Source organism: Equus asinus, chromosome 5 (assembly GCF_041296235.1).
Source record: "Equus asinus isolate D_3611 breed Donkey chromosome 5, EquAss-T2T_v2, whole genome shotgun sequence".
NCBI classification, from domain to species: Eukaryota; Metazoa; Chordata; class Mammalia; order Perissodactyla; family Equidae; genus Equus; species Equus asinus.
In genome coordinates, this window is record NC_091794.1 from 58,737,143 (window position 1) to 58,809,231 (window position 72,089).

The 72,089-nt window shown below is 40.3% G+C and overlaps 1 long non-coding RNA gene across 1 annotated transcript; it reads left to right on the forward strand.

Annotated features, from left to right (window-relative positions):
* Positions 1 to 3,662: 3,662 nt before the first annotated feature.
* On the forward strand, positions 3,663 to 9,547 carry LOC139045439 (uncharacterized). Its single transcript, XR_011503754.1, has 4 exons — positions 3,663 to 3,863; positions 4,218 to 4,304; positions 8,708 to 8,758; positions 9,350 to 9,547. It is a non-coding gene; the product is annotated as an uncharacterized lncRNA (long non-coding RNA).
* The last annotated feature ends 62,542 nt before the right edge of the window (positions 9,548 to 72,089 follow it).

The following is a 72,089-nucleotide window of genomic DNA, read 5'->3' on the forward strand; positions in this document are numbered from 1 at the left end:
TAGCTTCAACTCCAGCAATTCCACCTCTGGGTATACACCCAAAAGAGTTGAAAACAGAGACTTGAACAGATATTTGTACACTTGTGTTCACAGAGTATTATTCACAACAGTCAAAAGGTGGAAACAACCCAAGTGTCCATCAACAGATGAATAAAGACAAACAAAATCTAGTATAGACCTACAATGGAATATTATTCAGTCTTAAAAAGGAATGGAATTCTGACACATGCTACAACATGGATGAACCTTGAGGACGTTATGCCAGGGAAATGTTAGCCCCAAAGGCACAACTGCTGTATGATCCCACTTATATGAGGTCCCTAAGATAGTCAGAGTCATAGGGACAGAAAGGAGAATGTAGCTACCAGTGGCTGGGGGAGGGGAATGGGGAGTTATTATTTAATGGGTGCAGAGTTTCAGTTTGGATGAAGAAGAAGTTCTGGAGATGGATGTGGTGATGGTTGCAAAACAATATGGATGTACTAATGCCACCGAACTGGACACTTAAAAATGGTAGATTTTGTGTAATGTACATTTTACCACAATAAAAAAATTAGCTCCATTCTTTTTCTGTTTTAAATTTTAGGGACTTTATTTTTCTTTGATTTTTTATTATATAAAACAATTACATATTCCAAATAAAAGTTATCAAGCAAATCTCTTTCAGAGACGTACCTCTGGCTTTCATGCCTGTTTCCTTCACCCTGGTCCCTTGGTCCCTATAGAAATCAACATTATACTAATTATGTTAGTTTTTGGTTTATGCTACCATTGTCTCTTTTTAAAAATATAAGGAAACAGCTATCTATATAGATATTTACATATTTTTATTGTCAAAATAGCAATATTCTGAAAACACTGTTCTATACTTCGTGATTTTCACTTAAGCATGCATCTTTTCGATCCTGTCCATAGCAATTGGTACAGATCTTCGTCAGTCCTTTCTGTTGCTTCATAGTGCATTGTATGGAAGCAGAGAAGACGGGGGAAAGGAAGGGAAACTTTTGTATCAAGTGCCGCCTGTAAGTCAGCTGTTGTTCTGTATCATTCACAGGCTTATTTTATGTCATCCTCACAATATCCTTTTGCTGTAGCAGTATTCCTGTTTCACAGACGTGGAAATAAACTTGGAAAGATTAGGAAACATGCTGAAGGTCCCACAGTAAGTGAATGGAGTGAGCAATTGAACCTGGGTCTGAGTTAACTCCAAAACCTATACTCTTCCCTCTCCACAAATAGAGCCAGGCAAATTTTGATGTAGAAGATAATGGAAAGTAAGTTGAAATGCAGCAACTCAGTTGGCATCCAAGATTCCTGCACAGGGAGAGTCCACAGTAAGTGAGGAGTCATCAATGGGAAGCTACACTTAGGATGTTGGAGAGTTTTGTCATCAGGGAACTATGTGACCAGGTAGCAGGGATGACTGCTCTGGGCTGAGGCTCAGGGGCGGTATTTTTGGTGCTGGAAAGGAGACTGGCAAGAGCACGAAGACCCAGACTAGTGCTCAGTCTGTGTTCTTTTGTTAGAACCAAGACCATCTCAGAATGCAGTGAGCCACCAAGAAGGCAGAAAGCTGAATCCTACCCACAGGACTTGACTGGAACTGCCCACAACACTTCTACCTCGAGTCAGTGCCAGCCTGGGAGACTCGTGGACAGGAGAGACTTATAGGCTGACACCTGGTGCTGCTCTTAGTGAAGTTCCTGCTGACTCTGACGGGTACTCAGCACCAGTTCTCTCCAGGTCTTCAAATCCGGAGTCTGACTGCACCCTCCCGGGTTTGGAGTAGAATTCTACTGCTCTCCAGGGGTTACGGAGGGCTGCTGTGATTGTGTTAGGGTTCTCCAGAGAAACAGAACCAATAGAATGTGTGTGCGTGTGTATATATTTATAGATAGATAGATAGATACAGATATATAAAGATAGGAAGATATTTATTATAAGGAATTGGCTCACACAATTATGGAGGTTGTCAAACCCAGAATCTGCAGGGTGTGCCAGCAGGCTGGAGACCCAGGAGAGACACTGTTCCAGTTTGCATCTGAAATAGTCTATAGTAGAACCAGGCAGAGCTGACATTGCAGATGAAGTCCAAAGGCATCTGATGGAGAATTCTCCCTTGCTTGGGGGAGGCTGGTCTTTTTGTTTTATTCAGACCTTCAAGTGACTGGATGAGGCCCACCTGCATTATGGAGGGCGATCTGCTTTACTCAAAGTGCACTGATGTGTTGATTTATTTGTTTATTTTTAAGCATCTCACTCCAAGATCCTTTTACTTTTTAAAATTTTTGTTTATTTATTTCTCTATTTATTTTGGTGAGGAAGGTTGGCTCCGAGCTAACATCTGTTGCCAATCTTCCTCCTTTCTTTTCTCCCCGGAGCCCCAGTACATAGTTGTATATCCTGGTTGTAAGTCATTCTAGTTCTTCTATGTGGGACGCTGCCACAACAAGGCTTGATGAGCAGTGTGTGGGTCTGCACTGGGGATCCGAACTGGTGAACCCCAGGCTGCCGAAGAGGAGCACACAAACCCAACCACCAGGCCATGGGGCAGGGCCCAAAGTCCACCAATTCAAATGTTAATCTCATCCAAAACATCCTTAACAAAAACACCCAGAAATTTGCCCAAATATCTGGGTACCTCGTGGTGCAGCCAAGTTGACATATGAAATTAATCATCATAGTGATCTTGGTAGTTAAGTGGATTCTATCAGGCAGAATAAAATGACAAAAGAAAGCTCAATGAGAGGATGCTGAGCCCCAAACCATGATCTCAGCAGGTTAGAACTGAAGGAACACTGGAGATTATTTATTTTGCAAATGAGAAAACCAAAGTGCCGGGTGGATAAATGAGTTGCCCAAGATCCCACATGCATTCCTTAAATAAGTAAATAAAAGAAATATTGATTGAGCCTTTTCCATAAGCCAGGCACTGTGCCAGGCACTGGCCATTCAGTGGTGACCAAGACAGACACTGTCCCTGCCTTTACGAAGCTTTCCTGAAGAAGGGACACAATCTGAAACATGAGGATATGCAGAGCTAATCAGGATACACGGAGCAGCGCCAAGATGAGGGCCTCGTTTTCCACGCGCAGGGATCCAAAGAGCTGAGTGACTCTGAAGAGCTGAGAAGTTCCGAATAGGTAGATGAAAGACTAAAAGATGCTGTTTAAGTTCCACCTTCCCCTGAAGATGATACTTTTTTTTTTTTTTCTGCACAGCTATTTCTTTTTCAAAGTGCTTGGCAATCCTTAAGCAATCAATCTTACAGCCCAAGGAGAACGGTATCATTATAGCTATTTAGTGACTGGAGGAATTAAGGCATTGAGCACTCCATTGCCTTGCCCAAGGCCATTGAAAAATTAAGATTAGAGAACTAGAATTAAAAGTCACATGGGAAGACTTGGCTTCTCTGAGACAATCGTGGGAAAGGAAATTATTTATTCTGGAAATTTAAATAGTCATCTTGGAAACTTCAGTGAAATCAGAGAGCAAAAACAGCCTTTCTCCTCGTCCCCCAGCTCAACAATAATTTAGCAGTAATTATGATAATGATTGCTAAATGATTTGTGTGCTGCTCAGGCTGGGAGTTCCCAGGGCTGAGCTCCCATGTGGCCCCCCCCTCAGCTCCCGCTCTGTGATTTACCTAGGGCCATCCCATGGCTGCACTGACTGCTCTGGACCAGCCACCCCGTGCAGCGCTGGTGTGGACAGCCCGGGAGTGACCTGCCCGGCTCCCTCACCGGGAAGTCCCTGAAAGGGATGCACTTGGTGATTTATTGTTGGATGGAAGTTTCTATTAAACAACCCTTCCTTTCCCAGCCTAGCTCTCGGACTCAGATTTACCTCTGCTTTCTCTGAAGGTATTGAAAACATTTAACTTTTATCATTCTTTCATTTTTAACCGTCTTATGATCGTCACTCAATTAAGCTTTAATAGAGTCTATTGAAGAAGAAAAACCAATGCTTACTGGTAAGCTGTTCTGCTTTCATTATGTCTGACAAGTTGGAGAAATGAAGAAACAAGGGAAAATGTTTACGTTTTCTGGAAGATGCATGGCACGTAATGGGCTTGGACTGCACTCATTCTGGGAAAAGGGATAAGTCTTCAAAACCACAAGATGTTCAGACAACATTCACATGTGCCTGTTGCAGCTAACGCTGTTTGTCTGGGATTACTCTGAGTCACTTTTCAATTTTCACCAATTTATTTTTAGACGAAGTGGAAACCTCTGCCCAGCCTGGTTGGTATAAGTGGGAGGAGTGGTCCCTGGAGGAGGAGAGACCTTGCTGCAAGGCCTGGGGTGAGTCTGCTGGTCACACGATTGTTCACATGTTACCTAACCTCTAATCTCAGTTTCTTTATAATTAAATGGGGCCATTGTATTCCTCACTGGGGTTTTCTTGTGGTTAAATGTAGCATTGAAATCCCCTGGCACTACCCTACCTCTCCTCACCAATCCTTCTAACGCTTTCTCTGGAAGTTTGCCACTCAAGTCTCAAGGCTGAGAGTAGCTAAAATTTATAAAAATTTATTCACTCGTTATAGTTATATTTAAATACCACATTTTACTTTTGTAGGACTTAGAAGAATACATCAGAATTGTTAAAGTAAGACGTCTGTATCACCATTCGCGTGTTCAACACAATGCTTGCAGATGGCCCCATCTTTCCTATTCAGGGCAATTTGGAGTGCAGCAAATGTGCCACAATTAAGAAAACTGAAATGGAACATAACTTCTTTAATATTCCTTTTTAGGCTAAGCATCAAGCAGAAGTGAGTTCTCATTTACTTTTATCCAAACCACATTCAGAACTTGATCCAGATCTCTCTGTTAGCTTCCGTTATCTGTACTTGATGTTCACACTCATGAACCCTTCTATCACTCTCTCTTTTTCCAAATAAAACTCACTCAGAATCTTCAGGATTGTCTGTATTGAAGCCAAACAGAAATTCTTTCCAATGTGAAGGGGACAGTTGAGTTGGCTATTGACATGAATAAGAGAACTGAAATGCGTGGCAATGACGGCAGAATGACGCCTGATGTGTGTCCCAGCTTTGGGCTGTTCCACGTGCAGTCATGTATTATTTCCCTGCTCTTTACAATGACTCTGGGAGGTTCTTCCATCGTTCAGACAACATTTACAGGGTGAAATGTGTCAAGCTTGTGTTCTGAGACTTAGGTAATCTCGATGCCGAAACCAGGCAAGGTAATACAAAAAAAGAAAATTATATTCACAACAACATGGATGGACCTTGAGGGCATTATGTTACGTGAAATAAGCCAGATGGAGAAGGACAATCTCTGTATGACTCCACTCATAAGTGGAAGCTACACATGTAGACGAAGAGAACAGATTAGTGGCTACCAGGGGAAAGGTGGGGTGGGGAGTGGGCACAAAGGGTGAAGGGGTGCACCTACAACACGACTGACAAACAATAACGTACAACTGAAATTTCACAAGGTTGTAAACTATCATAATCTCAATAAACAGTTAAAAAAGAGAAAATTATAGCCTCTTTCACCTGTGAACATAGATGCAAAGATCCTAAACAATAGTTTTATTTATTTTTTACTTTCTTATTGAAGAATATCTTATAGCGAAGCACGCAATCTGAAGTGCACAGCTCGCTGCATTTCTGTACACATGCACATCCACGTCACCTCAGATCGGGATACAGACTAGTTCTAGAGCCCAGCAGGTCCCCTTACACCGTCTCCCGGTTACTGTCAGTGCAATCATACGGTATTTCTCATGTGTCTGGCTTCTTTTGCTCAACACTCTATCTATGAAGTTCATTCATGTTGTTGTATGTGCAGTAGTTTTTAAAATTGCTGTGTATTATTCTATTGTATAATGATATCACTATTTATTAATTCTACTTTGATGCACATTTGGATTGTTTTCAGTTTTGGGCTGTTTTAAACAAAGCAGCTATGAATATGCTTGCGTATATGTTTTATAAGTCATTTCTTTTGGGTCTATACCCATAACTGGAACCGCAGAGTCATAACACACACAATTTCCTAAAGTAACTCTACACTCCCACGAGTGTATGAGAGTGTATACAGTTGCTGCCTGTTCGTACCTCACAGTACCTTGGCATTTTCAGTCCTTTTAGTTTTATTCATTATGGTGGAATGATAATGTCTCACCGTGATTTTAATCTGCATTACTCTAATGATTAATGATGATTAATAAAGTTGAACATCTCTAATATGCTCATTAGCCATTTGGATATTCTCTTTTATGAAGTGCTTGCTCAAATCTTTGCACATTTAAAAAGCTGAGTTGTCCGTCTTTTTCTTATCGATTTGTAGGAGTATTTAAAAAAATATAGTTGGGATACTTATCCATTGTCAGATAGATGTATTGGAAATATATTTTCCCAGTTTGTTATTTGCTTTTTTACTCTTTTTTTTTTTTCAAAGATTGACACCTGAGCTAATAACTGTTGCCAATCTTCTTTTTTTTTTTTTTCTGCCTTTTCTCCCCAAATCCCCCAAGTACATAGTTGTATATTTTAGTCGTGGGTCCTTCTAGTTGTGGTGTGTGGGACGCCACCTCAACGTGGCCTAATGAGCGGTGCCACGTCCGCGTCCAGGATCCAAACCGGCGAAACACTGGGCCGCCGAAGCGGAGCGTGCGAACTTAACCGCTTGACCATGGGGTCGGCCCAGTCTTTTTACTCTTAATGATTTCTTTTGATGAACAGAAGTTCTTAATTATAACAAATTCCAATTTATCAATCAAGTTTTCTTTTATGATTAGCGCTTGTGGGTCTTATTTCTTGGTGAAGAAATCTTTGCCTACTCCAGAGTAATGAAGATATTCTCTCATGTTATCTTTTAGAACTTTTATTGTTTTACCTTCCACATTTAAGCTCTATGATCCATCTTAATTTTTTTGAGTGTGTAAGGTAGAGGTTAAATTTATTTCTTGCAAATGGATATCCAATGGACGCAGCACCGTGTATTGAAAGGATTATTCTTTTCCCACTGAAATTCAGTGATGCCTTTTTTTGTCTGTATGAGTCTATTTCTGGAGTCTTTATTCTGTTTCGTTGGTCAATTTGTTAATCCTTCACCAATATCCCTCTTTCTTTATTGCTATAGCTTTATAACATGATGGTATAAGTCTTCCAACTTCTTCAAGATTGCTTTGGCTATTTTAGGTTCTTCATATTTTCACATAAAGTTTTAGAATCAGCATGTAGATTTCTTAAAAAAAACCCACCTTGTGTTTTGATTGAGATTGCATTGAATCTATCTATCAACTTAGGGAGAACTGACATCTCAACAGTATGAGGTCTTCAATCTTTGAACATGGAATACGTTTTCCTAAATAAAATATTAGCCAACAAAATCCAATAGTGCATTACAAATAATATAGTGAGATCAAATAGTATTTATTCCAGAAATGCACAAGTAGCTTCACCTCAAGAATGTTTCTGTATGGGGGCCAGCCCCGTGGCTGAGTGGTTAAGTTCGTATTCTCTGCTTTGGTGGCCAGGGCTTCGCAGGTTTGGATCCTGGGCATGGACCCACACACTGCTCATCAAGCCATGCTGTGGCAGCATCCCACATAGAAGAACTAGAATGACCTACAACTAGGATATGCAACTATGTACTGGGGCTTTGGGGAGAAAAAGAAAGAGGAAGATTGGCAACAGATGTTATCTCAGGGCCAATCTTCCTCACCAAAAAAACCAAAAAGCATACTTAAAAAAAAAGAGTATTTCTGAATAATTCACTATGAAACAGCCTATAAGAGAAAAATCTTGGATTTTCTTAAAGTAGAAAAAAGTTTTGATAAAGACTAACCTCCTATTTATGACAAAAGTTTATTAAACAAGGAAAAGAAAATATATGGAAGAATAAAGGTCTATGACTGTAGATGTTAACCTTAAAAAAAAGAGTATGGAGGAGAGACTTTCCCAACCAGATACTAAAACATACTACAAAATCATAGTGATAAGTAAATGATGGTATCAGTATAAGAATAGACAGATGGACTAGTGGAATGGAGAGATAGCTCAAAGACCAAGCCCAGTGGAAAAATGGCCAAGGAGTGGGCGTTTTACAGAAGAGGAAACCCCATAGGCTTACGAGCATTACAGCTGATGCTCAAATTCACTAGAAATCAGGGAAATGAAAATTAAGAAACAGTGAAAGATCTGATAGTATTTAGTCAAGCTAAATATAGGCATACCCTGTGGTCCAGTAATTCTGTTGCTGCATATTTATCACAAAGAAGTTCTCACAGAGCCATAAGGGAATGCTGCATCATTATTTGTTGTGGCGGGGAATTGACGGGTGCCTGTGGAGAGGTTAAATGTGGCGGATGGACACCATGGAAAATTATACATCGCTTAAAAACATCAGCTTAGGTTTGCACACAGCAATATGGAGGCATCTTAAGAAGATAGTGCTTAGTGAAAAAAGTAAGGTACAGAATGAAAGAAAACATATTCATAACAATATTGGTTACAAACATTAAAAATTCTGCGCACAAAACAGGAATACATTTTACAAGAGCATACAGAGAAGAAGACGCACTTCAGATGCATTAAAGTGGTTGCTTATGGAGAAGGGGGACGGGGGTGGGATGTGGGGCTTAAAGGGAAAGACTAAAAGCAGGGACCTTTCATGGGCCTTGATACCGTGTGCCGTGAACTGAGGCGTTTCGTTTACTCAACCAACAGGACAAGCATCATTATGTGCCTGATGGCGTGGAAGGCTCTGTGGACACAAGGGTGAGTCAGACACTTTTCATCAGTGGGAGGAAAATTAACAAATACATTCAGTATAATGGGCAAGCACCCCAGACATCATGAGAGCCTCGCTCTCATGTGAGATGCCGCATGTGTCCAGGGAGTGCTTCCTCTTGGAGGAACTGAGTCTGGAAGGACAAGTGGGAGGTAGTCAGGCTAAGGAAAAAGGAAAGGATATCTTAAGAAAGAATTATTATTCACCCCTCCTTTTTAATTTTGAGGATTCTTAAGGAAAAACCCAAAAAAGACAACAAAAACAAACTCTCAAAAAGTACAAAGAATAATACGATAATATGGGTGTACTCACTACCTGAAACTGGCAATTGTAGCATATTTACTTCATGATTAAAATTGTTTTATTATAAAAAGCATCAAACATACGCAAAGGTAGATGAACCCCTTATAACCATTCTGTGGATTTTGCTGTATTTATCTCATCTACTCCTTTACTTTATCAGTTGTTGTTTTTTAAGAAGCCACAGCAATTTTTTTCGTTTGTTTTTTTCTGGGAAAATGCTAATATCTAATATCTGTTGCCAATCTTCCTCTCTCTCTGTTTTTTCCTCCCCGAAGCCCTGGTACAGAGTTATACATTTAGTTGTAGGTCCTTCTAGATCTTCTATGTGAGCCACTGCCACAGCATGGCAACTGACAGATGGATGGTGTGGTTCTGAGCCTGGGAACCGAACCTGGGCTGCTGAAGTGGAGCGCACTGAACTTTAACCGCTAGGCCATTGTGGCTGGCTCTGTCAGTTTTGAATAAAGGAAATGAAACCACAGGAAGTGGAATTCCTTTTATTTCAATTCCTATATTCCCATTCTTTCCTCCCTCCCTGACCGGAAGCAGCCAATATAATGAATTTAGTGTGGATCCTTTTGGTACATTTCAAAAATAGCTTTAATCACACTTAGGCTTCTTTAAGAAGAATCTATAGCAATACTGTCTAATAGAAATATAATGCAAGCTATATGTATAATTTACAATTTTCTCAGGACCACATTTAGAAAGCAAAGAAGCACTCATGTACTAGAGTACAACAATAATATATGAAAACAGATAAGGTGAAATGTAGTATCATCAAAACATTAATGTCATGTTTAATGGAAAAACATTTTACATTGTTTCAGTTTTAAATTTTAAATTAATTAAAATAAGTAAAATAAAAAATTTAATTTCTCAGTCATACTATCCACATTTCAAGTGCTCAATAGCCACGTGTCCATATTGGACAGGACAACTGTAAATGTTTCGCTTTGTATGCTGTTTAAGTTTACATACATAGAGCACTGTGCCTTTCTGCAATTAGCTTGTTGCACTTAGCATTATGCTTTGAGATTTATTCATGTAGAAATTATGTAGAACTTGTCCATTCCTAATAGTTGTATAGTATTCCGTCATAGATGGACTGAATCAAATACTATATTTTATTATACTGTACAATCATCAAATACTATGTTTTATTTATCCAATCCACATTTAATAGACATTTAAATTATTTCTAGCTATTATAAATAATGCTGAAACAAACTCCTCATAAGTATCTTTTTGGTGTAATATATAGAGATAGAATTCCTGAGCCATAAACTATATACATTTTCAATTTTAGAAGCCATTTTCTTTTTTGGCTGAGGAAGATTTGCCCTGAGCTAACATCTGTGCCAATCTTCCTGTATTTTGTATGTGGGTTGCTACCACAGCACGGCTGCTGATGTGTGGTGTAGGCCTGTGCCTGGGATCTGAACCCACGAACCTGGGCCGCTGAAGCAGAGTGCACCAAACTTAACCACTAGGCCACTGGGCTGGCCCCAAGAAGCCATTTCATGCTAGCCTGGGAATTCCAATTCCTTCACTTCCTTAGTAACAGATATTGTCATACTTAAAATCTATTGGGATGATCGTCTTAGTTTTAATCTTTTTGGCTGGATAATTTAATAAACTAGATTAGAAGGACAACCAGGTCTCAAATTCTTGTAAATAACACATATATTGAATATATTACCCAAATTTGAAAAATACACTATTTTAAATGATTCCAAGAGAAAGAAGGAAATGGATGTCAGCTAAGCATATGATTTCTTACATTTAAGAGAGCAGGGTAAGCACGTTAAAAGTGGCTGCTTCATTTATATGATTACTTGGTAGCATGCAATCAGAAAGAACGTTAGATAAGCAAGAAAGGCTAATGGTTTTACCTTCTAATTATGGAATCAACAACTAATTTATGGTGAATAAAGAAATATAGAAAAGAAAGAAAAAGATACACGCGTCTATGAAAGAAATTATAACCCAATTACGCTGAATTCACACCTATTAGATTTTGGGGTTTAGCTTCCAGTCTTTGTTGTTTTGCAATACAATATGTATCGATCATCAAAATAATAAAGCCACTATCTTTGGCCCCTGCTTCCTCAGCTTTGTGCTTGACAGAGTAGTCGCAGTTTTCTCTCGCCTTGTCAGGTTCCCATGAGGGCGAGAAACCAGAGGCATGTGCTCTCACACTGTTCCCTGCACCACGGCCCTGAGACTTTGCCTTGATTCTTCCTGTGGCCATCATCACAGTCCGTACTGACTTCTAATTATTCAGGCATGTGTCTCCTGCCCTCATTTAGACTTGAAGGCAGAGGCTGCCTTTTGTTTTTATCCTCATCCCTCCATGCTCCAACTACATGCAGTGCCTTCCACTTAATACACACTCTTGTTTTAAAGACATAGACTCTTTAAATATTTGCTATGAATAAATGAGTTTCAGAGATGAAAGGAACAACCTCCATCGCACTTAACGTCTCAGTTCTGCCGTTGTATGCACAGTAGCTTTTATGGGAAATTTTGGCAACTCTCCTATAAATTGTAAAAGTCCTTAAGAGCACGTACTGTATGTCATCTTTGTATGCATTGATCCAATATTTCTTGAGCAAATATTTATGTGTAAGGTTTTGTGGTGGATTGGGGGTATAGTGAGAAGAAAAACACAAAGAGCCTCCATATAAATAAGCCACTGTTTTGGCTCAAGAAGTTTATGGATTAACTGGGTTGGGGAAAAGTAAGCATATCTTTCATACTGTTTAAGGGAACAGAAGGGACTAACATTCAGAGAATCATCTACTATGATGCTTTGCTAAGGTAGGTATTATGATGCCCATTTTGCAGCTGAGGAAGCTGAGACTTCAAGAAATTTAGCAAGGTCCAACACTTAGGTCTGTCTGACTCCAGCTCAGTGTTTCCCATAGGTCCAGAAACCTACGCAGAGTGAGTGACTGTTGGAAGCGCACAAGCACTGGATTGCTCACTGTTTAAACTGAGGAAAGAACAAGGAGTAAACCTGAGACATTTCTCTTTTTCAGTCTGACTCAGACTAAGATCTGACTATTCTTGGCTAATGGACGTTTCCTTCAGGCAGCAGAGTCTCCTGCCTGGTCTGTGTTCTCTTTCTTGTTCTTAACTTTTCCTTTTTGGAAAGTTTCCCAGAAGAAGTGACATTTGAACTGGGTCGAGTAGTGGTCCTCTGGATAGACGAGAGCCAAGAAAGTGTTCTGGGCAAAGAAAGAAGATGTGCCAAGACCTGAAAGGTGTTGCTGGATCTTAGGGTCAGGGGAGTGCTGGAGAGGACAGGAAATGGAGCTCCCAGGGTGGTTAGAGTCTGAAAGCTTAACAAGACCAATCTACCCACTTGGTCCCAGGACCCAGCATGTGATCACATAGGTTGCACCCTGCGTGGGAACACCCGGCCAGTGGAGATGAGAATCCTGCTGGCCAGGCTGTGGCCCTGGCTCAGAGGAAGTATAGTACCTGCTTCCTGACCATCTGGAGCAGGGGTTTTTCTCATTCATCTTGTAAGAAGAGCTCTCTCTGATTCTGCCTCCAGGAGGCGGGGACATCTCTTCCTGCTTCACACAGAGGCTCAATTGGGCAGACTGCTGCCCCGCTGGTAGGGTTGAAATCTCTGTTCTCTTAGAAAGGGAAGATTTCCCCACTGATTGCAGTGGAAGAGTCCCTGAACAGAAGATGAGCATAGAACCCAAGTAGATATCATATATAGTGAGCACATTTTTTTCCCCCAGAAAGGAGGTATTTGCAACTTTACCCACCTGCTGCCACTTTTCTTTCTTCTCCTTCCCCCCCAATCAAATTATTTGCTCAAAAGAATTAGAAAAAATAGGAAAAGTAAGCACGAGCTGGCTACTATTCCATTACCTCATCTGTGCGATGGGGATAATGCTAGTGCTGACTTCATGGGGCCTGCGAAACTTAAATGCAGTCATTCATAGCAAGATACTTGGAATGACAGCCGGCAAATTAGATGTGCTTAAGAGACATTAGCTGCCCTTCCCCTCAACGCCCCTCCTATATGACCAAATGCCTGTTTGGATCAATATGCCCTCCTTCCCTCTTACCTACTGATTGCTTTCTGCTCAAATCACCATGAAATTAAAACAATCTTAAGTGCATAAGCCAGCTTCTACAAATTAATATAAATATAATTCATGTGAAACTATTTAAGTTTATTTTATCATACCCAGTTTTGAAAAACAGAAATCCATCTCCAAATATGCCAATTCCTAGTTTTCTGCTTATAAAGGAGAGCTGAAAAATGGATAACTCAAAGTAACATATATTTTGAACATTTTTTGCAGGGTACCTTAGAATGTATTACACAACTGTTTTTCCTGCCAATGGACCTGTTTATTTCTTTATGCTCTTTAAAAATTAGCAATATAAAAATTATTTTACATTTCCTGGGTAGTCTAGTTGCAAGGTAGAGGGATTACAAATTCACCAGTATAAATCTCCAAAGTTAGACCTGCTAGCTGGTAGTTGGAAATTGAATGTAGGTGTCATTATGTAACCAATAAGAACAATATAAGTCCACATCTATCAAATACTCATTTTCTACAGAGGGTTTTAAGATTTGCTTTAGTGGGAGTGTACTTTAGGGGGGTAATTAGAAAATAAATCCCGTGTTACTTGCTTATTCCATCCATTTCACAAATTTTCTCCTATTAACAATTTTGAGAAAGAAATATGATTTTGTTTTCTTTGATTAATTTTATTCTTGCAAGGCTATTCAACATCTAAAGCCTTACTAAGACTAATGGTTGCGAGAAATGGAACATTTGACTCTTTATATAATAAATTCTGGCAATACTTACTCAGGCATATCATCAGGAAGGTTGTTATGTACTCAATTTTGTCTGGGGAGGAAAGATGAATTACTTCCTTCTGGGACTTTTGCAAACAAATACTGATTTTAGACATTTTAGTTTAGAAATATATTTTTTATACATATTTGAAGAAATTTGGTTTTACAGAAACGCTACACATCCTATTTCTTATTCCTTGAGAATGAAGGAAATGAGCAGATGATGTTCCTATGTTGTCTGGGAAGAATTTGATTTTGCAGAATTTCTAACCATTCCACCTGATAAGGGCTTCAGGAATCCAACTTGTAGCAATTTTAGATATAGATCTATCACTCTTAATTGATCATTGATAACTCTTGAAATCAGTTTATCTGAAGGATAACTGGTACCGATAGATTGGCCACAGCAGTAACCAAATTTCACTTACAAGGAAAATAAGTATCATTGCACAATTCCTCTTTGATTGTCTCCCTGACCCCTATTTTTAAGTCAAATATCCAAAAAAAAGGAGAGAGACAAAGAATATAAGTAAACAGGGTAGGAGAAATCATTCATTACCTTCAGCAGCCCATGATCTGGATGGATTAACAGACTAGACAAACATAAATGAGTGCTACTGAATAATGTAATCATCCCAGAAGTTTTATAGTATTGTGGTTAAGGCTCAGGTGATAGACTCAGACAGTCCAAGTTCAAAACCTTACTCTGCCATGTTCCAGCTGTGCGGATTTGGACAGCTGTTTAACCTCTCTAAGCATCAGTTTCCCCATCTGTTTAATGGGGATAATAGTACACGTTTAGTTTTTTTGTGAGAATTAAATGAGCTAATTCTCATGCAAAGTGCTTAGCACACAGTAGGTGCTCAACTAATGATGGCTATTTTGTCTGTATTAATGCTCATGGGGTACAGAGTTCTTAACTGATAAAGGGGCTGAGGGCAGAGCAGTGGTCCCAGTTAGGTGGCGTCAATCAGAGACAACATCCTGTAGAAGAGGAAATTTGATCTCATTTTGGAAGTGCCAATGAATATATGTGGATGAAGAAGGAGAAAGCATCTTTCAGATACTGAAACTGCCATGCAAGTAAAAACAAACGTGCTTTTTTTTGTTTTGTTTTAAAGATTGGCACCTGAGCTAACAACTGTTGCCAATCTTCTTTTTTTCCCCCCTGTTTTTTCCTCCCCAAATCCCCCCAGTACACAGTTGCACATTTTAGTTGTGGGTCCTTCTAGTTGTGGCATGTGGGACGCCGCCTCAGCGTGGCTTGATGAGTGGTGCCATGTTGGCGCCCAGGATCCAAACTGGTGAAACTCTGGGCTGCTGAAGTGGAACGTGCAAAGTTAACCACTTGGCCACGGGGTGGGCCCCCAAACCTGCTTTTGAAGCTCAGAAAATCATGCTGATTGAAGTTTGAAAATATATTTGCTTGGCCAGAAGTAGATTTATATAGGGAAGTAAGAAAGAATGGGGTTGATTAGATAAATGGTCAGTTGAATGTTAGCTTACATGGAAAAAAATCTACTTGGAAATAGGGAGCTTTTGTGTTTTTTGTGTGTGTTTGAGGAAGATTGTCCCTGAGCCAACGTCCATGCCAATCTTCCCTTATTTTGTACGTGGCATGACACCACAGCACGGCTTGATGAGTGGTGTTCAGGTCCGAGCCTGAGATCCAGGCCCTCAAATCCTGGGCCACTGAAGCAGAGCATGCAAACTTAACCACTCCACCACCGGGCCAGCCCTGCTTTTGTGTTCTTAAACCAAAGAAGGAGATTACAAAACAAATATTTGTGAAGGTGATGCCACCAGCAGTTTCTTGGTTGGATGGGGAGATAGTGGACTCTGTGGAGGGTGTTGATGGTCCAGGCCTGGCACACTTGGCTCTGGGAAGTGTTCATGGAAGGGGACAGCAAGAGAGCAATTCCAAGAAGCAGTTTAGATATGGCACAGCCTGGTAACACACTCAAGGCGGGAATTGTGCAGTGTAGTTGATGATGCCTTCCATTATTACTTTATCTGCTTGCTGTTACATAAATAGACTCTCCCATTCTACCCCATAATGTCCACGCTGGAAATGCAGGAGGAGAGGGCCTTTGTCTAAGAACTTACTCAGCGCTTCTCCGATGGTGACTGAGTTCTGGACTTTCGTTGATTGAAGGAAGCGCAGCTATTGGAGCTCTGCACAAGAAAGTGAGAGGAATGGGCGTACGTATGTGAGGATCTGTGTATATAAATATATATGTGTAAATTTCTTTTTCTCCTGATTGGGCTGGCCTAGGAGGGAACATGTGGGAAGGGTAGAGGAGAAATAGAGGATAGCCAAGACCTGTTATGAAAGGGGATTTCTAATAGTAAATGTGTATTTTTGTGTGGTACATTCTTTTCAGTATTCCCAGACCTCAGGCACAGGTGCTGTGCTGCCGTGAGTGAGTGTTCTCTTTTGTGTGTGTAAATTATGGAAGGGACTGAGCTCTGCGCCCGGGTTGGTGTAGTATGGAAAATAACCTTGGCCTGGGAAGGCAAAGTGATCTTCAAGCCAAACTAACTGAGCAGAGGAGGGAGCTGAACGCCAGAGGTGTTCATTGCAATAGAATTCTGAGAATCTGCAGAAATCCCCGGGAGGACGCGCACTTCCCACAAGTCACTGGATGTAGGCTTGAGCTTCCCTTAGTGTCATCTCAAGGGACAGGGTGACTCGGTGAATTTTTGTAGGGATAAAGTTGAATTTACATACTTACTTTAGTAGGGATAAGAGCTGACTACATATGTCTGCCTCTTTTCGCGTTATCCAAGGAGCCCCTACGTCCAGGCCTAGGCTGCTTCGGCGGTTTCTTGGGGCCCAGGCAGGACCTCAGAGGAGTGAGTTCGCCTGCCATGCCGCTTTGGCTTCTCTCAGCACTTTCACGGACACTGAGATGTCACACGGTGGATGCCTGTCTTCCTGACTTACCTCCAGGACTGAGACCCCTCCTTCCCCCACTTGTCAGTAAAGATGACAGCTAGCGATGATCTTTCTATGGCAGAGCAACACTTTAAATTTTTAAGTACTTAACGTCTGCTCCAAGAAATGCTGGGAAGAAAATCTGAGGCAGTCGATTTTTTTAGAGGAATGTTTTTAGGAATCTGCTTGGAGTCATCTCTTGGTCTTTGTCTCATTTCTGTCTAATTTTGTGGCTATAATGCTATTTTTAAATTAACTGTCACAAAGCACAAACCAAATAAATGTCATCTGACTTTTTTTGCTTTTGTTTTTAGTATGGCATTTAAATAATTTCCCTGCTTTTTAGCAGACTGTTTTATTACTGAAACAAGTCGGGGATGCAGGTGGGGAGTTAATTGTAAAGAAAATAGAGAGAATTCTATGGGCATGGTGCTGGTGACAGGGTTAAGAGCAGATTACTTGGGTTGGAATCCCAGCTTTTCTACTTCCTCGCAAGGTAGCCTTTTTTTTTTTTTCTGACCAAAATCAGTTTACTTTTATTATCACCTTCACCAGCAATTTTAGATAATGTCATTGATAAAGGACTCCTCTCCTACACAAAAATCTTTAGCTGGTCTAAGTTTTAAGCAATTGCTGCAGTTTATTGCTGAGTATTAACAATATATGTGTGTCAAATGATCACATTTTTATAATCTGTCCCTTAATACGCACTGTATTCTACATGGAATTGAATTTGGAGAAGTCTCAATCACTGGCCCCCACCTGTGCAGACTCACTGACGCCTGTTCCTCTGGAGGGCCACTTCTCCCGGTTCAGAATCACTTGTGCTTGCTCCGGGAGAAGTTCAATGTGGTAATCTCTGTGGTCTACGTGTTCTTGCATTTAAACACAGGTTCTAAATAAACAATGATAGCAGAGTGATTGTAAAGATGGATTTGAATTTCTTTTTTAAAAATATTTATTTGTTTTTGTGAGGAAGATTGGCCCTGAGCTAACATCCGTGCCAATCTTCCTCTATTTTTTATGTGGGGTGCTGCCACAGTGTGGCTATTTTTTTTTTTAACTTTCAGATGTACATCATAATAAATTTCAAATTCTGTGTAGATTACATCATGTTCACCACCCAAAGACTAATTACAATCCATCACCAAACATTAGCCTAATCACCCCTTTTGCCCTCCTCCCTCCCCCCTTTCCCTCTGGTGACCATCAATCCAATCTCTGTTGCTATGTGTTTATTTGTTGCTGTTTTTATCTTGTACTTATGAGTGAGATCATATGGTATTTGACTTTCTCCCTCTGACTTATTTCACTTAGCGAGCATAATACCCTCAAGGTCCATCCATGTTGTCACAAATGCCTAGCCAGGTAACCTTAAAGAAGTTATTTAAACTCTCTCGTTCTCAAGCTCATCTGTAAAATGGGAATAGTAATAGTATCTATCTCTTAGGGCTGTTAAGATAATGCATGTAAATCTCCTAGAAAAGTACTGGGCATCTAATGAGTGCTCAATTACCTACTTATTTTTATTACTATTATTATAACTCATTATTTATAAGAAAAATTGAGATTGATTTAATCTCATTATTTCATTGCCTCCACCTTGTTTTTGAATTTACGTGATAGATTTTTTTTTTTAGCTCAGGGTCAATCTTTATTTTTTAAATTTTTTCAGGTGTGGGATACTGCCACAGTGTGGCTTTTTTTAAAAAAAATTTTTTTTAACTTTCAGATGTACATGGTAATATGTTTCGAATTCTGTGTGGATTACATCATGTTCACCACCCGAAGACTAATTACAATCCGCCACCACACACATGTGCATAATCACACCTTTCACCCTCCTCTCTCCTCTCTTCCCCTCTGGTGACCATCAATCCAATCTCTGTTGCTGTGTGTGTGTTTGTTTGTTGTTGTTTTTATCTTGTACTTATGAGTGAGATCATATGGTATTTGACTTTCTCCCTCTGACTTACTTCACTTAGCATAATAACCCTCAAGGTCCATCCATGTTGTCACAAATGGCTGGATTTCATCGTTTCTTATGGCTGAGTAGTATTCCATTGTGTGTATATACCACGTCTTCTTTATCCATTTGTCCCTTGATGGGCACCTAGGTTGCTTCCAAGTCTTGGCTATTGTGAATAATGCTGCAATGAACATAGGGGTGCATGTATCTTTACGCATTCGTGTTTTCAGTTTCTTTGGATAAATACCCAGCAGTGGAATAGCTGGATCATATGGTAGATCTATTCTTAATTTTTTGAGGAAACTCCATACTGTTTTCCATAGTGGCTGCACCATTTGCACTCCCACCAGCAGTGTACAAGGGTTCCCTTCTCTCCACATTCTCTCCAACATTTATTGTTTCCTGTCTTGTTAATTATACCTCATTGTAGTTTTTTTTTTTTTTTAAAGATTGGCCCCTGAGCTAACAACTGTTGCCAATCTTCTTTTTTTTTCTGCTTTATCTCCTCAAACCGCCCCCCTGACTCCCCGGTACATAGTTGTATACCTTAGTTCCAGGTCCTTCTACTTGTGGGATGTGGGACGCTGCCTCAACGTGGCCTGACAATCGGTGCCATGTCCGCGCCCAGGATCTGAACCCTGGGCCACCGCAGCGGAGTGTGCGAACTTAACCACTCGGCCACGGCGCCGGCCCCACCTCACTGTGGTTTTGATTTGTGTTTCCCTGATTGTTAATGATGTTGAGCGTCTTTTCATGTGCCTGTTGTTCATCTACATATCTTCTCTAGAGAAATCTCTGTTCAGATCTTTTGCCCATGTTTTAATTGGGTTGTTGGTTTTTTTGTTGTTGAGATGTATGAGTTCTTTCTGTATTTTGGATATTAACCGCTTATCTGATAGATGGTTTGCAAATATCTTCTCCCAGTTGTTAGATTTTTCTTTTCGTTTTGTTGATGGTTTCCTTTGCTGTGCAGAAGCTTTTTAGTTTTTAGTTTTAGCTTTTGTTTATTTTTTCTTTTGTTTCCCTTGCCTGGTCAGACATGGTACTTGAAAATATACTGCTAAGACTGATGTCAAAGAACACACTGCCTATGTTTACTTCCAGAAGTTTCATGGTTTCGGGTCTTACATTCAAGTCTGTAATCCATTTTGAGCTGATTTTTGTGCATGGTGTAAGGGAATGGTCTACTTTCATTCTTTTGCATGTGGCTGTCCAGTTTTCCCAGCACCATTTATTGAAGAGACTCTTCTTTCTCCATTGAATGCTCTTGGCTCCCTTGTGGAAAATTAGCTGTCTATAAATGTGTGGATTTATTTCTGGGCTCTCAGTTCTGTTGCATTGATTTGTGTGTCTGTTTTTGTGTTAGTACCATACTGTTTTGATTACTATAGCTTTGTAGTATATTTTGAGATTGGAGAGCATGACACCTCCAGCTTTGTTCTTTTTCCTCAGGATTCCTTTGGCTAATTCGGAGTCTTTTGTCATTCCATATAAATTTTGGGATTCTTTGTTCTATTTCTCTCAAAAATGTTGTTGGAACTTTGATAGAGATTGTGTTGAATCTGCAGATTGCTTTAGGAAGTATGGACGTTTTAACTATGTTAATTCTTCCAATCCAAGAGCACAGAATGTCTTTTCATTTCTTTGTGTCTTCTTCAATTTCTTTCAACAAAATTTTATAGTTTTCGCTGTACAGATCTTTCACCTCTTTGGTTAAGTTTATTCCTAGGTATTTTGTTCTTTTTGTTGCAATTGTAAATGGGATTGTATTCTTAATTTCTCTTTCTTCTACTTCACTGTTAGTGTATAGAAACACAACGGATTATTGTATGTTGATTTTGTATCCCGTGACTTGACTGTATTCATTTGTTATTTCTAAAAGTGTTTTAGTGGATTCTTTAGGGTTTTCTATATATAAAATCATGTTATCTGTAAATCGTGGCAGTTTCACTTCTTCTTTTCCAATTCAGAACCCTTTTATTTCTTTTTCTTGCCTAATTGCTCTGGCTAGGACTTCCAGTACTGTGTTAAATAAGAGTGGTGAAAGTGGGCATCCTTGTCTGATTCCTGTTCTTAGAGGGATAGCTTTCAGTTTTTCTCCATTGAGAATGATATTAGCTGTGGGTTTGTCATATATGGGCTTTATTATGGTGAGATATTTTCCTTCTATACCCATTTTATTTAGAGTTTTTATCATAAATGGATGCTGTATCTTGCCAAATGTTTTCTCTACATCTATTGAGATGATCATGTGATTATTATTCTTCATTTTGTTAATGTGGTGAATCATGCTGATAGATTTGTGGATGTTGAGCCATCCCTGCCTCCCTGGAATGAAGCCTACTTGATCATGGTGTATGATGTTTTTAATGTATTGTTGTATTTGATTTGTTAGTATTTTGTTGAAGATTTTTGCGCCGATGTTCATCAGTGATACTGACCTGTAATTTTCTTTTTTTGTGTGTTGTCCTTGTCTGGTTTTGGTATCAGGATAAAGTGGGCTTCGTAGAATGAATTAGGAAGACTTCCCTCCTCTTCAAATTGGAAGAGTTTGAGAAGGATAAGTATTAAGTCTTCTTTGGAAGTTTGGTGGAACTCACCAAGGAATTAATCTAGTCTTGGACTTTTATTTTTTGGGAGGTTTTTGATTACTGTTTTGATCTCCTTACTGGTGATTGGGCTATTCAAGTTCTTTATTTCTTCTTGGTCCAGTTTTGTAAGGTTGTATGATTCTAAGAATTTATCCATTTCTTCTAGATCATCCAATTTGTTGGCATATAGCTTTTCATAGTATTCTCTTATAATCTTTTGTATTTCTGAGGTGTTCATTATAATTTCTCCTCTTTCATTACTGATTTTATTTATTTGAGGCTTCTCTCTTTTTTCCTTGGTGAATCTAGCTAAAGGTTTGTCAATTTTGTTTATCTTTTCAAAGAATCAGCTCTTGGTTTCATTAATTTTTTCTTTTCTTAAAATTTATTTTTATTTATTTTATTTTATTTGTTTATTTTCAGATGTACATCATAATGTATTTCAAATTCTGTGTAGATTACATCATGTTCACCACCCGAAAACTAATTATAGTCCAGCCCCTCACATCTGAGCCTAATCACCCCTTTTGCCCTCTCGCCTCCCCTTTTCCCCTATGGTAACCACCAATCCAATCTCCAATGCTATGTGTTTGTTTGTCATTGTTTTTATCTTCTACTTATGAGTGAGATCATATGGTATTTGACTTTCTCCCTCTGACTTATTTCACTCAGCATAATATCCTCAAGGTCCATCCATGTTGTCACAAATGGCTGGATTTCATCGTTTCTTATGGCAGAGTAGTAGCCCATTGTGTATATATACCACATCTTCTTTATCCATTCGTCCCTTGATGGGCACCTAGGTTGTTTCCAAGTCTTGGCTATTGTGAATAATGCTGCAATGAACATAGGGGTGCAAGTATCTTTATGCCTTTGTGTTTTCAGTTTCTTTGGATAAATACCCAGCAGTGGGATAGCTGGATCATATGGTAGATCTATCCTTAACTTTCTGAGGATATTCCATACTGTGTTCCATAGTGGCTGCACCAGTTTGCACTCCCACCAGCAGTGTACAAGGGTTTCCTTCTCTCCACATCCTCTCCAACATTTGTTGTTTCCTGTCATGTTAATTATTGCCATTCTGACTGGAGTGAGGTGTTACCTCATTGTAGTTTTGATTTGCATTTCCCTGATAGCTAATGATGTTGAGCATCTTTTCATATGCCTGTTGGCCATCCGTATATCTTCTTTGGAGAAATCTCTGTTCAGATCTTTTGCCCATTTTGTAATTGGATTGTTGGTTCTTTTGTTGTTGAGCTGTATTAGTTCTTTGTATATTTTGGATATTAACCCCTTATCTGATATGTGGTTTGCAAATATCTTCTCCCAATTGTTAGGTTGTCTTTTCGTTTTGTTGATGGTTTCCTTTGCTGTGTAGAAGCTTTTTAGTTTGATGTGGTCCCATTTGTTCATTTTTTCCTTTGTTTCCCTTGCCTGGTCAGACATGGGACTTGAAAATATGCTGCTCAGACCAATGTCAAAGAGCGTATTGCCTATGTTTTCTTCTAGAATTTTCATGGTTTCGGGTCTTACAGTCAAGTCTTTAATCCATTTTGAGTTGATTTTTGTGCATAGTGTAAGGGAATGGTCTACTTTCATTCTTTTGCATGTGGCTGTCCAGTTTTCCCAACACCATTTATTGAAGAGACTCTCCTCTCTCCGTTGTATGCTCTTGGCTCCCTTGTCGAATATTAGCTGTCCATAAATGTGTGGGTTTATTTCTGGGCTCTCAATTCTGTTCCATTGATCTGTGTGTCTATTTTTGTGCTGGTACCATGCTGTTTTGGTTACTATGACTTTGTAGTGTATTTTGAAATCAGGGAGTGTGATACCTCCAGCTTTGTTCTTTTTTCTCAGGAATCCTTTGGCTTTTCTGGGTCTTTTGTTGTTCCATATAAATTTTAGGATTCTTTGTTCTATTTCTGTGAAAACTGTTGTTGGAATTTTGATAGGGATTGCATTGAATCTATAGATTGCTTTAGGGAGTATGGACATTTTAACGATGTTAATTCTTCCAATCCAAGAGCATGGAATATCTTTCCATTTCTTTGTGTCTTCTTCGATTTCTTTCAACAATGTTTTATCATTTTTGGTGTACAGATCTTTCACCTCTTTGGTTAAGTTTATTCCTAGGTATTTTGTTTTTTTTTGTTGCAATTGTAAATGGGATTGTATTCTTAATTTCTCTTTCTGCTACTTCGTTGTTAGTGTATAGAAATGCCACCGGTTTTTGTATGTTGATTTTGTATCCCGTGACTTGACTGTATTCCTTTACTGTTTCTAAAAGTTTTTAGTGGATTCTTTAGGGTTTTCTATATATAAAATCATGTCGTCTGCAAAGAGAGACAGTTTCACTTCTTCTTTTCTAATTTGGATCCCTTTTATTTCTTTTTCTTGCCTAATTGCTCTGGCTAGGACTTCCAATACTATCTTAAATAAGAGTGGTGAAAATGGGCATCTTTGTCTGGTTCCTGTTCTTAGAGGGATAGCTTTCAGTTTTTCTCCATTGAGAATGATATTAGCTGTGGGTTTGTTGTATATGGCCTTTATTATGTTGAGGCATTTTCCTTCTATACTCATTTTATTTAGAGTTTTTATCATAAATGGATGCTGTATCTTGTCAAATGCTATCTCTGCATCTATTGAGATGATCATGTGATTATTATTCTTCATTTTGTTAATGTGGTGTATCATGTTGATAGATTTGCAGATGTTGAGCCATCCCTGCCTCCCTGGAATGAAACCTACTTGATCATGGTGTATGATGTTTTTAATGTATTGTTGTATTTGATTTGCTAGTATTTTGTTGAGGATTTTTCCATTGATGTTCATCAGTGATGTTGGCCTGTAATTTTTTGTGTGTGTGTTGTCCTTGTCTGGTTTTGGTATCAGGATAATGTGGGCTTCGTAGAATGAGTTAGGAAGCCTCCCCTCCTCTTCAAATTTTTGGAAGAGTTTGAGAAGGATAAGTATTAACTCTTTGAATGTTTGGTAGAATTCACCAGGGAAGCCATCTGGTCCTGGACTTTTATTTTTTGGGAGGTTTTTGATTGCTGTTTCTATCTCCTTACTGGTGATTGGCCTATTCAAATTTTCTACTTACTCTTGGTCCAGTTTTGGAAGGTTGTATGATTCTAAGAATTTATCCATTTCTTCTAGATTATACAATTTGTTGGCATATAGCTTTTCATAGTATTCTCTTATAATCTTTTGTATTTCTGAGGTGTCCATTGTAATCTCTCCTCTTTCATTTCTGATTTTATTTATTTGAGCCTTCTCTCTTTTTTTCTTGGTGAGTCTAGCTAAGGGATTGTCAATTTTGTTTATCTTTTCAAAGAGCCAGCTCTTGGTTTCATTTATTTTTTTTATTGTTCTTTCAGTCTCTATTTCATTTATTCCTGCTGTGATTTTTATTATTTCCTTCCTTTTGCTGATTTTGGGCTTTGTTTGTTGTTCTTTTTCCAGTACCTTTAGATGCACTTTTAGATTGTCTATTTGGGAGTTTTCTTCTTTGTTGAGGTAGGCCTGAATTGCTATAAACTTTCCCTTATAACCACTTTTGCTGTATCCCACTGATTTTTGCATGTCATGTTTTCATTTTCATTTGTCTCCAGGAATTTTTTGATTTCCTCTTTGATTTCTTCATCAACCCAATCGTTGTTCAGTAGCATTTTGTTTAATCCCCACATTTTTGTGGTTCTTCTGGTTTTCTTCCTGTAGTTGATTTCCAGTTTCATACCTTTGTGGTCAGATGTATGGTATTGTTTCATTCTTCTTAAATTTTTTGAGACTTGTTTTGTGGCCTAATATGTCATCAATCCTGGAGAATGTTCCATGGGCATTTGAAAAGAATGTGTATCCTGTGGTTTTTGGATGGAATGTTCTGTATATATCTATTAAGTCCATCCAGTCTAATGTGTCGTTTAAGGCCAATTTTTCCTTATTGATCTTCTGTTTGGGTGATCTATCCATTGGTGTAAGTGGAGTGTTAAAGTCCCCTACTATTATTGTGTTACTGCCTATTTCTCCTTTTATGTCTGTTAATAATTGTTTTATATATTTAGGTGCTCCTATGTTGGGTGCATAGATATTTACTAGTGTTATATTTTCTTGTTGGATTGTTCCCTTTATCATTATGTAGTGCCCTTTTTTGTCTCTTGTTATAGTTTTTGTTTTAAAGTCTATATTTTGTCTGATACAAGTATTGCTACCCCCACTTTCTATTCTTTGCCATTTACATGGAATATCTTTTCCCATCCTTTCACTTTCAGTTTGTGAGTGTCTGTAGGTCTGAAATGTGTCTCTTGGATGCAGCATATACATGGGTCTTGTTTTTTTATCCAATCGGCCACCTTGTGCCTTTTGATTGAGGCATTTAGTCTATTGACATTTAAAGGAACTATTGATAAATATGAATATATTGCCATATTGTTACTTTTCTTCTGGGTGTTTTAGTAGTGTTCCCCTCTTCCTTTCTTCTTCTCTTGCTCTCTTCCCTTGTGGTTTGATGGCTCTCTTTAGTAATATGTTTGATTTCTTTCTTCTGACTTATTTGTTTACTTATTATAGGATTCTGGTTTGTGATTACCATGAGGTTCCTATATAATATTCTATGTATATAGCAAACTCTGTTGAGTTGATAGTCTCTTTAGCTTGACCTCTTTCTAACAGCTCTACTCTTTTACTTCCCTCCTCCCACATTTTGTGTTTTTGAAGTCATATCTAATCTCTTGCTTTGTGTGTGTCTATCCATTACCCTTTCGTCATTGAAATAGGTGATTTTAGTATTTTTGTCTTGTAACCTTCATATTATCTTCATAGGTGGCTGATCTGCTATCTTGACTATATTTTTGCCTTTACCAGTGATTTTATTGCCTGTGCTTTTTTTTGTGTGTGTGTGATAATTTTCTTATCCCTATTTGTGGTCCTCCCTTCCCACTTAAATAAGTCCCTTCATCATTTCTTGTAGAACTGGTTTCTTGGTGATACTCATTTAAGTTTTGCTTGTTGAGGAAGCTCTTTATCTCTCCTCCCATTCTGAATGATAACTTTACTGGATAGAGTATTCTTGGCTATAGGTTTTTTCTTTTCAGCACTGTAAATAAGTCATGCCTCTGTCTTATAGCCTATAGGATTTTGGCTGAGAAGTCCACTGATAGCCTTATGGGGTTTCCTTTGTATGTCACTTGTTACTTTTCTCCTGCTGCTTTTAGGATTCTCTCTTTATGTTTAATTTTTGACATTTTAATTATAAGTTGTCTTGGTGTGGGCCTCTTTTGGTTTGTCTTTTTTGGAGCTCTCTGTGCTTCCTGTACTTGAATGTCTGTCTCCTTCCTTAGGTTAGGAAAGTTTTCAGCTATTATTTCTTCAAATATATTTTCTGCCCCTTTGTCTCTCTCTTTTCCTTCTGGGACACCTATAATAAGAATGTTAACATGCATGATATTGTCCAGCGTTCCCTTAGACTGTTCTCATTCTGTCTAATTCTTGTTTCTTTTATCTGTTCAGCTTGGGTGATTTCCTCTAGTCTTTCTTCCAGCTCACTGATCTGTTCTTCTGCTTCCTCTACTCTGCTATTGAGTCCCTCTAGTGAATTTTTCATTTACAGTATTGTATTCTTCATTTCTGATTGGTTCTTTTTTATATTTTCCAGTTTTTTGTTGACGAGCTCACTGTGTTCATCCAGTCTTCTCACAGTATCTGTGAGCATCCTTATGAGATTTTGTTTGAACCCTTTGTCAGGTAGATTGCTTATTTCTGTTTCATTTAGTACTTTTTCTAGGGTTTTGTCCTGTTCCTTGCTTGGAATGTGTTCCTTTGCCTCCTCATTATGCTTCTTTCTCTGTGCTTTTATCTATGTATTAGGTGAGTCTGCTCCGTCTCCTGATTTTGGAGGAGTGGCCTTATGTAAGAGATGCCTTTTGAGGCCCAGCAGTGTGCTTCCCTCTCTTCACCAGTCTAAATGATCCAGGATTGACCCCCTTTGTGGGCTACTTGTGTCCTTCTGCTGTGGCAGTGTTGATCTTAATGCAGGTAGCCAGAGAGTCTAGTCTTTTCCTCCCTGGCTGGCTGTTTGTAAATCTGGTTTTGGGAACCTCAGCACTCTTGACTGCAGGTTTTAATAGCACACTGCTGTTGCAGTTTTCCAGTTAGTTGAGTAGGTAACCAGTGTAGCTGTTTGCTAGACTCAGGGGCTTACAGTTGTGATAGGCCTTAGGCCTACAAGGCTGTTGTCAGCTCTCTTAGGATTGCAGCTGAGTAGGGCTGGCCCCAGGCACAGGAGCACCCAATTGTTTTAGGTTTTGGAAGGTGAGGCTGATCCTCTTTGTGCCTATTTGTGAAGTACAGGTCTTCTGTCACTGATAAGCCCCACCCCCTACAGGTCCACACATACCATCAACACAGTCCTGGTCCATGCACACTTCCATACCCCCTGGAGTGTATCCAGTCACCCCACTGGAAGGCCCTCACCAACGCCCCCTACAGTTCACCTGGTCCTCACACAGGCCCTGCCCCACAGAGGTGGACATGCTTGCCTGCATGTAGAGAATCAAGGCACCCAGTTTATGCAGGCTGACAAGTAGCCTGAGGGCCTGCTGTTGGGTGGGTCCAGTCCCTGGGCAGGCTGCCTGCCTTGGATGAACTGGATTAAATCTGTGCACTCTTGTGGGTGTGGAAGACCCCTGGGCTAACAAACCTGGGGAAGAACTTCAATGGCACCTGCCAGGTTTGGTGTCAGCACGCCTGTACTAGGTCACAACAATGGCTGCCACCAATGTCTCAGTCTCTGGAGAGATCCCACTTCTTACCAAGATGCACCCTGAGCCTACCAGGTGAGTCTCTTTTCACCAAAAGACTGTGCAGCTTTCTTTTGGTGATTTTAGGTTGCTCTCTGAGATGGGTGAATTTATGCATGGGCCCTTTAAGAGCTGAGTGTTTTCGGCTTTCTTCTGATAGTTTTTCCAGGGGTATCCCCTGTTGCAGTTAATAGCCAGCAAAGCCAGATAGTAGGACACTCATCTCAGTTGTACTGGGTCTGAAGGATACTTATAGCAGTAATGTGCTCCTGCTCAGGTCCCGCACTTCTCCAGGGAAGGCTGTGTACCCTAGGATGGCTCCCAGCCAGCTAGGAAGCTCTGCCAGTCATGAAGGTAGCTTCCTTTCTCTCCAGAAGGAATTTCTGCCTCTTCTGCCCCAGTCAGGACTGTCCTCTGTTGGGGTTCTTTTTATCCAGTTTTCTCTCCAGGGTAATTTTCCCAAGAATAGTTGTAATCTGTTTGTGTTTGTGGGAGGAAGTGAGTTCAGAGTCTGCCTACACCACCATCTTGATGAGATCTCAAAGTGATACTTTGTAATTGGATTATTTACAAAAATGAATACATTTGCTTTCCCATGACTTTTGGCTGTTTTTGCAAATTCATATTTAAATACATAAAAATTTGCTATGATTGTGGATATTCTAAGAATGTTCCATTGAGCTTGAAGACAGCACCCAAAAAGGAAACCCTTTAACATTCGTAGCATGATTGGAGTAAGTGTGAGGTCTCCCCAAGTGTCAACTCGAAAGGGGTAACATTCATTTGAAAATGCAAGTTCTTTTTTTTTTTTAATGACAAACCCAAATTCATTCATATTACTGTTACAGGGAGGAAAATGGCCCCCACAAAAATGTCCATGTCTTAACCCCAGAGCCTGTGATTATGTTATGTTACAGGGCAAGGAGGAGTTAAGGTTGCTAGTCAGCTGATTTTGAGATGAGATTATCCTGGATTATCCAGATGGGCCCAAGCATTCTTATAAGTGAAAGATGGAAGCAGAAGAGTCAGTATGAGAGTGATGCAGCATGAGAAAGACTTGTCCACCCACTGCTTGCTTTGAAGATGGAAGAGGGCCAGGAATCAAAACCATGGGCAACCTCCAGAAGCTGGAAGATTAAAGAAACAGATGCTCCTTTCTCTAGAGCCTCCAGAAGGATGGCAGCCCTGCCACCACCTTGATCTTAGCCCAGTGGGATCCATTTCAGACATCCAGCCTCCAGAGCTGTGAGATGATAAACTGGTGCTGTTTATGGTAATTTGTTATAGCAGCCATAGGAAACTAATATGACGGTGTGCTTTATCATGCCTTCTGTCATGGGCTAAGTTTATAATTATTGTCTTTTTTATGTCTTTAATATTTTAGGATGCTTAGAAGAAGGATAAAGATCACTTTCAGAAGAGAGAAAAAGGAGGACACCAAAAATTACCACCCAAGGTGTAGATGTTAGTGAAGAAACGTTCTCTGTGTTCGGTGGAAGGCTATCTTCCTTCTGTTTCACTAGTCAGAGACTGCCTGCGTGCTTAGAGCACACGTTGGAGCTTGGAATGAGGGTCTTGTGCTGCGGACAAAGCAAATCACCGAAGAGAATCTTACCTTGGGCAGAATGGCTGTGTTTATGGAAATTTTGAAAAGATTAAACTGATGAAGCTTCTATTTAAAGAATTATTCTGATTGTTTATGTTTTCCCCAGGCTACTGGGGGTAAATACATATGCTATTCATTGGCAAATCTGTTTTTTCTGTGGAAATATAAGTGATAGAGTATCCGCAACTTTTAGGTATATTAAAACTATAAAAAGAAAAAAGGGACAATTTTAGAAACAATTGTGTGTAGGTTGGCATGAGGTGAGGATGATTATTTTGCAGCATAATTTTGTGAAAGGGGGCGCAGAATTTACAGTACATGAAAGAGTCAAGTTTAAAGGTGAAAGGAGCATTGACTGGTGATGGCTCATGGGGAGGGATTCTAACAAGATGATCTAAGGAGAACTAGTGCAGCCAGAGAGGCAAAGCAAGTAAAGAGGCCCAGTGAGCTCATGCGAACGGAAAGAACGAACAAGAACGCGTAGAGCTGCTTACAACTTTGTCGGGGAAAAAGAAATACAAGAGAGAGAATGCCCATCAGTAAATGAGGAGGGAGGAGAAATCAATGTTAGCTGTAAAATGTCTGAGCTATTGAACTGCTGTTTTCAAGCCTATCTTTATAAAGAAATAGGGGTCTGGATAATTGGGAAGTAATTAAGGCCCTACCAACTTTGAGGCACTATCAATAATAAAGTAAATAATTAGCAATTGCATTAATAAAATGTGTGTGTGTGTGTAGAAGAAATGCATTCTACAATAAATTTTCCTGTTCCAGTGGTAATTATTACACCACTTTTGAAACCACCAGTGGATTGGGGAGGAACCCCCCTCCAAACATGCACAATTAATTAGCTGCAATGATTCGACCAGAGGAAAGAGACAAAGGAAAGAGCTCTTCAGGCTGAAATCTAGAGGATCTGATACCAGTTTATTTAAGCAAACAGCACCAAACACACACACACACAGAGCATTGGAGTGGAACAATTTAAAGTCTAGACCACCAGGTGTGGGATTGGGAACCATACAAAGTGCAGCTCTCAGCTCCTCATTGTTCAGAGAACCTGGGTCACTCAGGTGACTGACTACGTAATTTTTACAAATGCTGGATACTTGGGAGTTTAACATCTTCAGAACTAAAATGTTATGGAAAATTGCAAACTCCCCAGTTTGTGCTGTATAATGTGGACCTAGGTATGAGCTCAGTATAGTAGGTATTGGATGAACACATCTCATATACTTTTTATTAATTAATGAATTGATGTAAGAATGCGCTTTTTTGGTAATTCAGATGTGGTAATTCAGAGGTGGTGCAGAGTGGGGAGGAACAAAGGATGTGAAGTTAAACAGACTGGTTTAGAATCTTGCCTCAACTGCGTGCAATGAGCACATGGGCAGGTTCTTTAACCTTTTTGAGGAATGGTAATCACATTTACTACATACGGCTTTACGAAGAGTAAATGAAATAGCTGATATACAGCTCTTGGCATAAAGTGGATACTCAACAAATAAAACTTATCATAATAATATGGTTGATTTGAGTGAAACATGTGATATAAATGCTTGCTTGAAAGCTAGAGAACCCAGAATCTATTTTTGCTCTAATCTTGAATAACGTAGAATTTGGCATGTTGGTACTTGATAAATGGCAGCTATTAACATGTGCTTATTATTTAGCCTTGTTACCTTGGGAAAATTATAGTCTCACTTGACCTGGATTTCCACATAAATTAGGATTAACCTATATTTTTTTTGAGCATTTGCTGTGTTCTGAGTTTTATTGCAGCACATGGTTTCTGAAGGAACTTAAGAGTTTCGCTAGAGAAGTGAAACTAATATACAGGAAACAATTGGAGTAAAAGTAAGTATAAATGCTCATTAGTGCATCAGGAATTCAGGGAACAGACGGGGTAGTCCATTGTAGCAACAGAAAGCATGGCAAGGAAAAAAATGGTACTTACTCTGGGCCTGGAATTTTACTTAAGATTTGGATGGCTGAAGAGATGGTGGAGAGGCTGAAATGCTTTTGGGGTTAGGGAGACAGCCTGAGCTCAAGTGTGAAGGTAAGAATGAATGCGTGTGGTGATTGCATTCCTGAACCGTGGGGCCTATGATTTGGTATAAGGTCTGAGGATTGTGCCAGAATATTTGAAATTGGAACCATTGTCTTTAAATGAGAAGAGGTGAGTGGATGTTGACTAGAGGGGAGTGCTAAGGTTGGAGAAGTAATTGGAGGATGAAGCAGAAGCCGCTGTCGCTTGTCATAACTGTCTTTCTAAGGGGTTATGGCTTTAGACGAAATGAGATACTCGAATCCCTAAAATGCTCCCTGTGGGGCTCTGTGATCATCTATAGAAATTTCACTTTTCTTGTCTGTTTCCCTCACTAGCCTATGAGTCCTTTGAGACAGGAATCAAGTTTTGTTCATCTCTGTGTATAAGCATTTAACGTGGTGTCTGACACATAATAATGAACACAAAATACTTGTGGGATGGATGAAAGCTGCTGTAGGTTATAAACATGAAATGATATTTAATATTTGTCTCTCAATTGCATTTGTTTTAATTAGTCTTTTTATCTACTTCTAAAAGGTCTTCAGTGTCTTGAGCGTTGTGGTAGAATACTTGCTGAGAAACAGAGGGCATATTTCAGAAGGAGAGAGTTCTCCTCCTTTTAGGCACCAAGGCCAAGCAGATTATGATATTCAGGCGAACAAACTTGAATTTGGTTTCCAGCAGTTGTAACATAAAGAAAATCACACTGTGCTTTCACTTTCTGATAAGCAGCCTGCAACATTCAACTTGAGAAAGAGTTTTCCCTGGAAACAAACTTGAGGAGGAAGGGATCAAATGGGAGCTTGTAACATTTCAATTAAGTGTTTCCATACAGGGAGGGATAGTCAATTGGATGTGAGGGAGCGTAAAAAAGGCTCGAGAGAGAACTGGCACTGGGGCCAACCCCATGTCTTCCGGCTCTCCAGATGGTTTGGGATGAAATTTACCCAGTTTATTTATTTATTTAGTTATTTATTTTGGAAGTGCTGTGCATCTGGAAAAAATAACCACAAATTCAATTGTTTAAAAAATAAAGATATTTAGGTATAGTTAGAGAATGGAGTTCATATTAAATGATTTTGCTTTGAAATATGGTAAATAACTTGGAAAAATAGCATAAAACACTTTGTGGGGCCATGGCTCATAAATCTATAACATTGCTTTTATTAATTTGGAATCTTCATGAGCCGAGATGACGAAGAGAGTCCTTGAATTGATTTCCACATTATGCTGATTTTGTGATCATCTGTGTACTGAGACCACCCAATTCATCTCTGTAGTAACTAACACCAGATTTTGTCCTGGACTTGAAATCTCTGGCTATGACATGCAACATATTTAAAAAATCTGTTTGATTGATAGTTTAATCATTGTTCCCTATTACATCAGCAGTCAGGCCTAGTATTCCAATTTTGTAGGATTGTTTCGCCTCTGTCCCGGTGTCACACAACGTACTTGTGGCTTGCCAATAGTAGACCTGATTGCAGCTTTATAGATCTCAGACATAGTTGAAAGTTTTAAGTTTTACGTTATGTTCTTGCGGTTCTCTTTTAGACAACACATGATTTCTAGTCCTCTTGTTATAAAAGAAAGTCCACTTTCCAATCATTTTCATTGTGTGCTCTTGTCTCTTCCTTTCTTTCTTCCATGTTTATATGTTTATATGAGTGTCAGCAATTTTATACTTTTGAAAAACTAGTGGGAAAAGCCAGTCACCGCTTGCTGTTTTTGAGTCTAAGGAGGCGAACACATAATCCTGTGTTCGTCTGGGTGCACTTGCAAATCCTTCCTTTGGGTCAATGTCATCATCTTAGGTTTTCTATGTGATTTAACACTCAGAAAAGTCAGCATGGCTTTATAGCTGAAGCTATTCAACCAGGCCTAAAAAATATGACCAGAGCTAGGTATGACAATGAACTGAACTTGATGTTTGGATTCGTCCACTGGTGGGGTACTCTGCTGCTCAGGCAAAATCGTTCAGTGGATGAAATCTTGTCTGCAGAGATCCTGCATCCTAGGCATGCACTCTGATTTCCTTCATGACATTTTTAGGTTTCCTCACCACTCCCTTCTCCCACACCTGCAGCACTTCACCTAAATTGTCCTTTTTGCATAATGTTTCATGTTTTGGACTTTAAATAAAAATCTTAATTATAGTATAATTGATATACATACAATAGGCTGCCCCTATTTATAGAGTATAATTTGATAATTTGTTTCCAGTTTTTAGCTAATACAAATACAGTTGCTGTGAACATTATGCACAAGTCTTTGTTTGGACATATGTTTTCATATTTCTTGAGCGTTTATCTAGGATATACACATGGCTGGGTCACATAGTAGATGGGTGTTTAACTTTTGAAGAAACTGCCAAATTCTTTTCCAAACTAATTGTACCGTTTTACATTCCTACCCTCAGTGTATAAGAATTCCAGTTGCTCCAAATCTTTGCCAACTCTCAATATTGTTGGTTTTAATTTTGTATATTCTAATGGATACGTAGTGGTCTCTCTGTATGATTTTAATGTTTATTTCTCTAATGACTAACAATGTTAACCACCTTTTCAGTGCTATTTGCCATTTATGTATCTTCTTTGTTGAAGTGTCTGTTTAAATCTTAAAAAAAATTGTCATTTTGCTATTACTGAATTAAAAAAATTGTCATTTTGCTATTACTGAATTTTGAGAATTGTTTATATATTCTTGATATAAGTTCTTTATAAAGATTTGCGATTTGCAAATGATTTCCCTTAGCTTATGGCTCGTCTTTTCATTCTCTTAACAGTGTCTTTCTCAGAGCAAAATTTCTTAATTTTGATAAAGTCTAACTTATTTATCTGTTCTTTTGTGGATCATGGTATTGCAGGTAAGAAATCTTTGCCTAACCCAAGGTCACAAAGGCTCTCTCCTACAGCTTATTCTAGAAGTTTTATAGTTTTAGATTTTACACTTATGTCTACAATCCACTTTGAGTTAGTTTTTGTGTATGGTGTGAGGTATGAATCTATCACTTTTTGCAGATAAATATCCAATTGTTTATTACCCTTTGTTGAAAAGAATATCTATTCTCCACCGAATTGCTTTTGCATCTTTGTCAAAAATTAATTGGTTATATAATGTACGTCTAACTCTGGACTTTATTCTTCTGCATTTATCTATTTTTCTATCTTTACACCAGTACAAAACTTGAAGGCAGATTGTATAAGTTCTTCAACTTTGTGCATCTTTTTCAAAGTTGTTTTGGCTATTCCAGATCCTTTCCATTGCCGTATAAATTTTAAAATCACCTGGCCAATTTCTACACAAAGCCTGCTGGAGTTTTGACTGGGATTGAGTTGAATCTATAGATCATTGTGGAAAAAGCTGACAGCTTAAGGGTACTGAGTCATACTGATCCGTGAATATGGAATGTCTGTCCGTCTGCTTTCTTTAATTTCTCTAAGCAATGCTTTGTGGTTTTCAGTGTATGGGTCTTGCACATCTTTAGTCAGATTTGTTCTCAAGTATTTCATTTTTTTGGTGCTATTGTATATGATATTGTTTTAAAAAATTTCAATTTCAAATTGTTTGTTGTGGGTAATAGAAATGCAATTGCTTTTGTATGTTGACCTTGTATCCTATAATCTTGCTAAGCTCATCTATCATTCTAACAGTTTTTTCATAGATTCTGTAAGATTTTCTACATAAATTATCATCTTGTCTGCTAACAAAGACAGTTGTACTTACTCCTTGTCATGTTCCTGATTTTAGGGCAAAGCGTTCAGATATTCACCATTAGGTGTGATGTTCTCTATTGGTTTTTTTGTAGGTGCCCTTTATCAGGTTAAGAAAGTTCCGTTCTGTATCAAGTTTTCTCAGAGATTTTATAATGAATGGATGTTGGATTTTGTCAAATGCTTTTTCTGCATCTATTGAGATCATATGGCTTTCATTGTTTAAGTCTGCTAATACGATCTATTGTATCAATTGATTTTTCGAATATTTTACTAAGCTTCCATTCGAAGGATAAAACTCACTTGGTTATGATGCAGTATACTTTTCATATGTTGGTGGATTTGATTTGTTAAATTTTATCAAGAATTTAGCAAAACTGTCATGAATTTTATGTTTATGAGCGATCTTGGTCTGTAGTTTGCTTTTCTTGAATTGTTTTTGTATGGTTTTGGTATCAGAGTAATGCTGGCCTAATAGAATGAGAGTATAAAAATGAATATTGTCCTTGTATCCTACAATCTTGCTAAACTCATCTATTGTTATATTGTTAACTATAATATAACTTTTTCCTGAATTCTAAATTTCTTGATATGTTTATATAGGATTGGTGATATTTCTTCCATAAACGCTTCATGAAGTCATTTGGGCCTGGAGCTTTTTTTCATGGGAAAATTTTTTACTAAAAATTCAATTTCTTCAATAGATATGGGTCTCTCTGTTAAAGAAATAGATTATTTCTTCTTGAGTGAGTTTTGGTAGTTTGTATCTTTCTAGGAATTTGATTGTTTTATCTAAGTTGTCAAGTTTATTGGTATAAAGTTGTTCATAACATTTCCTTATTATCTTTTTAATGTCACTGAACTCTGTAGTGATGTCTTCTCACTCATTTCTGATATTGGTAATTTGTGTCCCCCCTTTTTGTCCTGATCAGTGGGGATAGAGTTTATTGATTTCGTTGTTTTCCTGAAAGAACCAGATTTTCATTTTATTGATTTTTCTCTATTGTTTTTCTCTCTCCATTTCATTGATTTCTGTTCTGATCATTATTATTTGCTTTCTTCTGATCACTTTGAGTGTAATTTGCTTTTCTTTTTCTAGTTTCTTAAGGTAGAAGATGAGGTCATTGATTTGAGGCTTTTCTTTTTTTTTTCTCATACAAGCATTTAATGCTCTAAACTTCCCACTACATACTGTGTTAGCTGCATAGCACAAATTTTGATATGTGGTCATTTCCTTTTCATTTACTTCAAAATACTTTCTAACTTCCCTTTGATTCCTTCTTTCATCCATTGGTTATGTGGAAGCGCATTGTTTAGCTTCCAAATATTTGGGATTTCATAGATAATTTTCTCTTTTAATTTTAATTTAATTCTATTTCTAATTCTATTTTGTTCAGAGAACTTAACTTTGTATGATTTGAATCCTTTTAAATTTATTGAGACTTGATTTATGGTCCAGATTATGTTCTCTCTTGGTAAATGACTTGTGTGCACTTGAAAATAATTCTGTTGCAGTGATCTGTAATTTTCAATTATGTCAAATTGGCTGATAGTCTGTTTCAAGCCTTCTATATCAATACTGATTTTTCTGTCTGCTTGTTCTATCAATTATTGACAGAGAATGTTGAAATCTTTGCCTATAATTATTGATTTGTCTGGTTCTCCTTGCAGTTTTATCAGTTTTTACATCATACAGTTTGAAGCTTATCATTGGGGTACACAGGCATTTAGGCTTGTTTTACCCTCTTGCTGAATTGACCGTTTTATCGGTATCAGACAACCTTCTTTATCAATGGTAATAATCTTTGCTATCAAAAGCAAGAATATTTACTATGTCTGATATGAATAGAGCCACTCCAAGTTTTAAAGTGAGTGTTAGCACAGCGTGTTCCCACATCCTTGTAACTTTAAGTCAGTTGTGCCTTTATATTTGATCCTTGTTTTCTTATCCAATCTAACAATTGATGCCTTTTAATTGGGATATTTGGACCAAATATGTTTAATGTGATTTTTGCTAGAGTTGAGTTTATACTTGTTTTTTGTTTTCTACTTTCCCATCTGTTCTTTATTCTCCTTTATTGTCTTTATTTGCCTCCATGTGGATTGAATATTTTTCATGAATCCATTTGAGCTTTCTTGTGGGCTTATCAGTTAGAGCTCTTTGAGTTGTTTTGGTGATTGTTTTAGGGTTTACAGCGATAAGTTAGAGATGTCACACTTTGCATGTTGGATGCCAGACTTTACTTAGAGTATAAGAACTTTGCTACAGTGTATTAACATTCTTCCCTCTTGGACTTTGTGCTATTTAGATGGTACATTTTATTTCTGCATGTGTTATAACCTAACAATACATTGCCATCATTTTGCTGTCAGTGGTCACTTATCTTCTAAATAGTTTTAGAAATAAGAAAAAAGGTCTTTTCCATTAACCTTTGTATAACTGGGTCTCTTCTTTGTGTAGATCTATACTTCCATCTGGTACTGTTTTCCTTCTACCTGAAGGACTGCTGGTGATAAATTCAGCTTTTGTATGTCTGAAAAAGTCTTTATTTGCTTTCTATTTTTAAAGATATTTTTGCTGCTTATAGAATCCTAGGTTGACTTAAAAAAAAAAATACATCAAAGCTACTGCTCCATTATCTTCTGGTTTGCATTACTTCCAACAAGAAATGTGCTATCTCCTTTATGTTCGCTCCTCTGTACATATCTTTTCTTCTTTTTTTTTCTGGCTGCTTTAAAATTTTTTCTCTTTATTAGTGATTTTAAGCAATTTAAATATGATATGCCTTGATAGGGTTTTCTTCGATTTTCTTGCACTGGGGTTTGTTGCTTTTGAACCATTTGGATCTGAGCGTTTAGAGACTTCATCAAATTTGAAAGAATTTTTGTCATTATTTCTTCACATATTTTTTCTGACTCCCATTCTCTTTTCTCGTTTTTGGGGATTCCAATTACATATATATTAGGCCACTTAAAGTTGTTCCACAGCTCACTGAGGCTTTGCTCATTTTTTTTTTGCAGTCTTTATTTTCTCGCTGAGTTTCATGTTGAATAGCTTGTATCACTATGTCTTCGAGTTCGGTAATCTTTTTTTCTGCAATGTCTAATGTACCCTTAATCTCATTCTGCTAATTTTTTTTTTAGACATTGTCATTTTGATCTCTAGAAGTTTGATTTGGGCCTCTTTATATCTTCCACATTTCTATTTAACGTGTCCAATCTTTATTCTTGCTTCTGGAACACACAGAATGTAGTTATAATAACTCTTACTGTTTTATCTGCTAATGTTATTGTCTGTGTCATTTCTGGTCAGCTGCACGTGTTTGATTTGTTTCTTGCTCACGGTTGAGCTCTGAGCAACGCTGCAGCTCTACTGGCAAATCAGGTCCTCGCCTGGGACTTCAGCTCACCCTGCCTCTTGGGAGCTAGTGACTAGGATCTGAAGATCCATTTGGGGGCCAGCCCTCCAGCTGGGTGGTCCTTCCAGCCAGACACCTCATGTTCCTGGCTTACTTCCCTCTCCTCCGCCTGGCCACTCCTCTTCTGGATTCAGGGTGCCTGGTGACCAATGCTGCACAGGTTACGTCAATCAGTGAAAAATCATTTTTTTCTTTTGCAAATTAACCCCATTAATTTATTTTTCACAAATAAGCTATATTATTTTTCCAGATTATAAATATAATACATACTCATGTAGACAATTTGGAAATTTTGGAAGAATATGTATAATAAAATTGAAAATGCTATAATCCTAACACTATGAGCATTTTCTTGTACTTCTGTGTGTTTGTTTTACATAGTTGATCTTCTATTGTATACACACTTTACATTCTTTAAAGTCTACTTGTTTTCTGTTATCTTTTCCTGTGTCACTAAAAAATTTTAGTGATTAATGCTATTTCATCATAAAGGTATGCCATAATTTATGTAACTATTTCCCTATAATAGGACATTTTTAGCTTGTTTACATTTTTTTCCTGTTATGCGTTTTTGCATAATTTCTTCCTGAATTTTGGATTATTTCTTTAGGATAGATTCCCAGAAATGGGATAACAGGAATGAACATTTTTGGTCACTTAAAACATAATGCCAGTTTGTTTTCCAAAATGGTTGTAACAGTGTATACTTAAACTCAGTCATCATTTGACGTGACTTTCAGTTTCACCAGGTAAATGTTTTAAAATAATGAAAGTTTATTAAAGTAAGAGATAATATTTAATAAATTTTATATTTACCTTGAATTAAGCAGTCAGTGGGGAAATATTTTTAGGTAGCGGTCTAACTGGTATGAGAAAGCTTTTCTTCCACTTTCAGATCAGGTTTTAAAAATTCATTTGTGTCCATTTCATAACCACAACCAGGTATATCCTTTTCCTTTCCTTTGAAGTCCTACATAAGCATTAATTTGACAAATCACACTGTAGAACTAACATGTTATATCTTCCTTAATTTGGGTGAGAAGTTCCTTCCATGATTAATGCCAAGAATTCTTTTGGGATGTGTTCAGGTCTGGTAGAAGCCCTTAATTTATTATCCTATTTGTTTTATTTATTTAGGATTTATATCTTGCCTATTACTAAACTGGATTCAAGGTGACTTATACATAACAAGATGAAAACAGTAAGATAGAATACTAAGAATAAAGGAAAAAATGTTAATGGTAACCTAAGTTAATTATCGCATCTCGGCATTGATTTTTAAATTGGAGTTTTGTGGCATTTTTTTACACATTAATTTTTTTTGCCCTTGGTTCCTGCAGGCAGCCTGTGAGAACTGAATGGGATGAGACGGCAGGTCAGAGGCTGGGGGCCTCCTAGTACCCCAGACATGAACCTCAGAGGCCCTCTGGGGATGCCGAGACCTCACTCCCTCACTGGAAAGCACTCATCTATCGCAGTCACCTTCTCCGGGAAGCCCTCAGAAGGCACCCTGGCCGTGCAGGACAGTTCTCCGGAGGGCTTGCGGCAGTTGCTGGGCAGCATTTCACAGACCACTGGCGGGAGGACAATTTGTCTTTGACTTCAACAAGGGTCCTTTGCTCAGTGGTGCAGCAGGAAGTGGAAGACCGCGACCCTGCTGTTGTGCTAAGAAGTCATTATCGCCAGACAGAGCAGAAGTAAGGACTGCAGATAATGGGCCTCTCAGGCTGTCCAGAAATCATTACAGGACTGAGGGAAGGCAGCAACTGTTTTCAATCCCATTAGTGGGGCTGACGGGCTGTCTGGGACAGGATGCCTATCCCTGAAACAGCAGCTTAGAATAGCTTCTCCTTGTTAACCCTCTAATGCTGGGAGTGTCAGTCCGCAGGCTGTAGTTCCACCACCTTCCCAAGGAGGAGCGGTACCTCATACGTTGTCTCATGTATTTCCAGCACCCACCTTCTGAAGTTGGTATTCTCTCCTCTGTTCAGGTGAGGAGCCTGCCCTCTGCTCGGGGTCACATGGCTGGTGAGTTATGGAGTCAAGATTTGAACGTGCACTGACTCCAGAACCCATATTCCTTTCATATACCAGTTGACCCCAAAATGCTTGGTGTCTGTGATTGAGGAGGTGCCAGAGTAGTGTAGCTCATGAGTGGCCTTCCCAGTGGATGACACTAATCACTGGGGTATTGGGGCTTAGCCTTGAAACTCACACATTTTTGCCAACTTGAAATACCCACATTTCTCTGTGTATATTCCATTTTCAGAATTTATCCAATATTTATGCCATTTTTCAATCCTCTTTCCGTTTCTAGAAAAAGCTTTCTTTCCTACTTTTAGTTCTCTAACAAGAATAATAGAACTCAGGTACAATTAGTTTTGTAAGCTGATTGCCCAAGATGGCCTAACAAAAGGAAAATGAGGAGAAGCAGCATACTTTTCATTTCTTTTAATTCCACTACCTACTTTAAATTTTTTCATGTCTCCTCTGATTTTTCTTAAGCTTAGGGGTTTTGATGTTGCAAAATTAGTTATTCTAATGGTGACTTTTGGGGCATAATTTTTATTTAAGTGTCTACAGATTATTATTAATCAGGTTTTTAAACATTTTTAAGAATTAATATTATGATTATAAGGTGGATATTATGATGATGTCTTCTAATAACTTTGTGCTTTACAGAGTTACATGATAGCTAAAGGGTCACAGCCATAGGATATGCTGAATGTAGGTGTCTTAAAAAAATGTTCACCTTTTTCTCATTATGCTATTTTGGGCATTGAATAATTCATTGCCAAAACATAAAAAAAATCCTGCACAACAAAACCATGTTTTTAGTTAAGGACCACCTCATTGTTTTTATCAGACTATCCTCGGGCTTGCAAAGCTAAATTGTATAAACTTGTTCATGCAGAAGAATTGCGATAGTGCCAATTCTGATGTTTTTGCCACTTTAGTTTCACTCACTTTACAGAATAGTCATGAGTCAAATCAGTGGCCAAAATAGAAATGGTATACAGACACAATGATTCTTAAGGAGTCTTTCTCCGTGTTGTAAACAATGCTTAATTATATTTACTCCAGCTGTCTGTGGTGCTTGCTATGCTAGGCTAGTTAAGAATGTCTTCAACGTTTAAGATGTAATGTTAGAAAAAAACTTAACTTTTGTGTTATTTGGAAATCTTTTGGAGTACTTGAAACTATTATTCAAACTCGGCTCCATATTCGGATGAAAGAATGTTCTGGCAATTAGGGTAATACACTAGGCAGATGCTGGAATCCACGTGACTCTTACCAATCTTCAAGTGGGTTATCCACTGTGTGGCTGTCCCACAGCAGATTTCTCATCCCGGCACAGCTTTTCCTTGCTAAGAACCGTATTTCTGAGGAGACTTCCTCTTACACTAGTGACAAATAAAAGAAAAGCAATGGGATATATTGGAGTATATGAGGAAGCCATTTGGTGTAAAACTAATTCGACCTGAACTTGTTTTTCCAAAAGGGCCTGACGTGGCCAGTTGAGCATGCATTGTACATCTGCTTTAAACGTTTACTACGCCCCAAAGACAAGAATGATGCCCCTAAAGATAGGGATGCAGCTTCCCCCCATATCAGCATTTCTTTAAAGATAAGCATTTCTTCCTGGGAACTAAGGGTTAATTACTGACCTGCTGTGCTCACCTTGTGACCACCGACCTGCTGATCACCGACCTACTGTGCCAGCTAAGCATCTCCTGACAGTAATAAAAGAGCTATTCCTGTCATATGGTGATGTATGCACTTTGTTCCAAGATGGTACACCCCACTTCTTTGGTGCCCTTCTGTCCTTGGGGAAGGAAGGCCTTGGGCTATAGTCCTCAGACCTGGCTCAGAATAAACTCAGCCCAATTTTGATTTATAGATTGACTATTGATTATTTGCATTGACACTAGTCAACAGGCAAATCATCAGACTATCAAACTTGATTATGCCTCACATATGAAGAACTTATGATAGTAGTAATAGGTGCTTAGAGAGAATTCAAGGGTGAGGAAGATGTAGCCTTGACCTTCAGTCTGTGGGCATTCTTGCAAGGTTTTAAAGCATTGATAGCATTTCAATAATTAGAAATAGGAAAAGTCAACTCCAGGGTGGAAAGGGTGGTGTATATTTGACTGGTTGGATGGTGTATATTTGGTCATAGGATAGTTGTGATAGGAGCAGGGAGGAGGAAATAAGCATTAGAGGCTTTGAAGAAAGAATGCATAGGGATTGGCCACTGCTTAAATGTGGAGGTGGGGGCAAAGGAGAGAAAGGAGAAAAAATGGATAAAGAACATTGGATTTGGTGATTAGGAAGTAATTTTTGATGTCTAATTGTGCAATGCCAACACAGTAACTGAAGACAGAAGCCAAAGTATAAGGGATTAGAAGTGAGTGCAAGGACAAAGAAGGGAATTCAGTCCATTCCTTGAGAAATTTGTTAACACAAGGAAGGAGAGAGGGGAGAGATTTATTGATGTAATTAGGAAGAATTGAATTGCTTTGAAGGCAAAAGAGAAGGGGCCAGAGGTAAGGTAGAGATTAACAGAGAAATTACAATTCGTGGAAAGGGAAAATGGAAGAGAACAAAGTGAATTCACAAGTGGAAGAGTTAGCTTTGAACAAGAGACATGTCTGTTCTTTTCAGGAAGGAGAAAAAAATAAGACTGAGCAAAGGTACAGAGATTCTTCAGTGGCCTGCAAGAAAGACTTTGAGTCTCAAGTCTGTTTGTCTTGATTTCACAGAAATCTGATGGGAGGTGAGGAGAATGTAAAATTCTTTTTTTTCCCCTTTTTTTTTGGTGAAGAAGATTTGCCCTGAACTAACATCTGTTGCCAATCTTCCTCTTTTTGCTTGAGGAAGATTATCTCTGACCTAACATCCATGCCAATCTTCCACTACTTTGTATGTGGGACGCCTCCACAGTGTGGCTTGATGAGTGGTTTGTAGGTCTGCACCCAAGATCTGAACCCATGAACCCTGGGCAACTGAACGGAGCATGTGAACTTAACCACTATGCCACCAGGCTGGCCCCAAATGTAAAATTCTGGCTAATTTTTGTGGCATACAGGCTAGGGGATCCACAAATGATGAGGAGGATAGCTAATCACAAATGAGCCTCGCTGAAACTAGAGGGAGAGCCTGGGGGCCATGGGCAGGGCTCAGGCTGAGCAGGGTAGGGATGCGAAACTCTGCTGTCACCAGGGCTGTCTGCTCTATAAATATAGATATTGTTATTAGCCAAGAGAAAAATGCATTAAGGTTACTATGTGAGAAAAATCACGAGTTTGAAGTCCAAGAGAAATGGTATTTGGGTTCCACACGGCTGTGTTCTGTGAGTGCAGGTGCCTGAGGACGGGCTGTACTGTCGGTCGGACATGACCTGGTGAGGACGGGTCCGAAAGCAGGAGCCTCCCGCTGCTCTCCCTCTCAGAGCCTGTGAGATCTGTGGATTGGTTCAGGGTGGGCTGTGGAGCAGTGGTGTGAAGTCTCTCTTTCTCTCTGGCTTGTCATAAGCAGCTTGAGATGTCAATCAGAGGAAACGTAGAGGGGAATCTTGCTGTGGGTGGGATTTAACAGAAATTAATCAGCACACATAAAAGGAAGGGAATATATATAGCCTTTCCTCCTTAATCCTTTTGTGGGGTAAAATCTATATGAAAGTTTCTGTTTATATGGAGGCATAGAGCAGTTGTAAGACAAAGGTTAAGTCATCAAATTTAAATGGGAAGAATTTACAAAGGCATGGATGGCTGGAAGTGGTTGATAGCACAGCAATAACATAAGTTTTATGGGCCAAGTTTTGCATGGCTGTTAATAGTTGAGTATTATAAGGTTAATTTTGAGTAGATGATGTCTCTTGTGAGGACATATGTTTAACTGAAAGAATTTCGTGATGGCAAAATCACATGTGCTGGAAGTCAGGAGAGGCTGAGTTGTGGTTCTGGGTTTTCTAGGAACTGAGGGTGGGACCTGAACTTCCCTAGGCCTTATTTTCCTCACCTGTGAAATGGTGGGCCTGCACTCCAAGGTGCTTTCAAGCTATAGCATTCTACGATTCTGGACTCAGAAGTATCAGGTTGGCCACAATGTCCCTGAGGGGATCATCCAGCCGGTTTGTCTGCTTAGACTGTTACATCCCTGTGCATCAGAGATGTGGTGAAAAGGGCCCTGAACAAGGAGTCAGAAGGCCTATGTTTTAGTTCCAGTTCTGCCACTTGCCAGCTTCGTCATATGAGTTCTGTGAGCTCTAGAGTGGTAGGAAGAGCAATGTCCCTCCACTCGCCCTCACCCAAACGTCCAGGTCCTAATCTCTGGAATAGGTGATATGTTGTGTTATGTGGAAAAGGAAATGTGCAGATGGAATTAAGTTTACAAATCTTAAAATAGGCAGATTATCCTGGATTAAAGTGTCCTTAAAAGTGGAAGAGGAAGGCAGATGGTAGGTTAGAGACACCTGTAGATGGAAGGAAAGGCAGGAGAGATTGGACCCACCATTGCTGGCTTTGAAGATGGAGGAAGCTGGCCATGAACCAAGGACCACGGTGGCCTGTGGAAGCTGGAAATAGCCTTCAGCTCATAGCCAGAGAGGAAACAGGGAACTCAGTCCTGTAACTGCAAGGAGCTGAATTCCGCTGACAACCTGGGTGAGCAAGGAAACGGCTTCTTTCTCAGAGACTCCAGAAAGGCATGCAGCCCTTGCCAGCACCTTGCTATTAGTGTGTGAGACCCGTGTCAGATTTCCGACCTACAGAACTGTAAGGCAATAAACTTGTGTTGTTTCAGCCGCTAGGTCTCTGGAAATTTGTATGCCAGCAATAGAACACATATACACCTACTTTCTTCGTCTATAAATGAATGGCAATAGTATAACAGTAATTATGGCCTATTTGTCTCTATACGAGGTTATTGTAAAAGATAACATCAGCAAGAATGGCAGATAAAGACCTCTGAAAATCCCCTCCTCCAAAAAGGCAATGAGAATGCTGGCAAAACGGTCAAATCAATGTTTTCAAAACTCTTGAAATTAACCAAGGGCTTGCAACAATTCAAAGAGTGTTCAAGAAAAGCAGCTGCATCTTGGTAGGAACACTGAGCTTTGTGGTATTCAACTCGCCGCATTTTCACCCGCCTCTTCCCTGCTCCACAGAAGCCTCGAAAACCAAACAAAATACTGAACACAAGAGAAGGCAGAAATGAGTGAATAGAGTAACAAAAAATACACAAGACATATAGAAAATAGCAAAATGGCGGACATAAATCCCACCTTATCTTACATTACATTACTTACATAAAATATAAAGGATTAAAAGACAAAAATTGGCAAAATGGATAAAAAGACATGATCCAACTATATGTTATCTACAAGAGACACTCTTCAGATTCAAAGATATAAATATATTGAAAATAAAAGGATAGAAAAATATGTATCATGCAAACAGTAGCCAAAAGAGAGCTGGAGTAGCTATACTAATAGCAGACAAAATAGACTTTAAGACAAAAATTGGGGGCCAGCCCAGTGGTGTAGCGGTTAAGGTCACATGCTCTCCTTTGGCAGCCTGGGGTTCATTGGTTCAGATCCTGGCATGGACCTACATACTGCTCATTAAGCCATGCTATGGTGGCATCCCACATACAGAATGGAGGAAGATGGGCGTGGATGTTAGCTCAGTAACAATCTTTCTCAAGCAAAAAGAGGAAGATTGGCAGCAGATGTTAGCTCAGGGCCCGTCTTCCTCACCAAAAAACCAAAAAAGACAAAAATTGTTACCAGACACAAAGAAAAACACTCTATAATGAGAAAAGGGTCAAACTATCAAGAAAGCAAACAACAGTTATAGACATATATATGTATTCAACAACAGAGCCCCTAAATGAAGAAAAAAGTGATAGAATTGAAGGAAGAAATAGACAATTCAACAATGCTAATGGACAGCAAAGTAGAGAGAAGATCAACAAGGAAATAGAAGACTTGAGCAACATTATAAATCATCTAGACCTAACACTGTAGAACATTCCACCCAACAACAGCAGAATGCACATTCTTCTTGAGTGCATATGGAATATTTTTTAGGATAGACCATACAGTAGGTCACAAAACAAATATCAATAAATTTAAAAGGACTGAAATCATATAAGGTTTTTTCTCTTATTACAATGAAAGAAAACTAGGAATAATTAACAGAAGGAACTTTGGCAAATTCATAAATATCTGGAAGTCAAACAACACACTCCTAAATAATCAATGGAATGAAAGGAGAAATCACAAGGGAAATTAGAAAATACTTTTATAAGAATGCAAACAAAAACACAACATAACAAAACTTATGGAGTGCAGCTAAAGCAGTGCTTAGAGAGAAATTTGTAGCTGTGAATACCTATATTAACAAAGAAGAAAGAGTCAAATCAATAACCCAGCTTTTTACCCTAAGAAACTAGATAAAAAAGAGCAAACTAAACCCAAAACAAGCCTAGGAAAAGGAAATTATAAAGATTAGAGAGAAAATAATGAGATAAAAAAATAGAAAAACGATAGAGAAAATCAACAAAACCAAAAGTTGGTTCTTTGAAAAGATCAACACATTTGACTGAGGTTAAGCTAGACTGACCAAGAAAAAAAGAGAAAAGGCTCAAATGACTAAAATCAAAAATGAAATCGAGGACATCATTACCAACCTTAAAGGAATAAAAAGATTATGAGGGAGTACTATGAGCAATTGTACGGCAACCGATAAGATAACCAAGCTGAAATGGTAGGCGTATACCCAAGAGAATGGAGAATATACCCATACAAAAACTTGTACATGAATCATCATTTCAGCATTATTCACAGTAGCCAAGAAATGTAAACCAAATAAATGTCCATCTATTGATGAATAGATAAACAAAATATGGCTTATCTCTAAAATAGAAAGCTATTCAGCCAAAAAAAGGAATGAAGTAATAATGCATGCTACAACATGGATGAACCTTGAAAACAGTATGTTAAGTGAAAGAAGCTGGACACAAAAGGCCACACAATGTATGATTCCATTTATGTTAAATATCCAGACGAGGCGGATCCCTGGAGACAGAAAGTAGATCAGTGGTTGCTGGGTATAGGGCATGGGTAGGACCGCTAATGAGTTTCTTGGGAGTGATGAAAATACTCTGGAATTAGATGGTGGTGAGGATTTGTATTTGTATTAGTTACCATTAGGGCTGTGGTAGCAGATTACCACAAAACTGGTGCTTGGAACAACAGAAATTTACTCTCTCACAGTTCTGGAGGCCGCAAGTTTGAAATCAGGATGTCAGCCCCGTCAGCTCATTCTGTGCCGGTGCTGAGGAGAACCGGCTCACTGCCTCTCTCCAGCTTTGGATGGCTGCCCGTGGCTCTCGGCACTCCTCGGCTTGTGGACACATCCCTCCAGTCTTGGCCTCCACCTTCACATCACCTTTTTCTCTGTGTTTCTCTTTCTTTGTGTCTCCTTGTAAGGACACTTGCCATTGGATTAGGGCCCACTGGATACTCCAGGGTGATTTCAACTCGAGATCCTTAACTCATCTGCAGCTAACTCGGCTACCATATTAAGGTCACATTCAAGGCTCCGGGTGGACTTATCTTTGGGGGGGCCGCCATTCAACTCACCAAAGAGTCGTACAACCTCGTGAATGTACTAAAACCACTGAATTATACACTTTAAAATGATGAATTTCATGTATGAGTTATATTTCAATAAAAAAGAGATAACAAAACGTTTTCATAATATCTTTATAAGGATATTTTTATAAAAGGGAATGATTAAAGATCTATTTAAGTAGATTTTAAAAGATTTAAGGATGATTGTTATTGATTACTTACTATCTGATGGCACTTAGCCTGTGAGATTTAAGATGAAAGTGGTTACTGACCCCAAAGAACGAAATGGAAGATCCGTGTTCATGAATAGTTTGAGAAGTAGCCCAGAGAGTACGTGAACCAAGTTTTAGCTTCCTTTTCAAGAACCAGCACCAGAAAGTGCAGCTTCATTCGAAACAAGACTTGGACCCTGATTACCTGTACATTCTTTCATTAACAACTTTTTTATTGAGATATAATTGGCATATAATATTGTGTAAGTTTAAAGTGTACAACTTTCTTTTTCTTGATACAATTTCAATCATCTTTTCCTGTGAAGATATTGACATAGAAGTCAGCTAGAGAAGGCAATTTTACATGTTAATAGATTGTCTTTTGGTTGAATGTTAAAAAGTGGTGAGATCCTGGTATTTTTCAGACAATCTGGATTTCTTCTCCTACGAATGACGAAGCTGGGTTCTGAGCTGTATGAGCAATCACCAAATGCCCACTTATTGTTTGCCACGAAGCCTGGGTCAGTGGATCATTTTTGTGTTATTCATTGAAAACGGTTGATTTTGGGGGCTTCAGTTATAATGAGTGAGTCATTTTCAGTTTATTTTTCATTGAAGATAAAATAATTTTATCCTATTTTGCTTATTGCCCATCTAGAATTACAATGTTTACAGTAGGTCTCTCACACATCCCTTCCTTCATGCTATTAGACATAATTTATTTTATTTTTTGTTTATCATTTGAAACCTAAATCTAAGTCGCCCAGCCAAACTACTGACAACCATTTATTTAGTACTTTGTCTCTGTCTGTTGTTACAGGGAAAAACTAAAATACAAGCCTTTGAGGAACTTGAATTTCTCCTAAGGAGTCAAGACGTACGGCCATGGAAACAGTATTTTTAAAACTAGAGAGAACTTTGGAGGGTATGCACTTGAAGATGAGAAGACTGAGCCTCAGAGAGGTTAAGTGACTTCCTCAAGGTGTAGTTAGTGGTCAGCCCGGGCTGGAACTGCACTGTATCTTGCTCCTTCATCATGTAATAGGTGAAAAAGGCCATGTCGTTGTCTATGGCTGAGTGCTAAAGTGTATGGGTTCAGCTGAGAGTGATTTAGATGTCAAGGACAGAAGACATTGATTTGGCTGAGAGTAGGTAAAGTAGGCCTTCTGGAGAAGTAAGAGCTGCGGGTGAAGGACATACAGGATTTGGGCAGGTGGAACTGGGAGGGAGAAGACCTTCCAGATGGAAAGTTCTGATGATTGCTGTAGCAGGAATGCCAAGGATGGAGACTGGGGCAGTCTGGATTCTAGAAGAGGCTGCTGGACCTCTAGGTCCGCCCCTAAGTAACACGCATCTATCCAAACATGAGACGGCTACGTAGAGGCTTCAAGGGAGGCAACGTGGGGTAGAAGAAAGAGCACGGCATCCAGAGTGAAAAACACCTGGCTACAAATTCTGGCACCTCCCTCCAACAGTTGAATGCCCTTGAGCAAGTTTCTTAACCTTGGGAGGTCTGTTTCCTCATCTGCAGTGACAGTAATAATATCTTCCTTATGAGGCTCTCGAGGACTAAATGAAGGAATGTGTCTGATGAGCCCAGTACAGTGCCGGGCATGAAGTACGTCCTCAACATATTGCACGTATGCTTATTGTTGTTATGTTCTAAGTGCAGGTCACCCCCAAATTTGGCAATGACAAAATGCAAGTTTCCTGGGAGATTTGTTTCTTCTGTGAGTTGCCGCTTGAAGTATTGTTGTTTTCAGCACTACTGAATGTTATATGGACGTGGAACGTCAAATGGGTGTGGCCTTTGCCTTTGAAGAGCTTCTAGCTGAAATGAGAGCAGCACACGCATTTGCTGATAGATGCTCACAAACACAACCGACAACTCCATCTAGAAGGACTATTTAAGAGTAGATGCCAACACACTCACAAAGTCCACGTTTTGAGAAGCTCATGTCTGAACTTTGAGCACTCTTATCTGATGCAGAAATGGTGATGGAGAGTTAGAGTTGATGGAAAGCATTGATTAACTGACTCATATGGTGAGAAGTTCTAGCCTTTTCTTCTTTCTGTGGTGAACTCATCTTTAGTGATCACTCACCTGCCAAAGGACATTTTCTTCTGATTGGTGGAGACGGCCAGATACAGAGGAGAGATGCCACTGGGGAGCTGAAAGCGTGGGAGCTTTGCTGAGAGAAGAACTAGCTCGAGTGCCAGCTTCCTGCCCCTTCCTGGCTGAGAGACCACGGGCAATCCAGTTAGCCTTATTCCAAAAGAACATCCACATCTGTAAAATGGGTCTAATTTTGCCTCATAAGGTTGTTGTAAAGATTAAATACGATCTTGTATCTGAGTGTGTTTTGTGAAGGCTAAAACACTCTGTGAATATTAGTTGCTGTTCCAGGTGGGTGGAAAGGGCATATTTCATGGGAAGCTTTCTTTCAGTGCCTAGAAAATGACTCAAGGAGTATTTTAAACTTGAGATGAACAGGACAGAGGGATTAATGTAGCCAGAAGCTCTGCAGAGAGAATAACAATAACAATGACTGCTACTTATTAAGCACCTAGTATATGCTAGTCCCTTTATATTCACTCTCCCAAAATAATACTCTAGTCCTACAATATCCTTATTATTCCCATTTTACAGGAGAAGAGGCAAACTCAGAGAGATCATCTGATGTACCCAAGGGCACACAGAGAAAGTAGCGAGCTAAGCTTTGAACCCAGGAGTGCCTGACTCAGATAGACCACGTCCTTTTAACAATATAAGATTCAATATTGTAGCAAACATCAACTGGGCAGTGCACAGGAGAGATAAATCTTCCAAGAATCCTGCAGTTTTCATTAGTTGTCCTTGAGACATTTAAAAAACAATAATAACTATGCCCACAGTATGTGGAGGACATACTTTTACCCAGCACTGTACTGGGCTCATCACACACATTCTCTTATTTAGTCCTCAAGAGCCTCATGAGGAGGATATTATTACTGCCACTTTGCAGATGAGGAAACAGACCTACCAAGGTTAAGAAACTTACTCAAGGGCATTCAACTGCTAGGGGGAGGTGCCAGAAATTGAAGCCAGATGTCTGTTACTCCGGAAGCTGTACTCTTTCCGCTACCCATGTTGCCTCCAATTAAGTCTCTGTCCAGCCTTCTTATGCTTGGATGAGTATATGACAGTGGGAGGTGGACTAAGGTCCTTTAGCCTCTTCCAGAATCCAGACTGCTGCAGACTCCGTCACCACCATCTCACCACATCCCATCTGGAAGACCTTTCCCCCCTCCACTCCACCTGCCTCAGTCCTACACATCCTTCAGACCCAACTCAGGTCTGAACTCTGAACTCTTTCTTCTGTCCCGCAATAGGGGTGGCCAGACACCACTCCCCAACCATCTAATTCAAAGGTTCCTCTAAAATGCTTGCAATGATAAAGATCTTTAAAAGGGTATTTGTCATGGATTTCAACTAGAAAACTATTCCAATTATGGCAGTTATTTATAGAAGTAAATACCATTGGTAAGTTTTAGCAAAGCACTTACAGTAGAGTGGTTTGGATCGAATCCAAGTTGTTCACTTGTTAATATATTATTTATATTAACAAAATCAAATGTTAGGCTGTGCACCAAGTTTTTTTCCCCTAATACTATGTGTTTACCAAGGCTATTGGCTTTCCTGATAATAACTTATCAAACATAAATTTCATGATCTGCACCATAATTTCTGAGACCCTTGGTAACATTCAGAATGCAGAGACAGAGGATCAGGCTAATATGAAGCACCGCCCACTCAAGCAGTTTTGCGTCATTGCCCATGCAGCTCTTTCCCATTGTTGCTCAGAAAGATTTAAGATGAAAAGAGGCTGTGGCTTACTGCTGTTTATGCACTCCGTCACTCTCCACTCTGCTCGCTTGTTTGCCATGGATTACTCATTCTCTCCCAGGTGGTTCTCAGCAGTGGTCAAATATTTAAGAAGTATGTATTTCATCCTGACTCCAGCACATACTTCCCCTTCAGAGCCTTCACTGCTTCCCAGCCTGAGTCATCCCACACCTGATAATCTACTGAAGCATTAACCTACCTCCACTTTATTTTCCCTCTCCTGTCAGAGCAAGACTTTACAATATGGCAGATCAGAGCGTATCTAACTGTGACTCGGGGGGCAGATTGCGGCAGGGAGAATGAGGGGTGCCACCCAAGCATAGTGACTGGACAACGCATTTCTCTTCCTACGTGGCTTTTTCATCAGCTGCCCCTTGTGACTTCCAGAAGGTACTGTGGGTAGAGCCTGGCTCTACAGCAAGATTTCAATGCTGGCTCCAGCTTTCAATAGCTCTGCTATTGGGTAAGTCCTTATAAGCCCTCTACGTCTTAGTTTCCACATCTGAACAAGAGGCTAATAATAGACCTAGCTTATAAGGTTGTTGTGAAAATGATATGAGACCACAGACATGAAAGTACTTTATAAATTCTGTTATAAGGCAATTCATTGCTGGACCCTGTAATTATTAAAAAGCTCATCTCTGTCAATCCAAAATCTGCCTCCCTCTAAATGATGTCCATTGCCTTTAGTTCTAATAATAGTTCTAATAATAAACATTAATTTTCCAATAACAACAATGATGATGATAATAATGCTATTTGCCATTTATTGAGCAACTTACTATACAAAGTGTTTTACATGAATTATTTCCATAGCCTTCATGGAGTGATAAGACTTTTGCAATTGGCAGCATGATGCAAACTGGTACATTGAAAGACTCATTAAAAAAAAGCTAATAGGGGTCTGGCAGAGAGCATCATACTCACAAATCCACGGTTGTGGTCTGCATCACTCAGAGTCTTAGGAAGAAAGAGATGGCCCACTCTTGGGACAATGGAAAGATGGGGCTACTTACAAAGGTGTGGGCAGGATGTAAGAAATCACCCAGGAGATGGTGGAGCACCTGGGGACTGGGACGAGGGTCAGCTGTTAGCACTGTTAGGCCAGAGGGGTGGGGGATGGAGCTGTTCCAGCCAGGAGGGTGGGCTTTTCTCCCAGGAGCTGTGGCTGTAGGTAAGGGAACACAGTTACTGCTGGGCTGGCACAGCTCAGACTCAGACTCCTTCATCCTTTGATCTCTTGTCATCGCCTCTCATTTGCTGAACCCAAATAGAAGCCAGAGGGCCAGGGAGCCAGGTAAAGCACCGGGGTCAGTTACCTGGAGCCCGGAGCAGTGTGGAGAGTCCATGTGAAAGGTCCACCTGGGAATGACCAGTGCAGGATCATGAGAAATGCCAGCATAAATGATACATAAATGTACAAGAAGATAAATGAGTGATTAAATACGCAGACTTGAAGAATGGCATGTTTCCAAAGCTTTGTGTTTTAGTTGTTTGGTGGTAATTCAGAGTCTCTTTTCCCTAGCTGCATTTTAAGTGTTGATTCTGGTTTCCACCCACTCTTCCAAAGCTCGGGGGTTCACATGTGCTTGGGATTCCAATCGTACCAATAGGACGGGGCTGCATTCTCGGTCTTGAGAAAAGAATCTTATGGTGAAAGAGAGAGAAAGATGAGGCATCTCCTCTCCCTTTCCCAGGCATGGGACTGGTCGTGGCGAGTTTTGAACTGGATAGTTTGTTCTGGTCCTACCCCCACTCTTGCTGGGTCCCCTTCTCATTCTGCCCTAAAGTAGCTACCATGGCAACAACCTGCTCTGCCTGTGAAGTACTTCACGCTCCCAAACTACCCACTATCCTTTCTCTTTAATCATAAGTGATTCAGAGCTTGGATTTTGGAGTTGACTTTGAGTCTCTTTAGTCTAGAGTTCGCAGTTTCCTACCCATGCTGTTGGGTTACTTAGTTAACCTCTCTGAGTTGAGTTTACACACTTATGAAACAAGGATACTGTTAGCACTACTGTGGAGATGAGCTTTCAAGGACCCCGTCTCTTGGGGGGCAGAGAATCATGCAAGTGAGCCTGTGAGGGCTGACTTAGCTTTTCCTCCAGGGTTTGAGAATGCCGTCTTTGAGTTTATCCCGAGAACTAGGAGAGGCCACCTATCAGCCACCATTCCCCTTATTAACAGAGAGCCGTTTGAGTTCCTCTGAAGAGCGGACTGTGCTGCAGCGTAAAGTTTAGTCCTTGGGTCTGTCTTGCACTGACATCGTTAATTGCATGGGGATTCTGGGGCCTTGCGAAGCAACTATGGAATGTGCGGTCTGCCTCTGCTCGTGGGATCGACCATCTTTAGCGTAGCTCTGTATTCTTTTGTAAATAAGTTAGGAACTGACTAATTTAGTGCGTGTATATGTGTGAGTGTGTGTGTGTGTGCATGTGTACTTTCGTGTGGCCTTTTTCTACAAGTCTGTAGCCCAGGGGTTCTCAAACTTGAGCACGCATCAGAACTGCCTGGAGGGTTTGTTAAAACACAGACCGCTGGGCCCACCGGCAGGTTTCTGATTCCATAGGTCTGTGGTGGGGCCGCAGAACTGGCATTTGTAACAAATTCCCGAGTGATGCTGATGCTGCTGCTCCAGGGACCACACTTTGAGAACACTGCTTTGGCTCCTGAAATTCTTTCCTGGGAATTTTGAGAGGCTTAAGTGAGGCCATCCACAGACAGGACTCAGCACAGGGCCTGGTGCAGAGGCGGTGTTGTTTTTTTTTTTAAGATTGGCACCTGAGCTAACAACTGTTGCCAATTTTTTTCTTTTTTTTCCTGCTTTTTCTCCCCAAAGCCCCCCCCAGTACATAGTTGTATATTTTAGTTGTGTGTCCTTCTAGTTGTGGCGTGTGGGACGCCGCCTCATCGTGGCCTAATGAGCGTTGCCGTGTCCACGCCCAGGATCTGAACCAGCGAAACCCTGGGCCACCTAAGCACAGCCTGCGAATCCAACCACTCGGCCACGGGGCGGCCCCAGGGCGGTGTTTGATATTGCCTCTTCCCCGACTGTCATGTCAGCTGCTCCTTGTGCTGCTCCTGCTGTCCAGTTGCTACCATTGCCTGTAATCCTTCATTCCGGACTACGTTAGTTAGGTATTAAGAGCAATGCAATCTGCCTTAATTAATTAAAGAATATAATTACCTCTCTGGGAGTTATTTACATTTTAAAGAAGCTGATTAATTCAAAGATATTTGTAATTTGCAGAATATTAGACAGTCTGATAAAAAGATACACAAAACTTCTGACATTGTCTAGTGGAAGATACTTTTTTTTTTTTTGAGGAAGATTAGCCCTGAGCTAACATTTGCTGCCAATTCTCCTCTTTTTGCTGAGGAAGACTGGCCCTGAGCTAACATCCGTGCCTATCTTCCTCTACTTTATCTGTGGGACGCCTACCACAGCATGGAGTGCCAAACGGTGCCATGTCTACACCTGGGATCTGAACCAGTGAACCCCAGCCGCCAAAGCGGAATGTGTGCACTTAACCGCTGCGCCACTGGGCCGCCGGCCCCAGGAAGATGCTTTTGAGAAAACAGCAGACACCAAATAGGCTCTACACTGGGTCATTTCTTTACGCCTGCTGTTTAGGGTTCCACATTCTTTCTGAAAGTTCTGAGCTTTTCCACAATGGCTTCCATAGTAGGGGCAGCATGTGGCCTGGGCGTGAGGTAGGGCAGCTGTGGCCCTCTAGATGTGTGGATTCCTTGTAAATCTAGTCTTTATAAGCTAGGCGATGCTTGCATTGTGTTTATTTGTTCAATCATGTAGTAGAAGATGCACGTGAAATTCACCTGAAAAGTATACCTTTCAATTTCGTGCTGAGAATAATGCAGGAAGTCCAGTGTGATCCAATTGTAATAAAATAGTAGCCAAAGAACATTCTGTTTGAAATTGTGGCATTAGTAAGTGGAAGACTAGTTGGAAGCCAGTCTTCTGAATGCTCTTTGCATGTAATTTTGATTGGAGGATATGGCTTGATGGCTGCATGGACTTCATCTTCCGACCTGACCCCGGAATGTACACATAGAACAAAAACAGTGCATTGAATGACAGTTTCAAAGACAAGCTTACCGGCTGTCTTGATAAAATGATTATGTCCTTCATAAAATGAGGAATGTCAACATTGTGTTTTTCCAGTTCAGAAATACTTTATGCCATAAAACTGCAGCAGTTAATAAAATTAGCATTAGTTAAAAACTGTTGAAATCCTTAAATTTTTCCTGCTTAAAAAGTCCAGAAAACATCAAACTTTCCTAGAGGTTGAAGGAAGGAAATTAATGTCAGTGACAGAAATACAGTGAATCTAATTAGGAGTCCCTGGGCAGCAGCTCATTAGTGTGGTTAGTAAATGAAACTTCAGCTGCAGAGAATTAGACTATGTGTCTTTGGTTATTTTTTCTGAAAAGAATTACAAAATGTCTACAACTGTTTTTTATTAGTAGAGTATTTTTTTTCCCACAAACAAAAAATATTTAGAATCTTTTGTCATGAGGAAAGAAATGGCCATCTGGGGACAGACTCCTTGGCCGCCCGTCTGCGTGAGGCTGCAGGAGGGGCAAAGCCCTTCCCTCCTGGGGTGGGGGGAGCTTTCGTTGGTCTGCTGAGCCGCTTGATTTCACATGTTTCTGCTGTCGAACCCTTTAATTTGTTTTTTAACCATTTGTACCTCCTGATCAGATTTATCTAAAAAAAAAATTCTCAGCTAGATTGAACAATATCTGGTGACGGATATTTAAGGTAGATTGGAATAGTTATTTGTCAACTGCTAAAATGTGACACGTTTCCTTTTTTTTTTGGCTTGAGGAAGATTCGCCCTGAGTTAACATCTATGCCAATCTTCCTCTATTTTGTACTTGGGTTCCTGCCACAGCATGGCCACAAACGAGTGGTGTAGGTCTGTGCCTGGGATTCAAACCTGCCAACTCTGGCCGCTGAAGCAGAATGCACGGAACTTTAACCACTAGGCCATGGGGCCAGCCCCTTGTTTCCTTTTCTAGTCACTGCCATGGATGTTTGTGTCTTTGCCGCTTGGGAGTTCATGGGTAATTCAGAGACCCAACAAGAGTCTGAATTCCGGGATTTCAGAAGTGTTCCCACATCAGGTACGATAACTGGGCAGCTGCTACTGGATATGGTACCCTGTCCTCCCCCAGGATGCTGAGATACCTTTAGATTATATTAGAAGTTTAGACTCTAGGCTCGTACCTTTCTGTAGAGACCCTGGAATGCATGGGCTGAGTCCTCTATGCCCAGAGTTTAGCCGTGACTCCAGTGTTTTGGGGTCTGTAGGTTCAGACTGGGGATGCCCTCCAGCAGTTTCTCAACTAGGGGTGACTTTGTCCCACAGGGGATATTTGGCCACGTGTGGAGACAATTTTGGTTGTTACAATTCACAGCTGGGTTTGGGGGGAGAGGGAGTGACCACTGATATCTACCAGGTAGTGACCAGGGATGCTGCTAAACATCCTCCCCAACAAGGATTCTTCTAAATGTCGATAGCTCTGAGGCTGAGAGACCCTGTCCTCTGAGCATCAAGCATTCGCTGAACGAGCAGATACACACACAATGGACGGGCACCTTTTAGCTGTCTGAAGCCCTGCAGGATGGGGTGTGCTCTGGGATCGAGCCAGGCTTTCCAAAGACCTCCGAGCCTTCTCATTAGAAATACTTTTGAGATAACTATTTATTCCTCTCCCTTCAATTAAAAAAATTTACTTTTCCAATTTATTTCTCTGTGGAAGTCTTTGGTCGGTAACACATAGAACAGAGTGTTACACTTGGAGCAACTGACAAATAAATTTTTCAATATGGCTGGTCCCAAATATCAATCACCAAAATATTCTTCAATCTAGCTGAGATGCATTTTTTTTTAAGTGGAGAGAGAACCATGTGAGGCCTTGAGTGAAAAATTTAAAACATCATGTTTCCTGTTCTGCATACCACCTACGACAATACTGCATGTACACTGCAAGAAGTGTAGCGTGTAGAGCACTGAGGGGAGAAAACTCACGGGCTGGCCTGCCAGGCAGGAGCACGGCAGCCGAGCCACAGCGGAGCTGGAAGTGAAGGAAGAGGAGAACAACGGGGAGAAAGAGTTGTGTCTCCGTGCTCCCTTTGCTTCGATGGGGCTGCTATTGTCCTTATTTTCACAAGGAGAAGGAGGAAAAGTTTTGTTTGTTAACACAGAGTATGATTCTTTATTATTTACATGTTCTCCCTCTTTTCTAAAAAATTCCCCATTGAGTAAGGAAGGAGAGGAGATTTGGGTACCAGGAGGAGTTGATGCACAAATTGGCAGGAAAGGGAGAGATTTCCTTTAAGTCCTGAGACACGGGACGCAGCAACGCCAAGAAACAATTCAGCTTGACTTCACAGATACTGCGAGCTACTGAAATTGGCGTAAAACCTGGGTATAGTTCACTTGGTACAAAGGCGATATAATATGTATGACTTAGATCAAGAAACCAAATGCTCAGGGAAATGCAGCATACAAAGATGCAGTGGGAACTTCACCTATTCTCCTTGGCTGTTAGAGCATCTGAAATTATGTTGTTCATACCAAATATTCCTAAAATTCTGTAAACACTGGCAGTTTGAATCTAAAATATATAAACACAAAAAATAAGACACAGAAGGCAAGGAAGCACTGCGCCAGCTCCCACAGTCTATGGTGGCGTGGCTCCTCAGTGAATTCGTGCGTGTCTCTCTTCTCTAGTCCATGAATGTTCTCACCCTCTCACACTTCCTACTCTTCTTCTTTTACATTTATTTATTTATTTTTACTTTTAACAGGTTTATTGAGGTATAATTCACCTATTGTAAATGGATAGTTCAAAGATTTTCAGTAATTAATGCGATTGTGCGACCATGACCACAAAGTTTAAAATACTTCTGTCACTCCAAAGAGTTCTCTTGTGTTGTCTGTCCTCAATTCCTGTTCCTATTCCCAGCCTCAGGCAACCACTGATCTGCTGGCTGTCTCTATAGTTTTGTCTTTTCTAGAAATGGAATTGTGAATGGAATTGATGTGAATGGAATTAAATAATATGTGGTCTTTTGTGTCTGCCTTCTTTCACTTGACATGATGCTTTGAGATTCATCCATGCATGTGTATCAGTTGTTCATTCCTTTACATTGCTTAGTAGTATTCCATTATATGGATGTAGCACATTGTCTTGGTCTATTTGGGCTGCTATAACAGAATACCACAGACTGGGTGGCTCATAAACAAGAGAAACTTATTTCTCACCCTTCTGGAGGCTGAAAGTCCAAGATCATGGCGCTGGCAGATTTGGTGTCTGGGGAGAGCCTGCGTCCTGGTTCATACATGGCTCTCTTTCCCCTGTGTCCTCACATGTCAGAAGGGGCAAGGGAGCCCTCTGGGGTCTCTTTTATAAAGGCACTAATCCTATTCATGAGGGCTCCACCCTCATGACCTAATTACCTCCCAAAGGCCCCACCTCCAGACACCACCACACTGGGGATTAGGTTTCAACACACGAGTTTTAGGAAACACAAACATTCAGTCCATAGCGTCCATTTTTACCATTTACCAGGTGCTGGGCATTTAGATTGCTTCCACTTTTTGGCTTTTATAAATAGCTCTGCTATGAAAATTCACTTTTATGGCTTTGTGCTGACATATGTTTTCATTCCTTTTGGTATATACCTAAGAGTGAAATTGTGGGGTCATATGGTAACTGCATGTTTAATTTTTTAAGAAACTGTCAAATTGTTTTTAAAAGTGGCCATACCATTTTACATTCCCACCAGCAATGTATGAGGGTTCCAATTTCCCTGCATCATCACCAACACTTGGTACATCTTTTTGATGATACCCATCCTAGTGGGTGTGAAGGGCACTTCTTCCCTTCTCAACACCCCCTTCCTTCCTTTTTACCTGCTTTTATTCTTTTCTTCCCAACTTATGTCTTTAACTGGTGGGGCTAGTACTGCAGATATATTCATTTACATGAAATCTCATTGCTGACCAATTCTTAGTAGACAAATAGTCAAGAAATACCACTGGTGTGGATTTGAAGAATAATCCTCTTTGGCAATCCATTCAATTCTCTTCACAGATGTTCATGTTTTTCTTACAAATGCTCTAGTTTCACATGTAGCAGAGTAGAACAAGCAACCTTCAGGGCCACAGAGTATATCTGTTTAGAATTAGCCCAACAGTGAGGGTTCAAAGACTTTGTAGTCACACCTGTGAGCATTTCTCCACAAGCACCCGGACGTGCTCACACATTCTCTACAGTGTGGGGCACTTGGAGGAGTTCCTGTATTCACCCAGTTGAGAGGGCAGATTTCCTTTTGCTAGCGTTCTGCTCTTTTGTTTTCCTGCCCTGAGTGTTTTGCTGCCTGACGGAGGCATGTTCCTGTGAGGCTGGGTTTCTCGGTGTTCTGTGTGGTGCTGGAGCCTCATGTGGTTCAGCCTCGCAGTGGACATCTCAGCGGTCCACCAGGAGTGGGCTGCCCCGCCTGGGTGCCCATCAGAATCGCCCACTGAGTTTTAAAGCCATGCCCTCATCCCAGTTCTGCCCCAGACCATTTATAGCAGAACCTCAAGTGACTTTGGAAACGCAAAAATGGCTAACGGCCTTCTCTCTTGTCCCCAAAATAGATTTTTCAGAATTCAGTATTGAGGTTATAAAGCTATGGTAAGAAGCAGGCCAAAATAATCACACTAAGAAACAAAAAAGCACGCCCTGAAAGCCAAGCTTTAGAGGTAGCTGTGAAGTTCTGGAATTAGATCTGGATTTGGACTCAGAAGATGGGTGAGGATTCGGGCTCTGTCCTTGATGAACATTTGTAAGCCACTCTGCTCCCGGCTCAGCCCTTCCCAGCTGTAAGATGGGAGCTCACTTGCGCCTCGAGCTCGTGTTGGGATCAAGGGGATGCTCTACCTAGAAGTACTTTAAAATGATATGTTTTCAGAGCACCTCATGTCCGCTAAGCATTTATTTCCATCATATTTTATTAAGGTTGTCTGGCCTCACTTTCTCGTAGAAAATTTGGGTCTTATTTTTATCTTGTGTTTCCTCTTTTGATTTTGCTAAGAGCATGGAGTCTGTAGCCTGGCGTAAATTCCAGCCCAGGCAGGGGTTCACTGTGGGCCTTCCATTGACATCCTCCTGTAACTTCAGTTTTCTCCTCTGTAAACTGAGCATAAAAACCCCCACCCCATGGTTTCACGAGAATTAAAAGAACCATTTAGCACACTCCTTACACACTGGAGACTCGGGGAGTGATCATCCTTCTTACTAAGCAGAGTGAGTGCTTAAAAATCCAGCGAGACCAGGTGTTTTATGGTCATGGTTCAAAGGACACTTGTACCCTACATGGCCCATTTTAAGAGACTTTAAAGTCTTGGGTGGTAATTCAATCAGCTTCAGGGGACATTTTTTAGGCTCCTGCTTCAAGTTGATTAAACGTCAATATTTGTAAACAGCTTTATTTGGAATTTATTTTTCATTATTCCATTGGTGATTTTTCCTTCCTTACAGAGCATGTGAAAGAAAACATTTCACATAAATTTCATGTTCTAAAATAGAATAATGAATTGCCATTAACAACTTATATACCATCAAATTATGAACTTGTACAGATTGCAGAAAACCTATTTCCCTAGGACTGCATATTTTAAATTACCAAAATGATACAATTCTTTAAAATTTTTTTTATTATGGATATTGTCAAATAATTCATAATCCATAAGATCAGAGAGAATAGTCTAATGAACCCACATATACCCATCACCCACCTTCAACAATTAATGCTTAGGGGTGACAAACACTTGAAAGTGTCGTGTAACTGAGAGGTAAAGGAACTCCAAGCAGACTGAATTGACATATTCTTGCCGTTAAATGACATCCAAATAATACAAAAGTGTGTGAAGTACAAACAGAATGCCCATATTTCCAATCACTTGTTAATAAACCCTTTAATAAGGATGCTGTATCAGTCAGGGCTTATAAAGTCACATGGTGTCGTAATTTAATGAGTGATGGATAAAAATTCTGGTCATATCCTCGCTGGGGCTGGTTCTGACATATCAGTTACTTAGAAAATCTGATCTTTTCAGAGTAAAGCCCTTTAGCTGCCATTCTGTTTTAGATGATCATAATTCACTTCTTCTTGATAGATAATGGATTACCAATTTTATGTTTCCATAATTGTTTTTGTGGCCACAGAGGGGAATTAAAACATACATAAATAACAAAAGAAGTGACTACAACTATATTATGAGATGGTTGTATTCTAATGTTGCTTTGGGTGAGGGATTACAAATGTGGGAAAAGAAACCTCGTTATCTCCTGGTCAGGTTCAGAGACACCATCTTCCCGGATGAAGGGTGATTTCGGTATTCAGATTTAGCACAGACTCTGAGCGGTACGTTGAAGGTTACGGTTTGAATTTTTCCCAAATTAGATACATAGCCATTTCTGTGTGAGAGAAAATGGAAATTCAGGTCACATTTCAACTTGAGTTCATTTTTCAAATTGCACCTTCAGAAGCAACAGCTACACACCCGGTTGGCAGATTTAGCTGTCCAGAAAGCCATCTCCCATTGTCCCAACTTCCACTGAAGATTGCATTTGTTTACCTTAGGCCCTGGGGACACCATGACATTTTATTTTAGACTTTGCAGGAGTCTTAAGACCTCTGATACTTTTTTTTTTTGTTTATTAAGAAGTGGTTGTTTAAGCGTTTTTAATCTGATTCCACTAATTAACTTTAATGCTTTCTGATTAGACTCTATTTGCAATTTTCCAGAAATATTTGATGAGACATCTTTTGCACCATCCACAACATTTTCAGTGAGTTTTAAAGAAATATCTTAAAGAGGTATTATTAAAAAAATATTCTACAAATTAAATTTAGATCCTATATATACAATATGTTCTAAAGTATTACGGACTGGATTGGTTCAACAATTGGGCCACACAGGATGTTTCATAAGGTTTAGACACTAGAATAACATCTTAAGGCAATAGTAATTTGATTTTTTTTCCTAAATGTGTTGCCATAGATTTTCCTAAATGTTTTACAAACAGTTATTAAAAGCACATTGAGAATCGAATTCCCTTTGGGCAAATGTTTTAGTACTTAAGTTTCATTTAATCCAAAATTACACATGCTTAGAGTTGCAGAAAAACATCAGAAAATCATAACCAGCTATCACAACACCACATATTTAAAGCAATACAGTGCAGCCTCATGAGAGGCACCTCAAGGTGCTTACTAATAAAAATAAATAAAAGCAATCAGCATTACTCTTCCTTACACTGGAAAAAAGGGGACATTTTAATTTTAAGTTTGTTCCTAACAATTCAAAGGCTTCTCTGAGATGCTAATGAGAAACTTCCAGTGATTGGTGAATTTTTGAGATGCACTCATTGTCAGAGAGAGAGAACAGAAGGGCCAGGCAAAGGAATTCTTAACGGTTGGGGAATGTGAGGATCTCTGGAGAGAACATTGCTTAAGAAACTTGATCTAAAGTCCCAGTTCACAGTCACAAAAAAGGCTTTGTTTATAAAATTAAAATGTTTAGGAATATCTGAATTGGAACTTGGACAACTAAATTTTATAATTTGAAGGATATGCAAATAGGTAATCGACTAACTTCTAATTTATTTGGAACTCACCGAAGAGGGAATCCGAGAAAGGAGCCAGCTTGTGGATGAAAAGAGCTGAAGAACTATGTTTTATTTCTATTTAATGTTTCCATTTTAATTGTGCCTCTAGGTAACAGGCTTATAAATGGAGAATCTGTCTTTTGTATGGAAGGCAGAATTACTCTTTTAAAAAAATTTTAGATTGTAAGAGTTGAAAAATACCTTCAAGAGAATAAATTATCAAAGAAGAATACAGAGAGAATTTGCTAATGCAAAATTATGCTATGTATGAATCCAAAACTATTTGCATAGAAATGCAAATTAAATTAGCATGTGTTTTAGTTGGCTTAAAGCAAAGACAAGCTTTAAATGTTTCTTTTAGGCCCAATTTCAATAAAAAAATCTTTGATCTGGATTACAATTAGGCATCTCTCTCTAAATCTGTGCATCTTCTTTGCAATTACCACTTTTCCGAGGAATTAAAGAAATCAGGGTGAGTGCTGGCTGATTTGCTCCCGAGCTCCTGGGGTTGCTGTATCTGACTCATGATGCGCTGCCGGGGGTCTGGGCTTGGCCATGAGCACACGACTCCCAAGATTCGTACCTTGTTTCTACTCTCACTGGGTTTAAACTTAACGTGCCACTTCCTTTACTTGATGCCTATGGTTTACCATCACTTCTAAATTAAAGAATTTAAATTACACTAGAAAAAAGAGAAAAATTTTTTGAGCACAATTGTCCCTTTTAGGGAGATCAAGGTAACAGAACAATTTGGGATCAAATAGTTTTGATTTCTTTATTCAAAAGAGTGCTACAAAAGAGCACAAAGGGCAATTAACATTCCTTCTTCCTGTGTTATCAAAATTTTACAGTTGCACTGGAATAAAGCACATTTTCTGAAGTATTTAAGAGCACACAAACTACAAGATTTTGCTGTGTGTTTACATGGGTTGGTGCAAAAGGAAGCTAAAGCATGCTGATGAATGACGACACAGAATGATGTGTATTTTCTTTTTTAAAGATTGGCACCTGAGCTAACATCTGTTGCCAATCTTTTTTTTCCTTCTTTTTCTCCCCAAAGCCCCTCAGTACATAGCTGCATATTTTAGCTGCAGCTCCTTCTGGCTCTGCCATGTGGGACGCCGCCTCACCATGGCTTGATGAGCAGTGGTAGGTCCGCGCCCAGGATCTGAATCTGCAAAACTTGGGCTGCCAAAGCAGAATGGGCGAACCTAACCACTTGGCCACGGCTGGCCCCTGATGTGTATTTTAAGAAGCAACAACAAGGGGCCGGCCTGGTGGCACATCAGTTAAGTGTGTACGTCCCACTTCAGCGGCCCAGGATTTGCCGGTTCGGATCCCAGGTGCAGACATGGCACCGCTTGGCAAGCCATGCTGTGGTAGCTGTCCCACATATAAAATAGAGGGAGATGGGCACAGATGTTAGCTCAGGGCCAGTCTTCCTCAGCAAAAAGAGGAGGATTGGCAGCAGATGTTAGCTCAGGGCTAATCTTCCTCAAAAAAAAAAAAGCAATGACAAGATGGCCATCTTTAGACAACGGAAGCATTTCAATGGGGACCCACCTCTTAGAGGCATCCCGTGAGAAAGAGGAGAACTGAGAGGGAAAAGAACTCCAATCAGACTGAGTTGATTTGCAGAGCATGAAAATACTGATCAAAAAAAAAAAAAAAGATCCTGCATTATTTGTTGCCACAAATAATAAATAAACAGATAAATATGTTGATCCGGGTTTTGGTAAGTAGAGGTGCTGATTCCTGATATTTGTGAAACTGGGGCAGGATTGAAGAAAGTATGACTTGAGAAGAAAAGGATGGAGACCCACCTCCCTCTCCTAAATGTCCTCTCCCCATGATTGACAGGTCCAGGTGATGTCAACCAACGCCCTCATGCGGTGGCTTTCTGTCCAGGTATTTGCACTTTGCCTCTTCCTCTGGGTCCTCTTCCGAATCCCTGCACTTACTCCACTGCAAGACCTGCCCTTTTCCTTCCCATTTCTCTTTCCGGTGCTGTGTCCCCTCTTCTGCATCTCCTCTCCAGTCACACTGCAGCGGCCTCACTTCCAGCCTTGTCTTCTCTTTCACCGACTGTTGCTGCAGCAAGATGACTGCATGCCTTTAATCTCACCTACTTCCAATCCATTCTCCACTCAGCCATTAGAGTGATATTTCTGTCACAAAGGACCCGTGGAGTCATTTTCAAGCTCGAAATTCTCCAGTGGCTCCTGTCTCCTGCCAGAGAGAATCAAAAGTCCTTACATGGCCTATCAAACACTTTCTGACCATAACCGCGTGCCCAGCATCATCCCTGCCATCTGTTCAAGCAAAACACCAGACTTTACACGTGTTCTCCCCTGTCTCTCCTCTGCTTTGCCCTTTCTACCTATCTTCTGATGCCCAGCACCTGTTTGTCCTTCAAGCATCATTCTCTTCCCTGAGATATTGAACTGACCCCTTTCCTCTCCCCACTATTGCCTCCCCCAAAAGTTCAGGCCTCTGTTTCTGCTCCCATGACACCTAGTGTCCCCTCTGTAGTCAAGCAGGAGGTTACGTTGTCATTGTTTGCACATCTAGTTCTATAGTAAGCCATAAGCTGGTTAAGGTCAGGGAGGGCATCATTCCCTCTGGTATCTACAACCCACAATGCACAATTCCTGAACACTGCTGCCCCATACCTCTTGGCTGAGTGAATGGATATGTGAATAAGTTGCATGAATGGAACCAGATGAAACAGAGACTGAGAATGCCACACATCATTGAGAACTCACTGACCTGGTGATTTTCTGTATTTAGAATTCAGATTTTGACCTTAACTCCCACTAGAGAAAATCCAGGAGGTATTAAGAGCAGTTTTCCAAAGGAGACTTAATGTGTTAGATTTTGGAGAATCAGGAAAGGATAAAACCATGAACACTGTTTGCTACCATGGAAAAGACTTCAAATTTAAAAAACGAACAACATTCACTGTGCTTACCCTTTCCTTTAGGACAAAATAAAATGATGATGGAAAGCTCAGGGTGCTGTTTGCAGATGTCTTAAAGATTTGAGGCTGCATGTCAAGGCTGACACTGGAACAATCTTACTTTGGCACACCAGGTGACTTCAGAAGGAGGCCCGCTGGCGAGACTCCCTAGTCTCCAGAAGGACTGGAGGCTAGAGATGGAGCAACGCTGGGTCCGTGAAAGATGGGGCGCACGCCAGTTCAAAGTGGAATCAGATGGCCGCAAAGGCATGCCACGGCTGCAGGAGAATCCAAACAGCGCTTCGCAGTTCTCAAGTTCTTTTCACCTTGGAGCTTGGAGCACTTGACTCTAGCTTTCTCTGAGCAAGATGCCTTGGGTCTAGGACAGGGAGACTAATCTGGGAACAGAAACTTTCAAGGGGTGTGAGTTATATTTTACGATCTGACACTTGTCCTAATTATGAGCCTCAAGAAGTCAGTAAAATGTCTTTCTCTAACCTAGTGACATTAATTATCACTTTATAAGTCTTCAAGTTTAGAAGGGGATGTTTACCCTCTTTCCTAGGCATTTTGTCTGCTTCTATTTAGAGTAAGACCCCAGCATAGGTTCCAATCAGATTTTTGCCTTTCAACAAGGAATGAATGCTTCCCACTTTTTTAGTGAAAAATAACTGTTAAAACCGGCATCTCATATTGAGAAAGTGGTAGCAAACTCATACCAAATAAGACATTTAAAATCAGATATCAAATTCTTTACTCTAGCACAGTATAAAACACTCGTTAAGCCAGAGAACCATATTTATGGAATATCTATATGCCAGATACCGGGCTAAGCTAGATACTAAATTTCCAACTCAAATGAAACAAAATCCCTGCTTTCAAGGAGCTTGTAGTTGTATGAAAGGAAAGGAGACTAGGTCAACCCCTATGGGGCACTGTGGCGGGTACACCAAAGGAGCATGCAGGAAGGGTGGTGGGGCCTCCCTGAGATGAGACACCCAAACCAGACCTCAGCGTGTGTGACAGGTTCTCAGAACTGAGTTTTGAAAAACAAGTCGAATCAATATTCTTGGTAGAGGACAGCAGGTGTGAGGGCTATAGGCCTGGAAACGCGATGTTACTTTACGCAGTTCATGGGGCAAAAAGTGGGGGGCAAGGGGCGGAGCGTGAGTGATGGGAGATGATTGATGAACAACAGGTGATGTCGCAAAGGGCTTTTGTTGGGCTAAGTAACTTTGACCATCCTGGAAGCTCTTGGACCCACTTAGGGTTTGAAGCGGAGAAGGACAGGATCCTGTGTACGTTCTGTCGAGATTCCATTGGAAGAAGTCGGGAGGCTGGCTCGGAGCGCAGCGGAACCCGAGTAGAGAGACAGGGAAGATGCTCGCACAGCCACGCTGGGGAGACATCGGTGAGGTCCCGTCCTGAGGCAGGATCCGCGGGGTGGTTATGAGAGAGGGCTTGGTGACAGGGGTGCGTGTGTGCGTAGATGTGTGCATGTGCATGCATGGATGCGTGAACAACAGGGAACATGTCAGGTTGATTTAATGTGTTGCTAGCTTTGGAATATTTGTTGGAGAGAAGTATCTTTTCCCATGCTTCCTCAAAATCTGCTTTTCACGGTAGTCTTCAGTAATAAAATCAGCCTGCCTCATTGCACATTTCGGGTTCCTCATTGCTACCTCAATTCACACTGTAATCACTCAGATGATGCTAAATCCTGTTTTACAGACAGAACCTGTGAGCCACTGACAGGCAAGATGATATACTAATGACACGGGAGGCCTGCCACAGCATGGCTTGATAAGCAGTACCATGTCTGTGTCTAGGGTCCGAACTGGTGAACCCTGGGCCCCGAAGCAGAGTGTGAGAACTTCACTGCTCTGCCACCAGGCCAGCCCCAGGATACTCTTTCTTGACCCTGAGACTGGAGTTTGGTTGCCCAAGCAAGCAAGCTTCCTCTAGGGTAAAGCTGGTAGGTCTGCTCTTTCCTGGGCTGTGAGGGCTGGGTCTTGCCATCTTATCCTTTTGATGTAGATTTTACAGCTCGCATCCCTAGAGAGAAAGAATTCCTAGTAGTCCAAAGGAAGGACTCTCTGGGTGGGGCTGCAGCTGCTTGCTTCGGCCTGGGAAACTCCAGCCAGTCCTGACTGATAGCTACACAGAGACAGCAGGGGTTTGCTGGCACTTCATGGCCCTGACGAGTGTGTCAGCTCCGTTCGTGGGCCCCTCATGCTCACCCCAGGCTCCTGCCTGTTTAGAGTTATGCCTTATTGCTGGGCGAGTGTATGACATGGGTGTAACGGTTTTAGAATTTCCTCCAGGCCCCGCTCTCCCAATTTTTCTCAGTCTTTCCTGCCATCCTCTTCACCAGCAGCCATTCCCTATGGAATGCTTTTATTAGAAGACGGGAGCCATGACGCCAAGGCTGGCCAAGCATGTCTTTTCACAGGCCAGGGTGTCTGCCGGCTGTTGCTTGAGGTTCTGCCAGTGACTCCAGCCCTTTAAGCCGCGGCCCTATCTGGATGCAAGGTCAGCTGGGCACAGTGACGCTGGCTTCATGATGTGATGGGAGTCTTGTTTTGTTTTTTTCTCCTTTGTTTGCAAAGTCCACCAGGCAACAGTTATGCTGGCTTTGCAGAGTGATGGGTGTTTTATTTTTTCCATCTCAACCAGACAAAGCATAGAAAATGTTACTTGAAAAGAATGGAAAAAACCAGCTGTGGATATTAATATGGTCTTGAGATTAGAGAGTTCTGGAATGGAAATCTGAACACTGATCTCAAAACGTAAACCTTCAGCAGTGGTATAAGTGAGATGATCAACAATTTAAAAATTTTTACAGTAATGTATTTATTTTAAATAACAAACAGCTGTCACACACCTGTGATTTTTACAGATATTAAGGCTTAAAATGAGACAATTTTTAAAAAAAGAAATTATTTTAAAGAAAAATATTCTTTAAAATAAAAATGAATTTATAGATGGTGCAGTTGTAGGGGAGTGTCATGTGTCCCGTTCTTCTCTCCCATCCTGGAGTAGCTGTGCTGATGGATGGGATGGGCTGGACAGGGGGCCTGCGCCGCCTAAGCCCGCTAGCAGAGTCCCAACCCTTTGTGCAGTGATTGGTTCAGTAGGGGCACGTGACCTAAGATGGTCCAATCAGAGTGAAACTTAGGTTGAGGGAGACAACCCCCTCATTCCTCTGGGATGGTCTTGGGTACGGATGGGAGGCCTCTGGAGGAAGAAAGCTGTGTTCAGGATGAAGGAGACACGTCAAGGAGAACAGAGCCTAGAGAACGGCAGACACGGGGCGTGAGTCCCGCTCAGACTTGAGCTGTGGCAGGCTCAGGTGCTGGGGCATACAGACGCTCTCTTGGTTGTCTTGTTTTCTCCTCCTTGCACCGAAAGGATCCTAACAGAGCAGATGGGGCAACGTGAGGAAGGCAGGAGAAGCGTGCCTGAAGTTTAGGAAACGCGGACTTGGCAGAGTCCAGGCTCCTCACCTTGCAGACAGATCTGTAGGAATGGAAACGATGGAAATAGTAAGACTAGCCAGCACTCGGCCAGGGTCTGCTGTGCCACGGTTACCTCAGGGACACCTCTCAGCAGCCCCGCGACGGAGAGAGCAGAAAGCCTGCGTCTTGTCTTGTGTCTGCCGTGTGCTGGCTGGTAACTTGCACACTTTCTTAGTGTGTCACTTGTCTATCTCAGAGGGAGTGAGTATTGAATGAGATAATGTGATCTAAACACCTCAGTGGTCTGATTTTTAAAAAAATGCCTCTTATCACTCTCCTCTGAAAATTCTCTGTTCTGGGGCAAGGAAACTCACAGTTGTAGAGATATTAACACACACAGCTCTATCTCCTGAGTGTGGGAAGGCCTCTTTGCGCCTCACTGCTCGCCTACATTCTGCCCTTATTTCAAAGCCTTGTTCAAGACACCCCTTTTCTGGCAGCTCCCTCGCCACTCACAGCCAGTGCTGCTGTCTTTCGATGGCACATCTGCTGCAGCATTTGCTGTCTGTGCCACCATTGGCCCCGTCACGTGCCGTCCTAGTTGCTGTTTAATCCTTGATGCCCTGTTTTCCCTGAAGGTTGTCAGTTGCTAAAGGTCAGGGACCCTGTGCTCTAGCTTGTGACTTATCGCTCCCTGGGCGCTGTGAGAACTCCGTGACTGAGAAAATCCTTTGTGCCTTAATTTATCCAAGTGCACACTTGCTTGGAAGAGATGTAGAGGGGAGCAGTCATTTTTAGTTAAAGGCGTGAAAACTAGTTGTTTTTTACTTTTGTTGAATTTACCAACCTGTATACTTGGCTCGCATCCATTTAACCTTTGGCTTCTGTTCCCTCCTTTTTCATCCACCGAATAATACAAATAAACAAACAAAAAGCAAATAACAACAACAACTAGGAAAAACTGCCCACACAAACTAGAAGCAGCTGATGATTCCTGATGTCCGGCAGGGGGCTTGTGGGTGGGGGTGGAGGGAGCCGCCGGAGGGGACTTTTCTCCAGGTGTCAAGGATTGGTGCCCAGGTGAAGGTGCGGGTAGCCTGTGGGCAGAAAAGAGAGGAATTCTTTGGAGTGTTGGTGGACAGAACCATTTTCTTCTTCCTCAGTACGTTCCAGGCTGGTGGCTCAGGGCTAGTGGTGGAGGCCGAGCCCTAAACACACATTTTATAAGGTGCTCTGAGGCTCT